The 61,433-nt window shown below is 44.5% G+C and overlaps 12 protein-coding genes across 12 annotated transcripts in view; 3 read left to right on the plus strand and 9 right to left on the minus strand.

The window, feature by feature from the left end:
* Positions 1–15,214: 15,214 nt before the first annotated feature.
* On the minus strand, positions 15,215–15,943 carry LOC120949363 (histone H2A). Its single transcript, XM_040366625.2, has one exon. It carries the CDS (start codon positions 15,791–15,793, stop codon positions 15,419–15,421), a length of 375 nt encoding a protein of 124 aa, XP_040222559.1. The 5' UTR covers positions 15,794–15,943; the 3' UTR covers positions 15,215–15,418.
* Positions 15,944–16,000: 57 nt separating this feature from the next.
* Positions 16,001–16,820, plus strand: LOC120949374 (histone H2B). Its single transcript, XM_040366638.2, has one exon. It carries the CDS (start codon positions 16,076–16,078, stop codon positions 16,448–16,450), a length of 375 nt encoding a protein of 124 aa, XP_040222572.1. The 5' UTR covers positions 16,001–16,075; the 3' UTR covers positions 16,451–16,820.
* Positions 16,821–17,285: 465 nt separating this feature from the next.
* Positions 17,286–26,344, minus strand: LOC120949395 (histone H3-like). The gene is made up of 2 exons (XM_049607840.1): positions 25,961–26,344; positions 17,286–17,924 (listed from the first exon to the last, which is right to left on the minus strand). Exons 1-2 carry the CDS (start codon positions 26,251–26,253, stop codon positions 17,474–17,476), a joined length of 744 nt encoding a protein of 247 aa, XP_049463797.1. The 5' UTR covers positions 26,254–26,344; the 3' UTR covers positions 17,286–17,473.
* Positions 17,918–18,726, plus strand: LOC120949400 (histone H4). Its single transcript, XM_049607836.1, has one exon. It carries the CDS (start codon positions 18,140–18,142, stop codon positions 18,449–18,451), a length of 312 nt encoding a protein of 103 aa, XP_049463793.1. The 5' UTR covers positions 17,918–18,139; the 3' UTR covers positions 18,452–18,726.
* A 5,917-nt stretch (positions 26,345–32,261) lies between the features above and the next one.
* LOC125906888 (histone H3-like) lies at positions 32,262–32,871 on the plus strand. Its single transcript, XM_049607781.1, has one exon. The coding sequence runs from the start codon at positions 32,277–32,279 to the stop codon at positions 32,685–32,687; it is 411 nt and encodes a 136-aa protein (XP_049463738.1). The 5' UTR covers positions 32,262–32,276; the 3' UTR covers positions 32,688–32,871.
* Positions 32,872–32,964: 93 nt separating this feature from the next.
* Positions 32,965–34,185, minus strand: LOC120961103 (histone H2B). The gene has a single exon (XM_049607816.1). It carries the CDS (start codon positions 34,102–34,104, stop codon positions 33,730–33,732), a length of 375 nt encoding a protein of 124 aa, XP_049463773.1. The 5' UTR covers positions 34,105–34,185; the 3' UTR covers positions 32,965–33,729.
* Positions 34,186–38,181: 3,996 nt separating this feature from the next.
* LOC125906861 (uncharacterized) lies at positions 38,182–39,387 on the minus strand. The gene has a single exon (XM_049607606.1). The coding sequence runs from the start codon at positions 39,385–39,387 to the stop codon at positions 38,182–38,184; it is 1,206 nt and encodes a 401-aa protein (XP_049463563.1).
* A 1,514-nt stretch (positions 39,388–40,901) lies between these two features.
* On the minus strand, positions 40,902–44,358 carry LOC125906886 (uncharacterized protein K02A2.6-like). The gene has a single exon (XM_049607776.1). It carries the CDS (start codon positions 43,876–43,878, stop codon positions 41,503–41,505), a length of 2,376 nt encoding a protein of 791 aa, XP_049463733.1. The 5' UTR covers positions 43,879–44,358; the 3' UTR covers positions 40,902–41,502.
* Positions 44,304–46,005, minus strand: LOC125906862 (uncharacterized protein K02A2.6-like). Its single transcript, XM_049607609.1, has 3 exons — positions 45,624–46,005; positions 44,533–45,554; positions 44,304–44,426 (listed from the first exon to the last, which is right to left on the minus strand). The coding sequence occupies exons 1-3, from the start codon at positions 46,003–46,005 to the stop codon at positions 44,304–44,306; spliced, it is 1,527 nt and encodes a 508-aa protein (XP_049463566.1).
* Positions 46,006–55,161: 9,156 nt separating this feature from the next.
* Positions 55,162–56,514, minus strand: LOC125906863 (uncharacterized). The gene has a single exon (XM_049607610.1). It carries the CDS (start codon positions 56,512–56,514, stop codon positions 55,162–55,164), a length of 1,353 nt encoding a protein of 450 aa, XP_049463567.1.
* A 1,514-nt stretch (positions 56,515–58,028) lies between these two features.
* Positions 58,029–61,000, minus strand: LOC120961146 (uncharacterized protein K02A2.6-like). The gene has a single exon (XM_040384826.2). It carries the CDS (start codon positions 60,997–60,999, stop codon positions 58,630–58,632), a length of 2,370 nt encoding a protein of 789 aa, XP_040240760.2. The 5' UTR covers position 61,000; the 3' UTR covers positions 58,029–58,629.
* Positions 61,001–61,426: 426 nt separating this feature from the next.
* The window catches only part of LOC125906864 (uncharacterized protein K02A2.6-like), a 1,702-nt gene continuing 1,695 nt past the window's right edge, over positions 61,427–61,433 (minus strand). Inside the window, exon 3 of the mRNA XM_049607613.1 lies at positions 61,427–61,433. This exon is cut by the window's right edge and continues 116 nt beyond it. Within this exon, the coding sequence (XP_049463570.1) occupies positions 61,427–61,433 (7 nt within the window).

Raw genomic sequence — 61,433 nt, forward strand, 5'->3', positions numbered from 1 at the left:
AGGCCTCTTCTTGAATATGCTAGCATCATCTGGAATCCTCCTACTATTGATGGCTGTTCGAGAATTGAGAGCATTCAGCGCCTTTTTACCAGGGTTGCTTTTCGTCGTTTGTTCGGTGCTGCCTCACTACCTCCCTATGAAACGCGATTGCAGTTATTCAATCTTCACTCTTTAAGCTTCCGCCGCCAAGTGTCTCAGGCATGTTTTATTGGTGGCTTATTACTTTCTGATACTGATGCTCCTGATTTACTCTCGTCCATCTCGTTGTATGTTCCCTCTCGTTCCCTTCGTCCTCGTGATCCTCTGTCAATTGAAACACGTCATACTCTTTATACTTTCAATGATCCTATTCTATCCTGTTTCAGGTTGTTTAACCACTTTTACTATCTCTTTGATTTCGACTCCTCTCTCAACTCTTTCCGTAACCGTATTTTTTCTTCTAATTCTCTTTAATTATTCTCCTAAGTTTCATTAAGTTTTGATAGTCTCTACGCTCTACCTATGTTTTTTTTTCTTTAATTTTTTTGCTAGGTCTAGACTAGTTTAGTTAGGCTCAGTTTTTCATGAATTATTTTGTTTATTTGTTAGGGTTTATTTAGTTTCAAGTCTGCCTTATTTAGCCTTGATGGCGGATATTGAAATGAAATGAAATGAAACACGGCCAGCCCACCGGAGCCTGGCGAGTTTTATACGCTGTACGACAGTGAGGTCGCCGTACATCTCGTATAGCTCGTCATTATAGCGGCTCCTCCATTGTCCTTCCACATATACGAGGCCAATTATCCTTCTGAGTATCTTCCTCTCGAACGCGGCTAAGAGGGTTTCGTCAGATTTGGATAGTGTCCATGTCTCAGAGGCGTATGTGAGTACTGGTACTATGTAGGTACTATATAGTCCCAGCTTCGTCCGTCGCGACAGGTTCTTTGAGGTGAACTGCTTTTTCAGGTTGTAGAACGACCGGTTGGCAGCCAGCATTCTTGCGCGCAACTCAGCTTCCATGCTATTTTCGTTGTTGACCTTTGACTCCAGATAGGTGAATTCTGGGACGACTTCAAACGTGCGTTCACCTATCTGTACATCACGCCTACGTAAATTCTGATTATTTATTGGTGGGCCCGCTAATGTTGCCACCATCAGTTTGGTCTTTGCCTCGTTTATCTGCAATCCGAGGCTCTCTGCCGCCTGCTCGATTCCTTGGTAGGCTTCTGCTACATAGGAGAGCCGCAGACCAATGATGTCTATATCATCAGCGTATGCCAGGATCTGGGTTGACTTATAGAAGATGGTTCCCGTAGTCTCCACCCTCGTGTCGCGGATGGCCCTTTCTAGCGCCAAGTTGAATAGGAGGCAGGCAAGCCCGTCCCCCTGGCGCAGACCCTTGGTGGTAGTAAAAGGTCCTGAGAGTTTTCCATCCACCCTCACCTGGCATGTGACGTTGGTCATAGTCATTCTAACTAGCCTTATCAGTTTGGCCGGGATTCCAAAAGAGCTCATAGCGTCATACAATTTTACCCTGGCTATGGTATCATATGCGGCTTTGAAGTCAGTGAAGAGATGGTATGTGTCGTGTATGTACTCAGCCATCTTCTCCAAGATCTGCCGCATGGTGAAGATCTGATCAGTGGTAGATTTTCCGTTTCGAAATCCTCTTTGATAGTTTCCGACTATCTCTTCGACGTGCGGGACAAGGCGATCCTGAAGGATCAGGGATAATATTTTATAGGCGGTATTCAACACCGTAATACCCCTGTAGTTGTTGCAGTCCAACCTATCTCCCTTCTTGTATATGGAGTAGATGATGCCGAGATTCCAGTCACAAGGCATGGATTCGCTATCCCACACCTCAGTAACAATTTGATGAATCGCGTTTTCTAGTCGCGCCCCTCCATTTTTGACCAGTTCGGCTGCAATTCCGTCGGTTCCGGGTGCCTTGTTATTTTTCAGCCGACGGATAGCCTTTCGTGTTTCTTCTATGCTAGGTGGCAGTAGCATGACACTATCTGCTAGTGGCGCTTCTAGCTGTTCGTTAAACTGGTCGTTGAGTAATTCATCAAAGTACTGAGCCCACCGCGAGAGGACCTCTGGCTGGTTACTGACCAGATCTCCATCCTTGTTGCGACAGCAGGTTACCTTAGGTACAACGTTGTTTCGGTGACCTGCTATCGCTTGGTAAAACTTTCGTGTCGGTCCGTACGCCTCTCTGGTTTGTTCGAGTGCCCGCATGTTTTGCTCTTGCAAACTCGCAGCGGTGAACTCGTTTCTCTTCGCGTCTGAGCCGTGAATATTCCTCTACGCATGCCCGCGTTCTATGCCGTTGCTGCATTGCTCGGTATGCAGTATTCTTACGTTCGGTCACTTGTCTGCATTCATCGTCGAACCAGCCAGATTTGGTGTTGCCACGACGTGTTGGGAGTATATTTTTTGCACAGTTTATTATTTTTGTTTTTAGAGCGTTCCACCTCTCGCTCGCAGTTTCATAACTGTTTTCTGGTAGTAGAGACTCGTCTAAAGCGGCTTTGAATTCCTGTTGGACAGTAATGTCCCTTAGAGAGTCCGTGTTGAGCCGAGGCTGCGTGTTTTCTCCGCCCCCATTGGCGCGGGAGCGGGCGATTCTACAACGTATCACTAAGCCAACCAAGTAGTGATCGGAATCGATATTGGCTCCTCGATAAGTTCTGACATTTAACAGACTCGACTGTCGTCGGCGGCTTATTAACACGCGGTCGATCTGGTTGAAGGATTCTCCATCAGGGTGCGCCCATGTGACCTTGTGGATTTTCTTGCGCGCAAATTTGGTACTTCCTACAACCAGATTGTTCGCTGCGGTTAACTGGACCAATCTACTACCATTATCGTTACTGTGCTCATGCAGACTGTGACAGCCAGTGTATTGGCGGTACATTGGCTCCCTGCCGACTTTTGCGTTGAAGTCCCCCAGGATGATTATGAGGTCATGCCTGGGGTACGCATCTACGATTCTAGCGAGGCGGCCGTAAAAAAAGATCCTTCTCCTCTATCCTACACTAGGAAAATATTCAAAAATATTAGAAAGCTTGAAAATATTAGAAAAAAAAACAAAGAATATTAATGTTAATGCGGCATTGTATAGAATTTTTCCCTTCACTACATAATTAAAACCCGCAACGGGGGCGCTAACAAGTGTCAAGCAAGAGCTACCCACCAAATACTTTCTGCAAGATTTGCTATCAGGGTGCTATGGAGATGAAGAAATTAACTCCACCTCCAAAATCTATGCTGTTAACTGAATGCTATATATTTTCTTGGGATACTGACTTCATTTGGTATACTGACTTAGCGATGCTTCGCTAGCGATGCTTACATTTTGGTTTGTACATTTGGTAATTGTTCCCCAGCTTCCGTTATCATTAAAATGTTGGTAAAAGTAAGGCTCATTCTATTATTCAGCCCTCTACGTTACGCTAGCATTACGCGTAACGCCTGTTTACCACAAATCCAAGCACCATTTTTGAACGCCTGTTTTAACCGCCGTGGATGAGCAAATTAATAGATTATCATGTCTTAATATAGTTTTTTTTTGGTAAAAGTAAGGCTCAGCCCTCTACGTTACACAGGAGAAGCGTTACATACCCTTTATAATTCCCAAGCAGCATTTTTATAGAGATTTTGTCCACGCGACCAACCAGTGTGCATTATTTGAATAAAAAATATTTTAAACTGCGATGAAAAACAAGTTAATTGCTTTAAGATGAATCGATTTCTACGAGATTTCATTTTTAAATAACAAGTAAATAAGAGGTTTAATATTTTTCATTGCTGCACTATGATTTATGAAAAATAGAAGGAAGGAAGTTCATAAACACCCCAAAAGCTTTCAATTTTAGTAACATTTCCTATGATTATAAAGTATAAAATTTTAAAAATATTAATAAATTAATAATGTTTATGAAATTTAATTATTACCTATTCAATCTATGCTTCCGCCTATTGTGAATAAAATTTACTTTAGGAGTGAGGGCTCTTTTTTGAACTGAGGTTAATGAAGGCAGTAAATATTTGTACGTATTTCATTATCCTGCTTTATCAATAGTTAGGAACATAAATAAATAATCATTTTTAAAAGTAATCATTTTTTATGTGTAAGATTGTTATAATTATAATACGTGAAGTTGTTACAACTCTGATTGCTGTTAAAAATGATAGCCTAATAGTAATAATATAATTTATTTATACTCATGAATTATCAATGAGTGTTATCTTTAGAAGCAATTGCTGTTCTTTTTTATGTTTGTTCAAAACTTGTTGCTTTTCTAATTATCATGTAAAAAAATCTATATTAAGACATGATAATCTATTAATCTATTATTCACATGCTCTGCAATGGGATGGGATCCGAAGCCCCATTGAGGGATAATACAGGCTCTCCCATCCAACTCCCATTCCGACACGTCCTCGGCGTGCAGAGTGGTAACATGTGTCACCACATATCCAAGCTTGGGTACACGGGCTTGACCCAACCCCTTGGGCGGATGGTGTCACATGGCGAACCAGGAGGGGGGTGAGTATCCCGGGAAACTGGGTGCCTGAACGTCGGGGGGGCAACCCGACGCTAAACAAAACGGTCACGTGGGCGCGGGGCCAGTCACCCTGTCCCATGTATCAACGACTACGGAAAGCCACAGAAATTTTCGAAATGGACATCCCGATACCGACCATACGCAATGCCCCCGGACTACTCTGAAAATGGGCTCATGGAACGTACGCACTCTTAGCGAAGCCGGAGCCTTGAAACAACTTGATGACGCCCTAGCCACACTGAGCATGGACCTCGTAGCTCTACAAGAGATTCGGTGGCTAGGGAACGGTGTGCACAACAGGCGTGGTAAGCAATGCTACGACATTTATTACAGCTGCCACGACCGCCACCACGTGCTCGGAATGGGTTTCGCCGTAGGTCCCCGGCTGAAATCCGTAATCATAGATTTCAAGGCTATACACGATAGGCTATGCACCCTGCGCATGCGAGGCAAATTTTTTAATATCGGCCTCATAAACGTTCACGCCTCTACCGAAGATAAAGAGGAAGAGGAGAAGGACCTTTTTTACTGCCGCCTCGCTAGAACTATAGATGCGTGCCCCAGGCATGACCTCATAATCATCCTGGGGGACTTCAACGCAAAAGTCGGTAGGGAGCCAATGTACCGCCAATACACTGGCTGTCACAGTCTGCATGAGCACAGTAACGATAATGGTAGTAGATTGGTCTAGTTCGCCGCAGCGAACAATCTGGTTGTAGGAAGTACCAAATTTGCGCGGAGGGACATCCACAAAATGACGTGGGCGCACCCGGATGGCGAATCATTCAACCAGATCGACCACGTGTTAATAAGCCGCCGACGACAGTCGAGCCTGTTAAACGTCAGAACTTATCGAGGAGCCAATATCGATTCCGATCACTACTTGGTTGGCTTAGTGATACGTTGTAGAATCGCCCGCCCCGCGCCAATGGGGGCGGAGAAAACACGCAGCCTCGGCTCAACACGAACTCTCTAAGGGACATTACTGTCCAACAGGAATTCAAAGCCGCTTTAGACGAGTCTCTACTACCAGAAAACAGATATGAAACTACGAGCGAGAGGTGGAACGCTCTAAAAACAAAAATAATAAACTGTACAAGAAATATACTCCCACCACGTCGTGGCAACACCAAATCTGGCTGGTTCGACGATGAATGCAGACAAGTGACCGAACGTAAGAATACTGCATACCGACCAATACAGCAACGGCATAGAACGCGGGCATGCGCAGAGGAATATTCACGGCTCAGACGCGAAGAGAAACGAGTTCACCGCTCCAAGAAGCATGCTTTGGAAGAGCAAAACATGCGGGAACTCGAGCAAACCAGAGAGGCGTACGGACCAACACGAAAGTTTTACCAAGCGATAGCAGGTCACCGAAACAACGTTGTACCTAAGGTAACCTGCTGTCGCAACAAGGATGGAGATCTGGTCAGTAACCAGCCAGAGGTCCTCTCGCGGTGGGCTCAGTACTTTGATGAATTACTCAATGACCAGTTTAACGAACAGCTAGAAGCGCCACTAGCAGATAGTGTCATGCTACTGCCACCTAGCATAAAGGCTATCCGTCGGCTGAAAAATAACAAGGCACCCGGAACCGACAGAATTGCAGCCGAACTGATCAAGAATGGAGGTGCACGACTAGAAAACGAGATTCATCAAATTGTTACTGAGGTGTGGGATAGCGAATCGATGCCTTGTGATTGGAATCTCGGCATCATCTACCCCATATACAAGAAGGGAGATAGGTTGGACTGCAACAACTACAGGGGTATTACGGTGTTGAATACCGCCTATAAAATATTATCCCTGATCCTTCAGGATCGCCTTGTCCCGCACGTCGAAGAGATAGTCGGAAACTATCAAAGAGGATTTCGAAACGGAAAATCTACCACTGATCAGATCTTCACCATGCGGCAGATCTTGGAGAAGATGGCTGAATACAGAAACGACACATACCATCTCTTCACTGACTTCAAAGCCGCATATGATAGCATAGCCAGGGTAAAACTGTACGACGCCATGAGCTCATTTGGAATCCCGGCCAAACTGATAAGGCTAGTTAGAATGACTATGACCAACGTCACATGCCAGGTGAGGGTGGATGGAAAACTCTCAGGACCTTTTGCTACCACCAAGGGTCTGCGCCAGGGGGACGGGCTTGCCTGTCTCCTATTCAACTTGGCGCTAGAGAGGGCCATCCGCGACTCGAGGGTGGAGACTACGGGAACCATCTTCTATAAGTCAACCCAGATCCTGGCATACGCTGATGATATAGACATCATTGGTCTGCGGCTCTCCTATGTAGCAGAAGCCTACCAAGGGATTGAGCAGGCGGCAGAGAACCTCGGATTGCAGATAAACGAGGCAAAGACCAAACTGATGGTGGCAACATCAGCGGACCTACCAATAAATAATCCGAATCTACGTAGGGTGATGTACAGATAGGTGAACGCACGTTTGAAGTCGTCCCAGAATTCACCTATCTCGGGTCAAAGGTCAGCAACGACAACAGTATGGAAGTTGAGTTGCGCGCAAGGATGCTGGCTGCCAACCGGTCATTCTACAGCCTGAAAAAGCAGTGCACCTCAAAGAACCTGTCGCGACGGACGAAGCTGGGACTATATAGTACCTATATAGTACCAGTACTCACATACGCCTCTGAGACATGGACACTGTCGAAATCTGACGAATCCCTCTTAGCCACGTTCGAGAGGAAGATGCTCAGAAGGATACTTGACCCCGTATGTGTGGAAGGACAATGGAGGAGCCGATATAATGACGAGCTATACGAGATGTACGGCGACCTCACTGTCGTACAGCGTATTAAGCTCGCCAGGCTCCGGTGGGCTGGCCATGTTGTACGCATGGAAACGGACGACCCAGCCCGTAAAGTCTTTTTAGGCCGTCCACAAGGACAAAGGAGGCGTGGTAGGCCCAAATTGAGGTGGCAAGATGGCGTGGAGGCGTCCGCCATTAAGGCCGGGATAACGGACTGGCAGACGAAGGTGCGAGACCGTGAGCGGTTTCAGACACTCCTGAGGCAGGCCAAGACCGCAAAGCGGTTGTAGCGCCGGATAAGTAAGTAACGTAAGTAATCTATTAATTTGCTCATCCACGGCGGTTAAAACAGGCCTTCAAAAATGTTGCTTGGGTTTGTGGTAAACAGGCGTTACGCGTAACGCTAGCGTAACGTAGAGGGCTGAGCCTTACTTTTACCCAATAAAGTAGTGCAGTAAACTACGAGTTAAAAGATCACGTTTTAAGTTTGAGTTGAAGAAAGAACTTTGCTTCTAGAACATTTTAAAAATTTCACTTCTTAAATTGTGAAAGTCCATGTGAAGCTTAGTTGAGTGAACATGAAACGCAAGAACGCTGAGTCCAACCCCGCCGCGAATTCGACAGTGCGACAACTTTCCCCGGTGCACGATTTAGAGGAAGACACTGTTTCGATACAGGATTTGATCCAGCAAGCCAGGGAGGCTAACGAAAGCTTCATCCGGCTAACCGCGCAAATCGCTCAGTTAAGCCCGAGTGTATCACGGGGCCTTGGAGTGTCGCTGAACGCGCAATGTGGAGGCACGGTCTCCCCAGTCAGCCAGGGAACCGCCGAAGATGTGCTCCTTCCTTCGGCCGTGCCCGTACCGCGAAGATTAACGCAAGGTACACCTGACCGCGACGACACGGACCGTGAACCTGCGAGCGCACCGTCTCGATCGAGCATTGTTTTCCCGGATTTTCTGCGTTACAACGCGCGAGCTAGCACTTCTGCGACTCGGCGTAGAGACGCAGACCAGAACGCTGGGCCCAGTCAGCCTCCAGCCACGCAGCCTGATCGAGATCGTGACCTACAGCGAGCTTTAGAAGACCTGGAGATCAAGCAGCTCAGGGAACGGAACGAGTTGATGCAATCGTTCCAGGCAACCGGTCATCAGGGAACAACGCATCAGCAAACAAGCGCAACTGGCCATCAGGGAACGTCTTCTCAGCAACCACGCGTGAGTATCGTTCCGGAAAGATTTCAGGCGAATGTTTTCTCAGCCTTTGATCCTTCGCAGATGCAATACACGGTTAGACACGGTGGAGTACGGCTACGGGACTTGCCGACGTTTGCCGGCAACCCCGAAGAGTGGCCGATGTTTCTTTCCTCCTTCGAATACACCACGGAGGAGTACGTCTACAGCGATGTGGACAACCTAGACCGACTTCAAAAGGCTCTGAAGGGAAAGGCGTTGGAGTCAGTACGTTGCCTCTTGATGCATCCGTCCAATGTACCAAACGTTATCAGCACATTAAAAATGCTCTACGGTCATCCTGAAATTATTGTTCACTCGCTAGTAAATAAGGTGCGCGCCATGCCCGCGCCTAAACAGGATCGTCTCGATACGCTGATAGACTTTGGGATCGCAGTTCAGAATCTTTGTGCGACAATCACAGCCACAGGTCTCAACGAATACATGTTCAACGTGGCTTTGTTATACGAGCTGACGGAACGCTTGCCTTCGTCGCTAAAGCTCAATTGGGGATGTCATCAAATGAACTTGGGACGTGTAACGTTGTCGAGCTTCAATGATTGGCTGAATCATTTGGTCCAAGCAGCCAGTTTGGTGACTGTTTCCTCGGTACACGTTATAGAAAGTCCGTATAATACAAGAACAGCATCGAATGCCACAGCGAACAGGCAACATCGACACGTGAATGCGCATCTCACTGCCGCTCCAGCGCGACAAACTGCATCGAGTTCTAGCAGAGCCACACCACGTTGCCCAGTATGCCAACAACAATGCACCAACGTAGAAAGCTGCCCTGACTTTCTTGCCATGGACATAGACGCCCGTTGGCGAGCAGTGCGAGAGAAACATCTTTGTCGCAAATGTCTTGAACGACACTTTAATCGTTGCGAAAGAAGAACGCCATGTGGCACAAATGGTTGCGTTTTCCTACACAACAGATTGCTTCATGATGGTCGGAGAACCACAGCCGAAGCGCTATCAGTCGGAACCGGCGGACACCATATGAGCAACCACCACCAAACCGCGTTAGGGAAGCCGCCACTCTTCCGTTATGTCCCGGTTACACTTCATGGCAATGGCCGCAAAGTTGATACGTTTGCGTTCTTGGACGACGGCTCGTCCGCCACGTTCGTCGAACATGCTTTGGTAGAAGAACTTGGCCTGCAAGGAACTCCTCATCCGTTGTGCCTCTGGTGGACCGGAAATCAGAAAAGAGAGGAGAAGAATTCAGTGAGGGTATCGTTAAGTTTGTCAGGACGTGATGAAATCGGCAAGGTGTATGTCTTACCAAATGTGCATACCGTACAGAGTCTGGCGCTACCGAGACAGTCACTTAGCGCAGAGAAACTTCAAAGCACATTCGAGCATTTGAGAGGCTTAAAGCTTAATTCATACACTGACATCACGCCTAGGATCCTCATTGGTATGGATAACTGCCATCTAGGTAATCCGATGACATACCGTGAGGGAAAGCCACATGAACCTGTTGCCGCCAAGACACGATTGGGCTGGATAGTGTATGGATCGTACCCAACGAATACCGGTAATGGCGCGAATGGCTTCCTAAACCATCATAGCCCACAAGTTTGCCCGTGTGTAGATAGCACCGACAATAGAATCGATATTGAGCTTAAGAAAAATTTTGCGATCGATTCGATGGGCATTACCAAATCGCCTCATCCAGCTGGCTCTAAAGATGATGAAAAGGCGTTGGAGATCCTTGAAACCACGACTCATTTAAAAGGAAATCGTTATGAAACAGGTTTACTGTGGAAGTATAGCGATGTTCAGCTACCACCAAGTAAACTCAGTAAACTCACCGCAGTGCTGCTGGCGGTGTAGTGCACTTTGAATGTGATAAGGAGCTGGTAGCACCGGTAGTCGGAGCGACGACGGTCTTACCGTCGGAAGATGACAAGAATCGTTACGAGAGCGTCAGCGATAACGGTAGCAAGATTAGTGATGAGGGCTACCGCAGTCTGGGGCTGGTGCAGGGTGGCCAAACTGCAGGCCAAACAGCGAACGGTGCTGGCAGGCTGCGTAAAGGGTTCGGAAACAGTCAATAAGACGTTTCGAATGCCTGCAAAGAAAAATGCAAAAAGATCCGGTGTTGAGAGCTGCTATCATCGACAAGATGAACGATTACGAATCAAAGGGCTACATCCGGCGCCTCACACCAAACGAAATAGCTGATACACGGAATACAGACTGGTTCTTGCCGACATTTCCAGTAACGAATCCTAACAAGCCAGGAAAAATCCGTATAGTGTTCAACGCAGCCGCCAAGTCTAACGGAGTGAGTTTAAACACGTTCCTGCTTAAGGGTCCAGATCAGCTGGTAGACCTCCTGACGGTCCTATATAAGTTCCGAGAGCAGCGAATAGGCGTAGTAGGAGACATCAAGGAGATGTTCTTTCAAGTGCGACCCGAGGATTAGCGCAGTCAAATGATTCTATGGAACGGTGGCGAGACTGATAAGGCTCCAGACGTGTATGTTGTTACCGTTATGACGTTTGGGGCGGCGTGCTCGCCCTGCTGCGCGCATTATGTAAAGAATTTGAACGCTGAAAAGTATAGAGATGAGTTTCCTCGTGCCTTTGAATGTATTGTCAAGGAGCATTACGTAGACGATATGCTCGCCAGTGTCGAAACTGAAGACGAAGCAATTAAGCTGGCGAAGGACGTACGTCACGTGCATGCGAAAGGCGGATTGGAGATTAGAAACTGGCTCTCGAACTCGCATTTGGTGATGGAACAGCTAGATGTACCTGTAAAGATAGAGAAGGATGTTAACGTTGGCACAGATGCGAGAACAGAAAAGGTATTGGGAATGTGGTGGGACACGCAAGCCGACACATTCATGTACAAAGTCTCACCTAGAAACGACGAGCAGTTACTGGCAGGAGCGAAACTGCCGACTAAACGCGAAGTGCTGCGTATCCTTATGAGGATTTACGATCCTATGGGTCTATTGGGGAACGTGTTGATGTTCCTGAAAGTATTGTTGCAAGAAATATGGCGCGCTGGTGTCGGATGGGATGAGCAGATTGGAGGCCGTTTAGCAGAACAGTGGGAAAGGTGGACCAGCATTTTACCTGCCGTCTGCCAGATCAAGATACCAAGGTGCTACCGCCAGCGTACGTCGGCCCTACCTCGTAACGTACAGCTTCACATATTCTGCGACGCAAGTGGAAACGGGATGGCAGCGATTGCCTATTTCCGATTTGAAGAAGGAGAAACAATAGAATGCGCTCTAATAGGTTCAAAAACTCGAGTAGCACCGCTACGGTTTCTATCGATTCCCCGTTTAGAATTGCAGGCAGCAGTGATTGGCGCACGGCTGGCACATACGATACACAAATCACATCGTTTAATAATCACTAGAACAATCTTTTGGTCGGACTCACGGGACGTCATCTGTTGGTTACGTTCAGATCACAGACGATACAGTCAATTCGTGGCCTTCAGAGTCGGAGAAATCCTAGAGTTGACCAAAGTAGACGATTGACAGTGGATATCAACGAAGGCCAATGTTGCAGACGATGGTACGAAATGGGCAAAAATACTCGATTTAAGCACCAACAGCAGATGGCTCAAGGGTCCGAGCTTTCTATGGCAACCGGAGAGCGATTGGCCAGCTTCACCGACACAACCAGATGATACAGCAGAAGAACTACGTCGCAACTTGCTGTTCCATGTCACAACTAAGCCACTCATCCAAATCGATCGATTTTCTAAGTGGAATAGACTTCTGAGATCCGTTGGATATGTCGTTCGATTTTTGAACAATTACACTCATAGGGCCAATAAAACACCGATCGCAACAGAACCGCTGATACAAGAAGAGCTTCAAAGAGCTGAACAGATAATACTGAAGCAAATTCAGCGAGAAGCGTTTCCGCAAGAAATCAAGTGCCTCGAGAATCCTCCAACATTATAACATCCGTGGTCAAAAGGCATCGAAAAATGTAGCGTACTGTACAAACTATCACCAACACTCGACGACCATGGTGTGTTGAGAATAAGTGGCCGGCTTGCAAACTGCACTGCAGTTGATGAACCACTTCGGATGCCCGTGATACTGCCCAGGCGACATGTAGGGACAGATTTAATCATTCATCACTACCACGTGATATATCAACATTGCAACCATCAGACCGTCATCAATGAATTGCGATCCAGATTCCATATACCGCGATTGCTATCGGAGTATAAACGGGTTCGAAAAAACTGCCAACACTGCCTTAATCGGAAAGCTGTTCCCGAGCCGCCGTTGATGGGGTGCATTCCTGAACAAAGAACGGCCATACCTCAGCGTGCGTTCACATGTACCGGAATAGATTATTTCGGGCCGATCAACGTAGTAGTTGGTCGCCACGTGGAGAAACGTTGGGGAGTGATCTTCACTTGCTTAACAACACGAGCCATCCACCTAGAAATCGCGCATTCAATGACGAGTTCGTCATGCATCCTGGCGATCCGGCGTTTTATCGCTCGGCGTGGAACGCCGCGAGAGATCATTAGTGATCGAGGTACGAATTTCGTAGGAGCTTCGAGAGAGCTCAAGGAGGCCAGAAAGAGTGTCGATGAAAACACTTTGATAGAAGAGTTTACTAGCCCTGATTTGAAGTGGACCTTTAACCCGCCGGCCGCTCCACATTTTGGAGCCTGCTGGGAACGCCTCGTCCAGTCAGTGAAAAAATTTTTTGCTCAACTCGAATTGCCACGCCTGCCTAACGACGAAGTATTGCAATCTACCATGGCTGAAATAGAAATGATCATCAATTCGAGACCGCTGACTTACGTGCAGTTAGACGACGTTTTGGCACCACCGATAACACCGAATGACTTACTCTTGGGCAGCTCAAGCGGCATCAAGCCACCTGCACCGTTCGATGATACAGCGACGGCCGTAAAGTCGACATGGAAAGCGTCGCAGTGTAACGCCAACTTGTTTTGGAAAAAATGGATAGCCGAGTACCTTCCGACCCTGACCCGCAGAACAAAGTGGTTCCTTCCATCTCGTCTGATCGAGGAAGGTGATGTAGTGTTGATTGCTGATAACAACCTACCGAGGAATTGTTGGCCGAAAGGAAGGGTGATAGAAGTGGTTAAAGCCAACGACGGCCAAGTAAGGCGAGCCACCGTGCAGACAGCAAGCGGAATCATCGAAAGACCTGCAACGAAGATAGCCGTGTTGGACGTTCGTAGACCTAACAAATGAAGAACGATACGGTAACCCAGAACGTATTTGTGATGATGCGGCACCAGCGTAACGGTTGAACGATGACCTGAAGTAGATCGCCGACTTTAGTAGGGTAAGTTGCGTATACCAGCAACGTACCGGGCGGGAGAATGTTGTAGAAAACAACGAGGTCGGCGAAAAGTGACAAATTGTTGTTTACAATTTGTGTTTATTGATAAGCCGTTGACAGCCGAACCGAAACGTCGCCGATTTGCCGTTACCAGAGGGAGAAGAAAAAAACATCGCCGCGCGAATCGAAAAACGGCCATCGCGCGAGCGCCATGAGATCAAGTTAGAAAGCGTAAGAAAGCATACGTGAAATTTTTTAACCGATCCGCCGCGAAATTTACATTGCTACGTTGTAAGATTTAGAGCAATAAAGTAGTGCAGTAAACTATGAGTTAAAAGATCACGTTTTAAGTTTGAGTTGAAGAAAGAACTTTGCTTCTAGAACAGTTACTTTTAAAAATGATTATTTATTTATGTTCCCAACTATTGATAAAGCAAGATAATGAAATACATACAAATATTTACTACCTTCATTAACCTCAAGGGTCTAAAAAAGAGCCCTCGCACCTAAAGTAAAGTTTATTCACAATAGGCGGAAACATAGATTGAATAGGTAATAATTATATTTCATATACATTATTAATTTATTAATATTTTTAATATTTTATACTTTCTAATCATAGGAAATGTTACTAAAATTGAAAGCTTATGGGGTGTTAATAAACTTTTCAAAAATACTGCTTGGGAATTTTAAAAGGCATGTAACGCTTCTCATGTGTAACGTAGATCACTGAGCCTTACTTTTACCAATTATTTAGATGGCGTTACTACTGGTTGCAGGGACTTTGATCACCACTAGACGGCGTTATTGAATGTGGAGTTGCATATGCGTTAGGGCATTTCAATACTTTGTATTTTATAGGCATTCCTACATTGCAAATCATTTTATTGTTTCAAACAACGAAACACTTTAAAATGCTTCACAAATTTGGGTAACTGGTGATTAAGATGAAGGGTGAAGGGAAACATTAATAAGTATGGTTGTTTATTTGAACCTTCCTAATTTTTGGTCCAACTTTTTTAAAGCCATTGTCAACGTTTCCCGATATATTGAAAGCCAAACTTTTGTGAGAACCTAAGGCTACCTAAACGCACAACATTTTTCGACAATCGACCCTTTCAACATTTTCCCGTGGTTAACGATAAATCAGGTAAAAGTGTCCTTTACTGTTTTCAGAAAAAGATCAACACGCAGGTATCACTGGTTGCATTTATATGGTAAAACCAACCCTCTTGAACAAGCTACCTGGAAAATCTTATGCATCGCTTATTATATGCTGCATTTTGTAGAATTCGTAGTGAGAGGTTACAGAATTGAAAATATTAAGGGATGCGTTTTGTGCCAAAGGACGGCACATTTTTTCATTTACATTTTGTACACAGTTTCAAGCACGGTTCTTGATATATCTGGATTTTTTTTTCCTTCTGGTTCTCCCATAACAGCATAAATCGAATAAAATGTCTTTGGCAAAGTAATTTGTCGCCCTGAAAAGGACGGTTTTGGGTTTGAGATGAAGGAAGCTTTGTCACACCGTTTAAGCCTTCTTTTCGGTCTTCTTGGGCAGCAGCACGGCCTGAATGTTGGGCAGCACACCACCCTGAGCGATGGTTACTCCGGACAGCAGCTTGTTCAACTCCTCGTCGTTGCGGATGGCCAGCTGCAGATGACGCGGGATGATGCGCGTCTTCTTGTTGTCACGGGCAGCGTTTCCGGCCAACTCAAGCACTTCAGCGGCCAAGTATTCCATGACGGCTGCCAGATACACGGGTGCTCCGGCACCGACGCGCTCGGCATAGTTACCCTTGCGCAGGAGACGATGAATACGGCCAACGGGGAACTGAAGACCGGCACGGTTGGAACGGGACTTTGCCTTTCCCTTTACCTTTCCTCCCTTTCCACGGCCAGACATGGTTAGATTTGATTGGTGTACGTTTGTAAGGGATCACGAACAACACGATGTTCTCTTTGAGAAGGGTCTTTTTATAATAGAACAATTTTGACCCGACCGATGCTTATATAGCAGCTTATTCGTGCTGCCCGATACTCGTTTGGAATTTTTCGAGCTGCACGATACGTATTCTCTCTCGCAGTCCGTTATAAGCGATCGGAGAGCTCGGAATTTTTCTAGAACGCAATCACCCGTTGAATCATACACATCGTGTCCCAGTGTTGAGTGAATTTTTCCGTCGAAATGGCACCCAAAACCAGTGGAAAAGCTGCGAAGAAGTCTGGCAAGGCCCAGAAAAATATTTCCAAGTCCGACAAGAAAAAGAAGCGCAAGACCCGCAAGGAAAGCTACGCTATTTACATCTACAAAGTGTTGAAGCAAGTCCACCCGGATACTGGCATCTCTTCGAAGGCCATGAGCATCATGAACAGTTTCGTCAACGATATCTTCGAACGCATTGCTGCTGAGGCATCCCGCTTGGCGCACTACAACAAGCGTTCGACGATCACGTCCCGCGAAATCCAAACCGCTGTTCGTCTGCTGCTGCCTGGTGAGCTTGCCAAGCACGCCGTCTCCGAAGGAACAAAGGCTGTCACAAAGTACACCAGCTCGAAGTAAGCCACTGAAATGATTGGCTTCATTCTCTCAAATCGGTCCTTTTCAGGACCACAAACCGCATTCAAACAAAGAATTATCCTTCGTTTCATCTGCACCAGCGAATTAGCGCTTTAATTTCAGGGTGTCCGTCTTCGTCAACGTTATTGTTCAGTTTGTTGCGTTTGCCTGTACTAAATGGCATTATATCCTAAGTTTGTTTGCGAACTATGTCATCCACATCATTGGAAACAATGATGCTGTGATTGATATTAAAGTTCTGCGTTGTTCATTGTAAATATTAATGTTAAATAGAACCTTAGCACGTTCAAAAAAAAAAACATTAAAAAAAGTCCGCACTGGTTGGAAGCGTTTTGCGAGGTGAAATTGTAAATGGAGTTTCGTGTATCATGAATTATGAATAGAAGTCGTTTCGCTCGTTTTATGACAATCACTTTTTTTAATTAAATTTTCCTCGCGCATACGGGGATAATTTATCGACAAAGCAACCAATAGCAGCTTATGTGTCGTGAGTCAAATGTTGTAATAGATTTGCTCGATTTTAAACTTGCTAATAAGTATTGAAGGGTCGTCTTCTTGAGCATTTTAATTCACGTTTGTATAAGCATCACTTAAGCTGTTTGAGTTGAACATTTGTTGTAAAATATATAGTCATACTATTCGTTCGTAGTTTGTTGTAAGCAGCGATGTTGGTATAATAGTCATAGGTAATATAGATGGTAATAAAGTATTGATCAATATAGTCAAAATCCTCAGATGCCCTATTAAAAAGCGAAACTTTGACAAGAAAAAGTAAAAATACCTCCCATAACATTGATTATTTAAAACAAATGTTCCCCCTTTTCACACTTTCCTCGTTATAACAAAACGACATACGTCAAGGCTTGCATTCGTATGTACAATTTCATAGTAGCAATCGAAAGAAAATTCTTGGAATGTTCAACAGTATTGGTGGTCCTGAAAAGGACCGTTTTGAGAAGGCAATGCCCCGTTTAGATAGGGACCGCTTCCGGATGCATGGACGATTTAGGCACGCTCTCCGCGGATGCGACGGGCCAGCTGGATGTCCTTGGGCATGATGGTGACGCGCTTGGCGTGGATGGCGCACAGATTCGTGTCTTCGAACAGACCAACCAGATACGCCTCGCTGGCTTCCTGCAGCGCCATGACGGCTGAGCTCTGGAAGCGGAGATCAGTCTTGAAGTCCTGGGCGATCTCACGCACCAAGCGCTGGAAGGGCAGCTTGCGGATGAGCAGCTCGGTCGACTTCTGGTAGCGACGGATTTCTCGGAGGGCCACCGTTCCCGGACGGTAACGATGCGGCTTCTTCACTCCTCCGGTGGCCGGGGCACTTTTACGAGCAGCCTTGGTGGCCAGCTGCTTGCGAGGAGCCTTACCTCCAGTCGATTTACGAGCGGTTTGCTTGGTACGAGCCATTTCACTTCGGGAGCGTAGGTTTCGTTGAGCACGGAGCGAACTTGTTTATTTGACAAAAGTTGAACGTTAAATGAGGAAACTGCTCGAACAAGAGCTATTTTTATGCGCTTGCCAACCCTTGTTTTCTCTCATATTAAGAGCAAGAGGGAATGCGTGGATGAAAAAGTATAAATAGGGACGTTGAGCTCGAAAACGCTCATTCGTGATCGTCAATTTGAAGTGTGAACATCGTGAACGTACAATCCTGTGCTCATCATGACTGGAAGAGGAAAGGGAGGAAAAGGTCTGGGTAAAGGAGGAGCCAAGCGTCACCGAAAAGTGCTGCGGGATAACATCCAGGGCATTACCAAGCCCGCCATCCGCCGTTTGGCTCGGCGCGGAGGAGTGAAACGTATCTCCGGTCTCATCTACGAGGAAACCCGTGGCGTCCTGAAAGTATTTCTGGAGAATGTGATTCGTGATGCGGTCACTTACACTGAACACGCCAAGCGTAAGACCGTCACCGCTATGGATGTGGTGTATGCTCTGAAGCGTCAGGGCCGCACTCTGTACGGTTTTGGAGGTTAAATTTATCTCTATAAAACTTCCATGTGGAGTCTCAAATCAAACGGTCCTTTTCAGGACCACAATACATTACTCAAGAGCTGTGTCTTTCGCAACATTAAAATGTTTTATTTGAGAGAAAAAATGTCTATGATGGCTTCGAATGGTGTGCGTATAACATTTTACTCGCATAACAAGCACTCACACTGCTGTATATTCAGTGCATTTACATGAAATGGCGTTTTGTAAATGTGCCTTTTAAACGTATGTGCATGCGTTTGAAGCGTACATAAAAGCGACGATTGAAGTGTTTGTTAAAATATTGAATTTTTATTTACTTATTAATTTATTAATTTATTTTATAGTGTCGAATTAAAATTATTTTATTTTTCAGGGCAAGCCGCTCATCCTCTTGAAGCAATAATCGCCGCTACACATGCGCTTCGTTCATTGATACTTGTGATAATTATTCAAAAGAAGCATTGGGCGAAAAAAGCTACACCGTTTTCATGAGGTTTGTGAGTTTATTATAACAGCTAACGGTGCCAATGCTGCCTTTGACTCCGTAAATCACTCAACGCTAATTTCAAAACTATCAAGCTACGGAATAAATAGGGCGCTTGTTCATTGGCTCTCCTGTAATTTAAGTGTAAGACAAATTACAGTGAATATTTCATCCGGGGTTCCACAAGGCAGTATTCTAGGCCCTATTCTTTTTATCATTTTGATAAATGACGTTATTTACGTTATACCAGATTGCGAAAATTGTGTTATGCAAATGATATGAAAATGTTCCTACCGGTATCAGATCAAACCGATTGTTTAACTCTTCAAAACTGTTTAATTCGATTTAACTCATACCCACCAAATACTTTCTGCATGATTTGCTATCAGGGTGCTATGAACATGAAGAAATTAACTCCACCTCCAAAATCTCTGCTGTTAACTGAATGCTATATATTTTCTTGGGATACTGACTTCATTTGGTATACTGACTTAGCGATGCTCCGCTAGCGATGATTACATTTTGGTTTGTACATTTGGTAATTGTTCCCCAGCTTCCGTTATCATTAAAATGTTTCCCAGTTATTATCCAGGACAAACACCTTGGGACCTCATAGATCGCATAATGAATTATTTGGGAAAAGTAACGCTCAGCCCTCTACGTTACGCTAGCGTTACAAGTAACGTTTGTCTAGCGCAAACCCAAGCAGCATTTTTGAACGCCTGGTTTAATCGTCGTGGATAAGCAAATTCCCGCTGCGCAAATTTGAGCAGTTTCCAGCGCAGATAATGCACCAAAATCTGCGCTGGCCAGCGCAGATTTGGCCTGGTCTCCCGCGCTGGACTTCAGCGATTCCCGCGCTGGGTCGAGCAAGTTTAGCGCCATCTGTGGGCGAAATGGACGAACTATTTATGGCGGTGGAGCAAAAAAAACGGTCAAATTTTTTTTAAAAAATGGCGCCCATTTTTTCGTCCGCTTCTTCTCCCTCCCTCACATTGACCTGCCTTACTTGCGCTTCTGCCCGTGCCTTCCGCCGCCAGCTGATTGGTTGTTGTGGTGTATGCGTTGGTTCATATATGTGCATTGCGGTTGTGTATTGTTATTGGTGGGTGTTAGCATTTATTAATTTGTGTGTGACCTTGAGACGCTGTGGGAGAAGCTGGATTGGGATTTGAAGTGTTATCGCTGTATTGATGGTTTATTTTATTTCGTGCCGCTGCTGATGAGACCATTCGATGCCCGTGCCAGTTGAGGGTGAAGAAGCCTATTTAAAACAAGCGTAGGAGAACGTCTAACACTAATCTAATATTTTTTTTAATTTGAACATGTTTGATGCTTCAACGACCTTCTAAGCATCATGAAGCACAGTGTATAGTGACTAAAAATATATTTTTTTAATGTGCCGAAATCTTTCTCGAGTTTTTGTGTCTCGACACACACACACACGCACACAGCGCGGGGAAAGTGACCATTCACTCTATCATGTTCCGCTCCCCCACCCCGCCTGGCGTTTTGGATGAGGATGCGCTGCAAGATAGCTGAACCAGCCTATCTTCCGATAAGGTAGCCGTAATGGATCATGCGGTAAGGGGGTGGGGAGTGGGGGGGGGGGGTTTGTGAATGCGTATTCGCGTTCGCGCTTTCGTGGATGCATGCTCGCGTGCGCGCTTTCGTGGGTGCGTGCTCGCATGCGCGCTTTCGGGGGTGCGTGCTGGCGTGCGCGCTTTTATGCTCGAGGGCGCGCGTACGTGCGTGTGTGCGTGCGTGCGTGCGTGCGTGCGCGCGTTCATGCATGTTTGCGTGTGTGTGTGTGTGTGTGTGTGTGTGTGTGTGTGTGTGTGTGTGCGAGTTTGCGCGTGCGTGTTTGTGTGTGAGTTTGCGCGCCCTCGTGTTTGTGTGTTTGTGTGCGTGCGTGCGTTTGGAAACCCCAAAACTATTTGATTCTGATGCGTACATTTTCATCCGCTGCGGCTACAAAGTCCATGCATTTTCGATCTCGCTACCTGAGAGACAACACAACCATTGGCATTGGCATCTTTGCGATAGGCTCTGCTATTGGGGGTATTAAAAAGACACACGATCAAAGCAAACGTGCGTGTTATATGTAGCACATTTACAGTGAACCCTCTCTTATTTGACACCTCTCCAATTTGAAAAACCTCTCTTATTTGAACATTTTGCACAGTCCCTTGATTTCCAGTACATTTTTGTTCCTTTAATTTGGAAAACCTCTGAAATCTGTATCCCTCTTATTTGTGTATGGTGTTGCCATGGTTATTGAAAGATGTGTGCTCAAATTGGCGATTCTGTTCGCAGTTTCCTATAGCAACAGTTGAGGCTGCATACTAAATGTTCTGTCTCTTTCTTGTTTGGATTGACCTTTCATTCACTTTTCACCTCTGTAATTTGAAAACCCCTCTTATTCGACAGTCCCATCGCCACTCAAATAAGAGAGGGTTCACTGTATTTCTAATTCAGCTAGTGGACCCAAGTGGAAACAACATTTTGAATTGAATTTATACAAAAGAGGATTCTGGATTTGTTTATTACGGTGCGCGTATGGTGCTGCACCTGTCCGTCCAGAATCTGGCGGCTTGTTGGCTTGGAGTCGGTATCATGACGCCGATTGACCGGCAATGCCTTGGAATGGGTTCGGATCGGTAGGTTCATGTTTTGGTCGAGTGCATTCCGTCCATTTGTCTCGTCACAGCGGTAGCCCGGCAGCAACAAAGTCAAGGAAAACTCTTACCCGCGTGTGGACTGCTACGCTAAGTTCTTTTTATTATTATTATTATTATTATTGGCGTACTAGCCAAAGCGATCATGCCGGCCTTTTCAGGACTTGAGTACCACGTAGCCGGATAGTCACCTCTTGATACGGCGGACGGTTCGTACGCGGTTAGAACCCACGACGGGGGTACTGCCACACTGTCTCCTGCTCGATGTATACGCTGCAGGCAGGGGGAAGGATGCACTCTACAGTAAAAAAAAAAACACCGTCATGAACCAGCGGCGGACCTAACGGTAGGTGGACTAGGCGGTCGCCGATGATCTCTACAAATGGACAGAGTATCAATGACAAGGGCCCCCGGAAAGATGGTCTTTAGGGCTCCGTGGCTGGAGAACCATTTGCACCTCCCCTCCCCCCATGGCGACTACAATTTTAGGGCCTGTGACCGATGATCGTAGGGGTTCCATGGCCACCGCCCTCTCCATCCGTCGGCAATTTAAGTATACTGTTCAATCTCCTAACAGCTGTGTGCCACTACCCCTGCTCCCTGTCATCAGTTACCATTGACAGGGACCTCAATTCGTCTTTCCGCCTTTCATTAACACCTTCCTTTCTTTGACCGATGGATCATAACATTCCGGAAAAAAACACATTTGGCGACAGTTGTGCACACACACGCACGCTCATACCTTTGCGCAGACGGCACAGCATATCTGTGTAATCTACAACATACGAAAGCAAAAGCTTAGTGTAACAAAGTTATCTTTAATGCTTAACACGTTCAGATCGATGACAGGCCCCACTGCCTGCCAGTGAACTTTCCAGCCTGCGTTCTAGGTGCTGGTGGAAAGGAAAGTTGATGAAAATCAGCGAATGCGAATTAGGATTCAGCGCGTTTCACATCAAACCCTCCAGCGTTAGCTAGCGATTCCTTAGTCATTTTTACATTGCAGCAATAGAACTTATTGCGCTTTTTTGGTTTGATTTGTAAAAATGCAACTTCATCGCCGCAATGTGTATAAACGGTTTTTTAAGCGCCACAGCAACTCATGAGCATTGCCCACACGCGAGAATGAGATAGCGCTAGGGAGGGAAAGAGCACGGACGATGGCTGACAGCGATTGGCCGTCTGACACACCAACACATTCAAACCTTCGACAGCGCGCTCAGCCGAGGGGAATGAGGCGGAGCCAGGGACGGGCAGCTCGACGAGCTGCTCGACAAATTTGCCGTTGGAGAAAAAAGAGGGCATGATAAAATTCTCAGAACTCCATGATTTCTTGCGTCGCTTTGCGCAGCGGGTTGAGGTAAAAGTAAGGCTCAGCCCTCTACGTTACGCTAGCGTTACGCGTAACGCCTGTTTATCACAAACCCAAGCACAATTTTTGAACGCCTGTTTTAACCGCCGTGGATGAGCAAATTAAAAGATTATCATGTCTTAATATAGTTTTTTTACATGATAATTAGAAAAGCAACAAGTTTTGAACAAACATAAAAAAGAACAGCAATTGCTTCTAAAGATAACACTCATTGATAATTCATGAGTATAAATAAATTATATTATTACTATTAGGCTATCATTTTTAACAGCAATCAGAGTTGTAACAACCTGACAACTTGATTATAATTATAACAATCTTACACATTGTAACGTCCGGACTAATATCGCACACTGTGCTCTCAACCTGAATCCCGAACGCAGCGGTATAAACGCGTTATACCTTGACCGCTGGAGCACCCGGTGTGCTAGATGAACTTTCATAGAATAAAGCTCTCTTCTTGGCGCGACATTGAACTGAACAGACGTAAGCCACTAACTTCTGCGTATAATTATTTGTGTGCTCTTCCGAACTGTGCTAAATCTTATTGTTGCGTCCAGCAACAAAGCTCTTTCTTTCGCGAATTTAAAGTTGAAACATCAGTTTTCTTAATTCACTTAATTTAATTAAACTGTATTAAAAATTCACTGAACTTTCTTCTCTTGGCGCGATGGTAGAAAGAGGTCGATTTTCCTCTTTGTGCCCGTTTTAAAACTTCACGCAAACCCGATTGCGGTCATTCCACTTAATTTGCGCAGGTTCATCCGTTGCACGCGAAGCTCCTTCGGGATGAACCATTCTTACTCTCTCTATTTCGCCCGTGTTTGTTTCGCCTGTGCTACCTGTCCCTCTCTCTCACTTCACCACAACGCATCTGTCAAACTAGAACCGCTGTTGGTGAACAACACTTATTAAAACGGCCAATTAACCTGCCGCCAACCGTAAAACGCTTGGTCGTTACAACATAAAAAATGGTTACTTTTAAAAATGATTATTTATTTATGTTCCCAACTATTGATAGAGCAAGATAATGAAATACATACAAATATTTACTACCTTCATTAACCTCAATTTAAAAAAGAGCCCTCGCACCTAAAGTAAAGTTTATTCAAATAGGCGGAAACATAGATTGAATAGGTAATAATTATATTTCATATACATTATTAATTTATAAATATTTTTAATATTTTATACTTTCTAATCATAGGAACTGTTACTAAAATTGAAAGCTTTTGGGGTGTTTATGAACTTCCTTCTTTCAGACTATTTTTCATAAATCATAGTGCAGCAATGAAAAATATTAAACCTCTTATTTACTTGTTATTGAAAAATGAAATCTCGTAGAAATCGATTCATCTTAAAGCAATTAACTTGTTTTTCATCCCAGTTTAAAATGTTTTTTATTCAAATAATGCACACTGGTTGGTCGCGTGGACAAAATCTCTATAAAAATGCTGCTTGGGAATTATAAAGGGTATGTAACGCTTCTCTTGTGTAACGTAGAGGGCTGAGCCTTACTTTTACCAAAAAAACTTTATTAAGACATGATAATCTATTAATTTGCTCATCCACGGCTGTTAAAACAGGCGTTCAAAAATGGTGCTTGGGTTTGTGGTAAACAGGCGTTACGCGTAACGCTAGCGTAACGTAGAGGGCTGAGCCTTACTTTTACCTCAATTTGCTTATCCACGACGATTAAACCAGGCGTTCAAAAATGCTGCTTGGGTTTGCGCTAGACAGACGTTACTTGTAACGCTAGCGTAACGTAGAGGGCTGAGCGTTACTTTTCCCAAATAATTCATTATGCGATCTATGAGCTCCCAGGGTGTTTGTCCTGGATAATAACTGGGAAACATTTTAATGATAACGGAATCTGGGGAACAATTACCAAATGTACAAACCAAAATGTAAGCATCGCTAGCGGAGCATTGCTAAGTCAGTATACCCATTGAAGTCAGTATCCCAAGAAAATATATAGTATTCAGTTAACAGCATAGATTTTGGAGGTGGAGTTAATTTCTTCATGTTCATAGCACCCTGATAGCAAATCATGCAGAAAGTATTTGGTGGGTATGAGTTAAATCGAATTAAACAGTTTTGAAGAGTTAAACAATCGGTTTGATCTGATACCGGTTGGAACATTTTCATATCATCTGCATAAATCAATTTGTCGCAATCTGGTATAACGTAAATAACATCATTTATAAATTTTTAAATAGAATAGGGCCGAGAAACGTGGATCCCCGGACGTGTTGGTGAATGGTGCATATAGAGAGAAGGAAATATTCACTGTAATATGCCTATCACTTCAATAACAGGAGAGCCAATGAACTAGCGCCCCATTTACTCCATAGCTTGATAGTTTTGAAATAAGCATTGAGTGATTTACGGATTCAAAGGCAACATTGACGCTGTTGGCTGTTATAATAAATTCACAAACCTCATGTAAACGGTATAGTTTTTTTCACCTTATTTCTTTCTTTTGATGAGTTATCCCAAGTATACATGAACGATGCGCATGTATAAGACAGATTAGAGCTGATGCAAAAAACGGTATGATCCACGCGGCGATTATTGCTTCAAGAGGATGAGAGGTTCGCACTAAAAAAAATTTTTTTATTAGAACATTTAGATAAAAAAACGCAAGAGAGAAAAATGATTCATTTTAACAAACGCTTCAATCGTTGCTTTTGCGAACGCTTCAAACGCATACGTATAAGTTAAAAAATCACACTCACAAAACGCCATCTCATGTAAATGCACTGAATATATAGCAGTGTGAGTGCTTGTTATGCGAGTAAAATGTTATACGCACACCATTCGAAGCCATCATAGACATTTTTTCTCTCAAATAAAACATTTTAATGTTGCGAAAGACACAGCTCTTGAGTAATGTATTGTGGTCCTGAAAAGGACCGTTTGATTTGAGACTCCACATGGAAGTTTTATAGAGATAAATTTAACCTCCAAAACCGTACAGAGTGCGGCCCTGACGCTTCAGAGCATACACCACATCCATAGCGGTGACGGTCTTACGCTTGGCGTGTTCAGTGTAAGTGACCGCATCACGAATCACATTCTCCAGAAATACTTTCAGGACGCCACGGGTTTCCTCGTAGATGAGACCGGAGATACGTTTCACTCCTCCGCGCCGAGCCAAACGGCGGATGGCGGGCTTGGTAATGCCCTGGATGTTATCCCGCAGCACTTTTCGGTGACGCTTGGCTCCTCCTTTACCCAGACCTTTTCCTCCCTTTCCTCTTCCAGTCATGATGAGCACAGGATTGTACGTTCACGATGTTCACACTTCAAATTGACGATCACGAATGAGCGTTTTCGAGCTCAACGTCCCTATTTATACTTTTTCATCCACGCATTCCCTCTTGCTCTTAATATGAGAGAAAACAAGGGTTGGCAAGCGCATAAAAATAGCTCTTGTTCGAGCAGTTTCCTCATTTAACGTTCAACCTTTTTTATTCCGTAAAGACATTCTTCCATCAGTCATTCCGTAAAGACCAGTCAAGTTCCCTCATTCTTGATCGTCATTCGACTTGTGACAGCTGAAGTGTGCGGACGTATTTCTTATACCTCCTGCTCTGTAGTCTGTGATTTGTTACCCGGTATTTTTCCTCTTTGTTTCGTGTGCGACCTTGCTGTGAAGTGTTACTTTTAGCCGTTCAATGCAGTCCTTTTCAGGACTGGTTTTACGTGGTTAGGGATAATATCTGTATCACAGTGAAGTGTTTGTTGGTGTGGTGATTCTGTGATTTAAACAGTGATTTGAAATTGAAATAAATAGTTGTTTTAAAAGAAATATTTTTACATTGGGCTGGCACCATGTCAGACCCTCCCCCCTTAGGGGGGAATTTTCCCCCTCCCGGGACCACTCGTAGAGTGAGACCTATGCCCCCATGGATGGACAAAGACAATGAGAATGGTGAACTAAAGTATTTGGTGCTTCAAATGGCAAATGACTCTGTCTTGCCCGTAAACCCATTCATCGTAGGTAAAACCATCAAGGACGCCGTTGGCAGTGATCTTAGTGAGTTTGGCCGTAAAATCGACAGTGGAAAGAAGCTTTTGCTGAAAACTAGGAACCAAAGCCACTTCGAGAAGCTTCAAAAAATTACAAAGTTAATCGATGGAACCCTTGTGAAAGTTGCTCCTCATGTGACCCTCAATAGTGTTCAGTGTGTAATTTTTGCCCCGGATCTAAAAGGATTAAGTGATGAAGATATTCTGGAGAACTTGAGTGACCAAAAAGTAATGAATGTTCGGCGTTTTACGCGTAAAGTGAATGGTGAAATTGTACCAACAAACATTTTTCTGCTTCGAATCAATGCTACCTCCATTCCGGAGTTTATTCGCCTTGGTGCTTTACAAGTAAAAACAAGAGCCTATTACCCGAAACCAATGCAGTGTTTTAAGTGTGGACAGTTTGGACATACACAGATTCACTGTAAACTTTCGCCTACCTGCACTAACTGTGGTACCCCTGCGCATGGAGAGTGCACCGTAGATCCCGTGTGCATAAACTGCAAGGACAACCACAGCACCACGTCTCGTACCTGTCCCCGCTACATTCAAGAAGAACAGGTCATCAAGTACAAGATCGACAACAACTGTTCTTACGGTGAGGCACGTAAAGCTCTGCTTAATGTTACCCAAGCCACAAATTCTAGTCCCATTCAAAATCGCATCACATACGCACAACAGACACACACAGTAGATGAAAAAGATACCCAAATTGAAGAACTCAAGAAAAAGAATGAATCTCTAGAAAAAATGATAATTTTGCTTACACAAACAGTAACTAATCTAACAACAAAAATCGAAGATCAGGATAAAACTATGAAAAGAATGTGCAAGAATTTTGAAAAGAGTTTAGAAAAAAAGAAAATAGAATCTCAAATGGAAATTGAAGAGGATGAAACTGAAGAAGAATTAGACGATTTTAGCACGGAAGAAAGCACAGAAGAAAGCACTGAAGAAGAAACTGAAGAAGATAATGAAGACAAAAAAGTAGAAAAAGTAAAACATGTAAAACAAAATGACGTAGACGAACAAAATAACACCACTAACAAACGGAAACGTTCCCACCAAAAGAACACCCCCTCCTCGGAAGAGGAATCCCAACCCCGAAAAATCATCCCCATCTCTCCCTCATCCCAATCCACCAACCCTCCCACATCCAATCCTTCTCCCTCTGTCGCCTCTAAAAAAACTCTTAGATCTAACACGAAATCTGTAGATTAATTTATAATTTCAATATTAACAATATCCTTCTGATTATAAGCATTAACTTTCCTTCATTTTTCCTTTACTACATAATTCAATTCATCCTATCAATCTAATAACTATTCATCCATATTTGCATTATCCTGGAATATCAGAAGCATGAACCAAAATATAGAAGAACTAAAACTACTAATCAATAGACACGATCCAACAATAATCACCCTTCAAGAAGTAATGACAGTTCCCTCTCTCCTTAGCTCTCCTCTTAATAGATACAATTGGTACACTAACATACACCCAACCATACCTCATCATAGTGTAGCTGTAGGCATTTTAAAACACATTCCATCAAATAGAATAGCTATATCCACTATTCTTCCCGCAGTAGCTGTAGAAATTTCTTCTCCCGTGCAATGCTCCATAGTATGTTTATATCTTTCTCATTCAATCAACCCTTTTACAATAATTTCCGATCTCACTAGTACCTTTCAGCAAATTAATAATAATTTAATTGTTTTAGGGGATTTTAATGCCCAACATACCACCTGGGGATGCTCGACCTCATGTAACAGAGGGAACAGCATTGCTTGTGTTTTTGAAACAATTGGTCTGGAAGTAATTTCAAACCAATCCGCTACACGTATTTCTCCCATAAACGGCAAAGGCTCCATACTTGACTACTGCGCTGTGTCATCTTCTATGGCACAGCAGTTCACAGTTACAGTTTCTAATGACACTCATGGTAGTGATCATTTTCCACTTTTAATCCACAGTAGTTTAAATCCCCAGCGGCCTCTTCTCCGCCCCAGGTGGAAATATGAGGAGGCCAATTGGGCAGCATATCAAAGAGAAATAATGTTCAATCTTCCACTTGATGAAAATCCCCCTCTCTCTCGCTTTACTGCATGCATTGAATACGCCGCTTCTCGGAGTATTCCCCGTACAACTGGAAAACCTGGAAAAAGATGTGAGCCATGGTGGAACGCAACAGTTGCTGCAGCTATTAAAGCTCGCAGAGCTGCTTTGCGTAAATTCCGCCGAGCTAGCAAAAATCCGGATAATTTTTTCACACCAATTTTTGCTGAGGAATTTCGTACAGCCAATCGACTTGCCAAGGAAGCAGTTCGTCTTGCCAAAAAGAATTACTGGGATAATTTCATTAATGAAATTAATCCTCAGTTATCTAGCAAGGAAGTGTGGAGACGAGTCGGTTGTTTGAATGGTAAAAATCAACAAAGCTCCACAATAGTTCTCAAAACCCAGGACACTATCATTGCCCCTGCTGAAGTACCTGAAGCCTTTGCCATCCACTTTTCTGATGTTTCTGCCACACACAATTATCCGAGTAATTTTCAAACCCATAAACTTAACACTGAATCTGTTCCAATTTCTTTCCCTGATGCCACTGAACATAGATACAATAGTCTTTTCACATTAACTGAACTCCATTGGGCATTAAGGAAATGTAAAGGTAGATCTGCTGGTCCCGATAACATAGGATATCCCTTACTGCAAAACCTCCCTGTAGAATCTAAATCCACCCTTCTTAACATTTACAATAGTATTTGGTCTTCTGGTAATATTCCTAATGATTGGAAAAGTAGTTTAACTATCCCCATACCCAAACTTAACAAACCTAACAACAACGTTGATAGCTACCGTCCAATCTCCCTCCTTAGCTGCATGGGTAAAGTTTTAGAACGCATGGTTAATCGCCGCCTCTCGCAAGAATTAGAAGACAGAAACCTGCTTAGCTCTGACCAACACGCTTTTCGGAGCGGGTTGGGCACGGAAACATATTTTGCCAAATTAGATGATACTATTCAAAAATCAATAGACCAGGATCATCACATAGACTTTGCCATCATAGATATTTCCAAAGCTTTTGATCGCACTTGGCGCCATTCCATTCTTTCTCAACTAGCTTTTTGGGGCTTTGATGGCCGGCTCACCAATTTCATAGACAATTTTTTTACAGACAGATCATTTAGAGTCCTAATCGGTAATAGTGTTTCTAATCCATATCCTCTAGAAAACGGTGTCCCTCAGGGCGCCATCCTTTCTCCTACACTTTTCCTTATCAGTATAGAATCTCTGTTTTGCTCCATTCCATATGAAATCAAACCTTTTGTCTATGCCGATGATATCATTCTGGTCTCTTCATCGAGATCTGTTAGCACGTCTCGTCAGCTTCTCCAAAAAGGAGTTGAAAAGATAAGGCAATGGTCTCGGTGGACAGGTCATGAAATATCCCATGCCAAATCTCAAATCCTCCATATCTGCAAAATGGGCTTTCATCGCAAACTACCAATCAAACTTCACAACCACATCATACCAAATGTAAACTCAGCGAAAATATTAGGTGTTACATTTGACACAAAACTTACTTTCATTCCCCACTCCAACCGGATAAGAAAAGAAGCAAAAACCAGACTGAACCTCTTTAGGATGTTAGGAGCTGGACAACATCGTGCATCACGTCTAACACTTCTGCAGATCCTCAATAGCTGGCTGCTTCCCAAAATTCTCTACGGTATTGAGATTGTCTCTCGCCAACGAGAAAACTTTGAGAAGCGTATTGCTCCCATATACCATACAGCCATCCGCCTTTCAACTGGAGCCTTCTGCACCAGTCCAATCCTCTCTCTACTTTGTGAGAGCGGACTTCTTCCTTTTGATTACATTATCACCAACAGATTAACAGCTGCAGGAGGACGCATCCTAGAGAAGGACATCAAAGCCGAATCATTTATCAACAGAGTCAATGCACAATTTCATGCCCTTACCAACAACCAGCTTCCCCATATCAGCAAGCTTACCGGACGCGGAGGACGCCCTTGGTATCGTCAACCGCCTACAATAGACTGGTCTTTAAAAGATAAACTACGTGCAGGAAATTGCAGCCATATCGCCGGCCATCATTTTACCAGTCTCATCCAAAGCAAATACCAGAATCACCATCATATCTTTACCGACGGCTCTGTCCTTAATGAATCCGCCGGTTTCGGTATTTTCTCCTCCAACAACAGTTGTGCCATCAAACTACCAGACCATACCTCTATATTCTCAGCTGAAGCAATAGCCATGATAGTCGCCGCGCAAGAAGGTATTTGCCTTAATAAACCAAATATTATTTTCACCGACAGTGCCAGTGTTTTAGCCGCCCTAGAACATGGTAACATCCGAGATCCGCACATCCAACTATTAAATCAACTAGATAACTCCCCGGTTATAACATTCTGCTGGATACCTGGTCACTCGAGTATCAGCGGAAACGAGAAAGCTGACCAACTTGCAAACCAGGGTCGGCTCCGTCCTCCAGAAAACAACACAACCATAGCCCGCAGAGACTTCAACAAATGGAGCAAAACAATAGTTGACGAAAAATGGAACCTCACCTGGCACCGGAAACAAAATTCTATTCTTCGAACCATCAAACCATCAACAACAGCCTGGAAAGACACACACTCCAGCCAGAACCAACGAGTGCTATCACGCCTCAGGATTGGACACACCCGGCTTACACATTCCTATCTCCTAGAAAAGTCCAGTCCACCGTTATGCAGCTTTTGTGGCGTAAACATTACTGTTCGTCATATTCTCACCGATTGTCATGGATACACCACCGAACGCGCCTTATGCCATCTTGATACCAGCATAGACATCATCCTATCACCCGACCCCAAATGTCAGCGAAAACTCCTCAAATTCCTCCGTATGACAAACCTTTATGAAGAAATTTAGTTTATCAGAATAATATGTGTCGTAAATTAATATTGATCTTAAATTGATAATTTAATAAATTGATCTTCCTTTTAGTTTTAAGCTTAGTTTTAAGGTAACCGAGCAAACTCGGATTAAGGTTTACACAGGGAGGAAATGCCCTGGGTAAGAAGATTGTTAGGTTTAAGTAGTTTACGAAGAGGCGAATGAAGCCGAAAGGCTCAAAGTCTCTATAAAAATCAATAAAAAAAAAAAAAAAAAATTTAACGTTCAACTTTTGTCAAATAAACAAGTTCGCTCCGTGCTCAACGAAACCTACGCTCCCGAAGTGAAATGGCTCGTACCAAGCAAACCGCTCGTAAATCGACTGGAGGTAAGGCTCCTCGCAAGCAGCTGGCCACCAAGGCTGCTCGTAAAAGTGCCCCGGCCACCGGAGGAGTGAAGAAGCCGCATCGTTACCGTCCGGGAACGGTGGCCCTCCGAGAAATCCGTCGCTACCAGAAGTCGACCGAGCTGCTCATCCGCAAGCTGCCCTTCCAGCGCTTGGTGCGTGAGATCGCCCAGGACTTCAAGACTGATCACCGCTTCCAGAGCTCAGCCGTCATGGCGCTGCAGGAAGCCAGCGAGGCGTATCTGGTTGGTCTGTTCGAAGACACGAATCTGTGCGCCATCCACGCCAAGCGCGTCACCATCATGCCCAAGGACATCCAGCTGGCCCGTCGCATCCGCGGAGAGCGTGCCTAAATCGTCCATGCATCCGGAAGCGGTCCCTGCCTAAACGGGGCATTTCCTTCTCAAAACGGTCCTTTTCAGGACCACCAATACTGTTGAACATTCCAAGAATTTTCTTTCGATTGCTATTATGAAATTGTACATACGAATGCAAGCCTTCACGCATGTGGTTTTGTTATAACGAGGAAAGTGTGAAAAGGGGGAAAATTTGTTTTAAATAATCAATGTTATGGGAGGTATTTTAACTTTTTCTTGTCAAAGTTTCGCTTTTTAATAGGGCATCTGAGGATTTTGACTTTATTGATCCATACTTTATTACCATCTATATAACCTATGGCTATTATACCAACATCGCTGCTTACAACAAACTACGAACGAATAGTATGACTATATATTTTACAACAAATGTTCAACTCAAACACCTTAACCGATGCTTATACAAACGTGAATTAAAATGCTCAAGAAGACGACCCTTCAATACTTATTAGCAAGTTTAAAATCGAGCAAATCTATTACAACATTTGACTCACGACACATAAGCTGCTATTGGTTGCTTTGTCGATAAATTATCCTCGTATGCGCGAGGAAAATTTAATTTAAAAAAATGATTGTCATACAACGAGCGAAACGACTTCTATTCATAATTCATGATACACGAAACTCCATTTTCAATTTCACCTCGCAAGACGCTTCCAACCAGTGCGGACTTTTTTTATGTTTTTTTTTTTAAACGTGCTAAGGTTCTATTTAACATTAATATTTACAATGAACAACGCAGAACTTTAATGTCAATGTTGTTTCCAATGATGTGGATGACATAGTTCGCAAACAAACTTAGGATATGGCTGCGTTTACCTGCACTAATACCATTTAGTACAGGCAAACGCAACAAACTGAACAATAACGTTGACGAAGACGGACACCCTGAAATTAAAGCGCTAATTCGCTGGTGCAGATGAAACGAAGGATAATTCTTTGTTTGAATGCGGTTTGTGGTCCTGAAAAGGACCGATTTAAGAGAGGTTCATGAAAAGAAGCCAATCATTTCAGTGGCTTACTTCGAGCTGGTGTACTTTGTGACAGCCTTCGTTCCTTCGGAGACGGCGTGCTTGGCAAGCTCACCAGGCAGCAGCAGACGAACAGCGGTTTGGATTTCGCGGGACGTGATCGTCGAACGCTTGTTGTAGTGCGCCAAGCGGGATGCCTCAGCAGCAATGCGTTCGAAGATATCGTTGACGAAACTGTTCATGATGCTCATGGCCTTCGAAGAGATGCCAGTATCCGGGTGGACTTGCTTCAACACTTTGTAGATGTAAATAGCGTAGCTTTCCTTGCGGGTCTTGCGCTTCTTTTTCTTGTCGGACTTGGAAATATTTTTCTGGGCCTTGCCAGACTTCTTCGCAGCTTTTCCACTGGTTTTGGGTGCCATTTCGACGGAAAAATTCACTCAACACTGGGACACGATGTGTATGATTCAACGGGTGATTGCGTTCTATGTTGTTGTTGTTAGTATGGTTTAGAGAGGCTTTGGCTCCTGCGGAGTTCTTTCGCCTCTTTGTGGGGAAAAGTCAGATTATTAGATTGTTATAGTTGATGGAATAAATGTGATAGTTTTAGAAATTTTAGTAGATTTTCCCGTTTTTGTGGGTGAGGTGAAAGTATTGAGTCTATGTTGGCGTCAAGATGGCAAGTATTACGAAGTTGTGTGTATCCGTGGCATTCTGTTAAGAGGTGGAATATTGTTATAGTGGTACCGCAGAATTGGCAGAGAGGAGGACTGGATCGTTCGATGAGATGGCTGTGGGTCAGTCTAGTGTGGCCTATTCTTACTCGAGTAAGGATCTTTTGGTCTCGATGTTTTATTACTGATGGCCATGGTGTAGTTGTTAATTTCACTAGCCGAAGGAAGTTGTTTTTGGTTTTAAACCATTCCTTTTCCCACGCCTCTCTTATTTTTCCATTTATATAGATAATTGCGTCTCTTTTAGGCAACGAGGTGTTGTAGGTTGATGTTTTTCTTCGGCCTTTGTTGGCGAGGCGGTCGGCGATCTCGTTGCCTTTGATAGCAGTGTGACCAGGTATCCAACAGATGGTGAGTTGTTTATCCTGGTTTATGTGTGGGCTAGTGACCTGGTAGAGCTTTTGGATGTTTGGGTCCTTACATGTTCCATGCTCTAGTGCCGAGAGGACACTCGCACTGTCGGTAAAGATGACGTTTTCCAGGTCAGAGCGCAGGGTATCTTCAACTGCCTGGATTAATGCCAACGTTTCTGCCGTAAAGATGGAAGAGTGATCCGGCAGTTTGGACGCTACTTTATCAATGGGTGAGTAAATCCCGAATCCTGCTGCTGCTTCATCGACGGATCCATCGGTGTAAATGTGATTGTGCTTAATGTATTTGTTGTTGATGTGTTCTATGAAATGTTTTTGTGCTATTGTACTATTGCAGCCTGCTTTAAGGATGTTTTTAAAATGCCAGTCTATGTTAGGGGGTTCATGGTACCACGGTCGAGTGCCAAGATGTAACAGTGTTGTGATATCCGGGATATTGCAGTTTGTTATAGCGAAAAGTTCGGAGTTGGCTCTATTGAGGAATGATGGTGCTTGGATATTCTTTTCTTTAATTCTTGTTGCTGTTGCGGCTAATTTAGTTGTTATTACATGGCTAAGTGGAAGAAGTCCGCTCTCACTTAGCATAGAGACGATGGGGCTGGTTCGGAAGGCGCCTATGGCATATCTTAGAACGGCATGGTAGATGGGGCTTATTGCTTTTTCAAACTGTTCTTTTTTAATTGATACTATTTCTATACCGTACAGTAGTTTTGGAAGTAACCAGTGATTAATAATGAAGATAAGTGTGTCTTTTGATGCTTTGTGGGTTCCTGTACTGAGCATTTTGAAAAGGTTGATTTTCTTGGTAGCTGTAGTTTTTAACTGTTTAATGTGGGCTTGGAATGTGAGTTTTTGGTCTATTGTGATCCCGAGTATCCTTACTTTTTTGCAGTCTGGAATTTGTGATTGATTAAGGCGGTACAGTTGGGTGCGGTTTGGTGCAGATGTGTAGTATATTGCTTTTTTCAGCAGCGATGTCATAACCAATATGTTTTGACCATTCCCATAAGATGTTCAGTCCCTGTTGCAGATTGTATCGCGCAACTCCATTATCTGCATTGCTCGAGATCAGAACGATATCATCAGCGTACACCAGTGGAGTGATGGATGGTGGAAGTGAGCGGAGAAGACTTTCGATGCTGATCAGAAATAATGTTGGAGAAAGGGTGGCTCCCTGAGGGACTCCGTTTTCGAGTGTTTTAGTGCTAGATTTGTTCGTTCCAATCAGAACCTCGAAGGTACGGTCTGAGAGGAAATCATCGAGGAATGTGATCATGTTACCTCCGAAATTCCATCTGGCTAGCTGGCGCATGATTGCGTATTTCCATGTCCGATCGAAAGCTTTAGCCAAGTCGATGATAGCACAGTCGGCATGATGTTTATCAGATTTTACTTTGGCCAGCAGTTCTTCGAGTTGCACAAAGTAAGTTTCCGTGCCTAATCCGCATCTAAATGCGTGTTGATTAATGCTGAGGAGTTTCCTGCCTTCCAGTTCTTGGGTAAGACGCCGGTTAACCATTCTTTCCAACACTTTTCCGATGCAGTTTAGTAAGCTTATTGGTCTGTAGCTATTTGGGCTGTGTTTAGGTTTATCGGGCTTTAAGATGGGTATTGTTAGACTTTTCTTCCAGTGAGGAGGAATTTGGCACTCTGCCATATGTGGTTGTAAAGCTTTAAGAGCAGGTTTTTTCCTTCAGAAGGAAGGTTTTTCAACAGTGGATAGCCAATGTCGTCTGGTCCTGCTGAGTTGCCTTTGCACTTGGCAAGAGCCCAACTCAGTTCGGCTATAGAAAAGGATCTATTGTAATGTATGTTGGGTCTGCTATTGAATTGTAATTGTATGGATTCAGTTTTTGCTTTGATGGTCTTAAATTCTGGCGAATAACTATTTGTGGCGGATATGGTGGCAAAATGAGTGGCAAGTACCTCTGGTGTTGATTCAACTGGCACTATTGTGTCGTCATCGGTTTTGATGATGATATGAGCGGTATCTTGCTTGCGTTCTGTTAGGCATTTCACATTTTTCCACATGTCTTTTCCAGACATTTCGGGACTTATGTTGTCTTTGAATCGGTTCCATGATTCTTGTTTTGCCTTCTTTATTTCTTCTCGTGCAATGCGATGAGAAATTTGAAATTCCTCGGAGAGGGTAGGGATATGGGTGTGGTTTTGGTTTTTCTTGGCATTTTGTAGTTTTCGGAGCGCCTTGCGTCTCCTTTTTATGGCTTTTGCGACAGTGTCGTTCCACCAGTGAACACTTCGTTTGCCTGGTTTGCCCTTTGATTTTGGGATCGATTTCGCTGCTGCATCGTTTATGATCTTGATGATGTTTTCTTCTGTTGCCTGAGGGTCTGAATGTAGATGTTTTATTATGTTTATTTGGTATGATGTCCAATCGGCATTTTCGTATTTCCATTTTGGTCGTTGTTTATTTTCCGGAAGAGATGATTTGCTTTTGACAATGATCGGATAGTGATCACTGCCATGTGTGTCCGCCAACACGTAAAGTTTAAGTTCGTTGAGGAGGGAGAAGGATGAGATGATGTAGTCAAGGAAGGATTCTGTACCTGAAGAGATACATAGTCGGGTAGGGTTGGGGTTGGAAATGAAAGAAAGATTATGGTTAGTAAAAATGTTATTTAGTTTATTAAATTTTCTGTTAGTTTGGGAGATTCTAAGATTCTTATCTTCTGCATTAAGGTCTCTTGCTATTAGCAAGGGATGTGAAAAAAGATTAAGAAATGAGTTAAGCTCGGATTCGTTGAAGGTAGGTCTAGGGGGTAGGTAGAGTGAAACGATGGTCATGTCTATGGGAGACTTAATATTTAGTGCTATTGCGGAAAGATTGGTGTTAGTTTTTATTAATTTGAAGGGAATAGATTTATGTACACCTATTGCAACACTGTGATGTAGGTTAGTTGGAGAGAGCTTGTAGGACCAATTGTAGTGATTAAGTGGAGAGTGGTTGGTATTAGGTGGATCGCAAACTTCTTGAAGTGTTATGACGGCAGGTTTGTATTCGTTAATTAGAAGTTGAAGTTCGTAGAGGTTAGTGTTCATTCCTCTTATGTTCCAGTTTAATAGAAATGGTTTGTTTATGTCATTAGTATTATTGGTTGTGGAGAGCATGATAATGATTTAGGTTAGTAGACTATTGTGGTAAGAGGAAAGGAGAATAAATTCAGTGGCGATGTTTTTTCTTCGATGGTTTGGCAGTTGGCGATCGTTGTTCGGAGAGAAGAGTGGGAGAAGCGATGGGCGAGATGACTGTGATTTCGTTGGATGCCATGTTTTTCACAGCATTTCTTAATTCTTCTTCTTCCGATGAGACGTTTTCCAGGTTGTGGTTTCGTTTGCGGGATTTTGCTGAGATGACTGATGTGGCCGAATTTTCTTATTCTGTGTCGGATGTAGACATTGATTCCTGGTCATTTGTTTCGCTGTCGGTTTCGAGGTTTTCCGTGGCCTCAGCATTGTTGTTGCTCTCGCAGTCATTGTTGGATTGGGTCGAGCTTTGGTTTTCTTCGATTTGTGTAGTGGCTTCGTTCGTTGGGTTATTATTATTTTTCTGCAAATTTCCATTTGGTTCTTTCAGTTTCTTCAGAAGAGCTTCGCTGAGCTTGCTCTGGGTATTCATCTTTTTCATCTGATCTACGATCGTTTTCTTCAGTTCATTTTGTTCTACTTCGAGCCGCTTGATTTTCATGTCTTTATCATCCACCGTGGTAGTTTGTTGCGCAAATGTGATTCGCTGCTGTACAGCACTTGTTCGCTGATGTTGTTGGGGGGCCATTTGCCGAGCTTCCTTGTAGGTGCAGTTGTGGTCGACTTTTATTTTGATGACTTGTTCTTCAAATTGGAACGCAGGGAATTCGCGAGAAAATGCGCTGTGTTCGCCTTTGCAGTTCACGCAAGCGGGATGGGTCGAACATTCACCGTGTGCTGCGGTTCCGCAGTTTCCACACACCTGTCCCTTTAAGCAGCGCATTTTTGTGTGCCCATAGCTGGCGCATTTGTAGCACAGCATTGGTTTTGGGTAGTATGGTTTCGTTCGCACCTGCAACAGCCCTATGCGAAGGGATTCCGGTATTTTTCCAGCTTCTACGCGTATCAGGAAAGAGTTCGTTGGTTGTATTTCGTCATTCACCTTTCGGGTGAATCGTCGGACTTGCTTGACGTTTTGACTTTCCATGTTGAGTAAAATTTCTTCGTCCTTTAGTCCTTTCAGCTCCGGGGTGAATATTACGCACTGGACTGTGTTCAGCGTAGCGTGAGGGGTGATGGATACTTTGGTACCATCGATGAGTTGCGTGATGCTTTGCATTTTTGTGTACTGCGCAACGTTTCGGGTTTTGATCAGATATTTCTGCCCGAATTCCATCGAGTGGCTGCTTTCGGTAAGCTCTCCAACCACGTTGGTAATGCTCTTTGAAATTATCCATGGGTTTTGCGGGAGCTTAAAGCCTTTCAACGGCTCGAGAACGAGGAACTTCATGTCCCCAAACTCGTTATTACGATCCATCCATGGTGGTAGTGATCGAGCTCTCTGGGGAGGCTCGGGCGGAAGTGCATCCCGTACAGGATGCGAGGGTCCCGGCATTTTGCCGGGTTGGTTAGTTTTATTTAGTTCAATGCAATGTATATAGTGTATCTAAGGTTATAAAGAAATATATGAAATAAAGTAAATAAATGTTCCTTAAAAGCAAAAGTTCAATTAATCTTAATACTAATATTTACAATTTCGGAATAGTAAAACAAATGAGATAATTTTTCTCGTTACTCTCCCGAGTAGCGGGGTAAAATGGCACGAAAACACCGGCTTCACTGCTTACGCTGCGAGCGACGTTTTTGGCGCCAAAGCGCTGTGCTTGTCGCACGTTCCAAACTGTGTCGTGTGTGCGTGTGTATGTGTCACTCTCACTGAAACAATATCAACGCGCGCAGCTGGCACTGTGGTTTATCTCTCCCGAGATCACACACAAAAAGTAACGGTATATTCACTTCTTACCAACGTTCTCTCCCGAGATCGTTGGCGTAGACACTGGAGTTCAACAAAAACACGTCCGTCCGGGTGAACCGCTCGCACAAGGGTCTTTACAGAAATGGTCTTTACGGAATGGGTCTTTACGGAATGGGTCTTTTTATGATGTCTTTTTATAATGAGGTCTTTACGGAATCTATCTTTACGGAATGGTCTTTTTATAATAGGAGACGATCACGAATGGTCTTTACGGAATTGTTGTTGTTAGTATGGTTTAGAGAGGCTTTGGCTCCTGCGGAGTTCTTTCGCCTCTTTGTGTATAAAATAGGACTATTAGATTGTTATAGTTGATGGAATAAATGTGATAGTTTTAGAAATTTTAGTAGATTTTCCTGTTTCTGTGGATGAGGTGAAAGTATTGAGTCTATGTTGGCGTCAAGATGGCAAGTATTACGAAGTTGTGTGTATCCGTGGCATTCTGTTAAGAGGTGGAATATTGTTATAGTGGTACCGCAGAATTGGCAGAGAGGAGGACTGGATCGTTCGATGAGATGGCTGTGGGTCAGTCTAGTGTGGCCTATTCTTACTCGAGTAAGGATCTTTTGGTCTCGATGTTTGATTACTGATGGCCATGGTGTAGATGTTGATTTCACTAGCCGAAGGAAGTTGTTTTTGGTTTTAAACCATTCCTTTTCCCACGCCTCTCTTATTTTTCCATTTATATAGATAATTGCGTCTCTTTTAGGCAACGAGGTGTTGTAGGTTGATGTTTTTCTTCGGCCTTTGTTGGCGAGGCGGTCGGCGATCTCGTTGCCTTTGATACCAGTGTGACCAGGTATCCAACAGATGGTGAGTTGTTTATCCTGGTTTATGTGTGGGCTAGTGACCTGGTAGAGCTTTTGGATGTTTGGGTCCTTACATGTTCCATGCTCTAGTGCCGAGAGGACACTCGCACTGTCGGTAAAGATGACGTTTTCCAGGTCAGAGCGCAGGGTATCTTCAACTGTCTGGATTAATACCAACGTTTCTGCCGTAAAGATGGAAGAGTGATCCGGCAGTTTGGACGCTACTTTATCAATGGGTGAGTAAATCCCGAATCCTGCTGCTGCTTCATCGACGGATCCATCGGTGTAGATGTGATTGTGTTTTATGTATTTGTTGTTGATGTATTCTATGAAATGTTTTTGTGCTATTGTACTATTGCAGCCTGCTTTAAGGATGTTTTTAAAATGCCAGTCTATGTTAGGGGGTTCATGGTACCACGGCCGAGTGCCAAGATGTAACAGTGTTGTGATATCCGGGATATTGCAGTTTGTTATAGCGAAAAGTTCGGAGTTGGCTCTATTGAGGAATGATGGTGCTTGGATATTCTTTTCTTTAATTCTTGTTGCTGTTGCGGCTAATTTAGTTGTTATTACATGGCTAAGTGGAAGAAGTCCGCTCTCACTTAGCATAGAGACTTTTACGTCCGTTAGTGATATATGCGACAATGGACAATACACACACGAACATAAATACAGTTATAAACTTAACGGATGCTTTATTGCTAAGTTGTGTACGCCGCGCTGCCCCGATGCGAAGTGTTCTCTGCTCTTCGCGCAGCAGCCGAACGATCCACCCCGACCGATCGCTCTCAGGCGCTCACGGCTCGTCAACTGCAGTAAGAGCGGCTTACTGCAGAGAGAGCACGCGAGCAGCTGGCTGCATTCTTTCATCTAACATCTCCCCCTCTTTTTAAAACCGACGGTACACGTCGAACCGACTGGGCGGTTTTCTAACTCTAGAAGACCGTCGTGGCACCTGGGCCGAAGCACACGATGGAACAGGTCGTGTCGCCGGGCGTGTGTATGTCGCTGGCGATGTAGCGGGAACATAAGGACCGTTGGTCTCGGATGACGGCTGATGAGGGGACACAGAGATGTCCACATGCTCGGGGTCGACTGGCTGTGGTGGTATGCGGGACGTGCCAGTAGATGGTTGCGGTGTTAGCTGCCAGGTATCCAACAAAACATCTATCGGCAGCTTACGATGGGTGACCGAAGCCGGAACGTGATGATGCCTCTCGTAGCGCTTGCGTATCTGGTTAATATGAGATCTAAACATTTTCTGATCATCCGTTCCAATCATATACATGACATGACCTAATTGCTTAACAATTGTACCAGCTACCCATCTCCATCCGTTACCTGCGAAACGTTTAAAATAGACTAGATCGTTGGGTTGGAACTGTCTGCTTGGTTTCGGTTCGTTTTCCATACTAATGGTTTCAGGACTTGGTGGACGGAGCAGGTTTAAAGTTGTGCGCATTTGCCTTCCCAACATGATATCCGCCGGTGACTTAGCATTTCCTAACGAAGGGTTTGGCGAACTTCGATATACTAGTAGGAATGTATCCAGCGCTTCTTGTAGTGAGGTACCATCCGCAGATATCTTTCTGACTGTTCGCTTGAAAGTGTCCACAAATCTTTCAGCTTGCCCGTTAGATTGCGGATGGTAGGGGGCCGTTGTGATGTGTTCGATGCCATTGCGGTCGCAAAATAGTCCGAACTCCTCGCTGGTGAACTGCGTACCGTTGTCCGATACCAACGTTTTCGGGATTCCAAAACGAGCGAAAAGTGAGCGTAACATGGCTATAGTAGCTTTCGCTGTAACGTTACTGGTACGGATTATTTCGGGCCATTTAGAAAACGAATCTACGACAATTAAGTAATAATCACCGTCTAGTGGGCCCGCAAAATCGACGTGTAAACGTTGCCATGGGCCTGCTGCCCTCGGCCATGGTACCGGAGCGGAATGTGCGGGTGATTTGGCAGCTGCTTGACATGGGTGACATGTCTTCACCCATTCCTCGATGTCAGCATCTATTGTAGGCCAATAAAAGAAACTCCTAGCTAACGCTTTCATACGCTGCACTCCTGGATGGCCCTGATGCACCTGCTGAAGACATTTTTGTTGCAGCTTTTTGGGGATTACCACCCTCTCACCGAAAAGAATGCAATTCTCTACGGTTGTTAGTGCATCTTTCCTGGCATTAAAACGAGCAAGCTCATCGGTAAACGCTGCGTTTCTGGGCCAGCCTTCGCTGATGTAAACTGACACCTTTTTCAGAAGTGGGTCTCGTTTTGTTTCTCTGGCGAGATCAGCAAAGTTCAGCGGTAGTGAATCAAGCGCGCTTATTGCCACCGATTTAATGTCTTCTTCCAAGTTCACGCTTGCTATAACACAGTCTTCATCTGGCTTGGTGTGCGTGTTAATGAGTCGTGAGAGCAAATCAGCATTTCCGAAATCGTCGGTGCGCACGTACTCAATGTTAAAATCGTAGGCCAGCAAAGTAAGCGCGAAACGCTGAAGACGGTTAGCAGTAAATATTGGGATGCCTTTCTTCGATCCGAATATATGCAGTAGAGGTCGATGATCAGTCTGAAGCGTAAAATGCCTACCAAAAATCATTTTGTGGAACTTTTTTACTGCGTAAATGATCGCTAGTCCCTCTCGATCGATCTGGCTGTACCGACGTTCTGCCTCAGTAAGGGCACGAGAAGCGTGTTGTACTACACGTCTGAGACCATTGGGGTACAGATGGCTTATAGTTGCCCCAAGGCCAATTGATGATGCGTCCGCCGAGATCACAATCTTTTCTTGCGGATCGTAGTGAGCCAATTGTAGGTCTGACGATAAAATCGTCTTAAACTCTCTGAAAACCCGTTTACATTCCGACGACCAATGAAATGGAGTATTTGCCTTGAGTAAATTATCCAAAGGATGCCTCAATTTTCTCATGTCTGGTATAAACTTCCCGTAGAAGTTGATTGCACCCAAAAAGGATCTAACACCGGTGACATCTGTTGGTTCAGCAAGATTTTTGATAACCTGGATTTTTGCGGGATCAGGCCTTAGTCCACGACGATCAATTACGTGTCCGAGGTATGTTATTTGCTGCATTTTAAATGCGCATTTATCAACACGAATCGTGAATCCAAAGTCTTGAATGCGTTGGAATACTTTGGCTAAAATCTCGTCGTGCTCTTTTTCTGAAGTGCCCCCGACTATAATGTCATCCAGGTATCCAGAAACGTTATTTAGACCGGCTAACATTTTGTCCATGATCATCTGGAACGCAGCTGGAGCGACCTTAACTCCTGGTGGAAGGCGGTTATAATGATATAACCCGCGATGCGTATTTATTGTAAGCAGTGGGCGGTACTGCGGCTCGACTTCCACTTGCAGAAAAGCATCGGTTAGGTCTATCTTGCTGAAAATTATTGAATTAGCCAACTTTGAAAATATGTCATCCGGTAAAGGCAACGGGTAATCATTTGGCTGTAGCGCATCGTTGAGGCCAGTGGAGTAATCTCCACATATGCGAATGGTACCATTTGCTTTTTTTACTACAACGACCGGTGCTGCCCATTGTGAAAACTTCACTGGAATTATTACTCCTATGGCCTGAAGTCGATCTAGCTCTCGGTCTACTGCTTCTTGTACGGCGTAAGCCACTGGTCGTTTAGGGCGAAACACAGGGCGACTATTTTCTTTTATAGCAAAAGAGACGTTTCCTTTCTTACAAAGTCCGGTTCCTTGGAATACTTTAGGAAAACGTTCTTGCCACGTTCTTTGCGACGTGAATTTAGTACCTCGTACTTGGCAGCAGAAATTATCTATTGGTAAAGACCAAAGAGCAAAAAGATCGATGAGGTCAGCACCTAAAAGCATTAAACGTGTCGGGGAAACAGTAATTGTAGCTTCTTTGGTCTGATTGCCTACACTGGCTTTGCATACAAATTCCCCGTCTAGTGCCAAATTAGTGCCAGAAGCTGATCGTGCAACCACTGCTGGTGGTGATAATGTCGGACTGCCAATCTTTTTCCAAGCTTCACGATCAATGACTGTGATGTCAGATGCCGTATCAAGCTGCAGACGGACGGGCGTGCCATTCATTGCAATAGTGACATATCTGCGGCGTTTCTGAACACTATGCACGTTCACCGTAACTACTCTGGTCTGCGTTTTGCCTTGCTTTTTATATTTCGGCTTATTATACTTCTGGCGATTTGCTGTTTTGCAGAAACCCTCTTTGTGTCCCGTTCTGGAACAGATCGTACACTGGTGTGCTTGATATCTGCAGTCATGCACCCAGTGTGTACCTCCGCAGAGCCAACATGGTTTGCTGGGATTCGCTTTTGAGACATTTGGGAACTTTTTCTGAGGGTAGGGCGTTTTCAGGTTCACTGCCAAAACTCGATCATTTCCCGGTGTCTCGATCATCGCACTATCTTTTTTTAAATTTCCCAATCTACTGCATTCGGCGGCTAGCTGTTGCAACGTCATGCTATGGTCCTCTATTTTTGCCAGCAAGCGTGTTCGTATGTCTGCATCAGTCTCGTCCTTCATACCACAGACGAATAGCAAGCACTTGAAGTCCTCCTCGTTGAGCTTGCCGAGCTCGAATTCAACGGCCGCCTTGTTGATTCGACAGGCATAACTTAGATGGTCTTCGTTCCGCTTCTTCACTAACTGCAGGCATCTGAATCGCTTACTCAGCAGCGATTCCTGGTAGTCGTAGAGGGTTGACAGCTTTTCCACCGTTTGCTCGAGCGAAAAATCGGACGGGCGGCTTGGCAGGATGAAACTCAAATAACGGTCATGCTCGGCAGCTCCCAGTTTCCGCAGCAATAACCGGACTTTCGCAGCATCGTCGATCCTAGCAGCATCTTTCTGGAACAAGTCTACGTAGCGTGAGTACCAGTTTTTGAACGTGATTCCCGTGTCCGTATCGAACCGGAACTCTGAAATATTTCGAGACAAGGAATCAATTATTTGTTCATGACTAAAACTGGTTGTTGCAGCGCCGTGACTTATAAGGCGTTGCTGCAAAAACTCATTCAGAATCTTCTGTTGCTGGGCCATTTGCTGTTGAAGCAAATTTAACGTTTTCAGCATCGGGTCATCATGCTGCTCCAGACGTTGCGCCTGCGATGGCGCGGGCGCCTGCGATGGCGCGGGCGCTTGCAATGGCGCTGGAGTGAAAAACGATGGCGCTGGACCTGGCAGCGATGGCGGCGGCGCGAATGCAGTTCCTTCCCGGCGTCCACTATACTGCTCCTGGGTTGAGAAAACTCCTTGCAGCAGGCCGCTTGGATGCGCGGCTTGGACAGGAACGGGAACACGGCCTTGCGACAATCGTCGTTGATCGGCATCTCCAAAAAGGTCACCAGAGTTCACTTCGTCCGTCTCCATCCTTCGACGTTTCCGACGCGGTGAAGGTATTTTAACACACGCACATACGATACGCGATCACACAATACGAATAAACGAACACGTTAAAAGGTCCCGATCGACACACGAGATAAAATGCACACGTTAAAATTGGGTTATAAACACGCAAACTAGCGGTATATTATAAAACTTTATCCTCGTCGCCACTTTTACGTCCGTTAGTGATATATGCGACAATGGACAATACACACACGAACATAAATACAGTTATAAACTTAACGGATGCTTTATTGCTAAGTTGTGTACGCCGCGCTGCCCCGATGCGAAGTGTTCTCTGCTCTTCGCGCAGCAGCCGAACGATCCACCCCGACCGATCGCTCTCAGGCGCTCACGGCTCGTCAACTGCAGTAAGAGCGGCTTACTGCAGAGAGAGCACGCGAGCAGCTGGCTGCATTCTTTCATCTAACAGAGACGATGGGGCTGGTTCGGAAGGCGCCTATGGCATATCTTAGAACGGCATGGTAGATGGGGCTTATTGCTTTTTCAAACTGTTCTTTTTTAATTGATACTATTTCTATACCGTACAGTAGTTTTGGAAGTAACCAGTGATTAATAATGAAGATAAGTGTGTCTTTTGAAGCTTTGTGGGTTCCTGTACTGAGCATTTTGAAAAGGTTGATTTTCTTGGTAGCTGTAGTTTTTAACTGTTTAATGTGGGCTTGGAATGTGAGTTTTTGGTCTATTGTGATCCCGAGTATCCTTACTTTTTTGCAGTCTGGAATTTGTGATTGATTAAGGCAAAGCGGTACGGTTGGGTGCGGTTTGGTGCAGATGTGTAGTATATTGCTTTTTTCAGCAGCGATGTCATAACCAATACGTTTTGACCATTCCCATAAGATGTTCAGTCCCTGTTGCAGATTGTATCGCGCTACTCCATTATCTGCATTGCTCGAGATCAGAACGATATCATCAGCGTACACCAGTGGAGTGATGGATGGTGGTAGTGAGCGGAGAAGACTTTCGATGCTAATCAGAAATAATGTTGGAGAAAGGATGGCTCCTTGAGGAACTCCGTTTTCGAGTGTTTTAGTGCTGGATTTGTTCGTTCCAATCAGAACCTCGAAGGTACGGTCTGAGAGGAAATCATCGAGGAATGTGATCATGTTACCTCCGAAATTCCATCTGGCTAGCTGGCGCATGATTGCGTATTTCCATGTCCGATCGAAAGCTTTAGCCAAGTCGATGATAGCACAGTCGGCATGATGTTTATCAGATTTTACTTTGGCCAGCAGTTCTTCGAGTTGCACAAAGTAAGTTTCCGTGCCTAATCCGCATCTAAATGCGTGTTGATTAATGCTGAGGAGTTTCCTGCCTTCCAGTTCTTGGGTAAGACGCCGGTTAACCATTCTTTCCAACACTTTTCCGATGCAGTTTAGTAAGCTTATTGGTCTGTAGCTATTTGGGCTGTGTTTAGGTTTATCGGGCTTTAAGATGGGTATTGTTAGACTTTTCTTCCAGTGAGGAGGAATTTTGCCACTCTGCCATATGTGGTTGTAAAGCTTTAAGAGCAGGTTTTTTCCTTCAGAAGGAAGGTTTTTCAACAGTGGATAGCCAATGTCGTCTGGTCCTGCTGAGTTGCCTTTGCACTTGGCAAGAGCCCAACTCAGTTCGGCTATAGAAAAGGATCTATTGTAATGTATGTTGGGTCTGCTATTGAATTGTAATTGTATGGATTCAGTTTTTGCTTTGATGGTCTTAAATTCTGGCGAATAACTATTTGTGGCGGATATGGTGGCAAAATGAGTGGCAAGTACCTCTGGTGTTGATTCAACTGGCACTATTGTCGTCATCGGTTTTGATGATGATATGAGCGGTATCTTGCTTGCGTTCTGTTAGGCATTTCACATTTTTCCACATGTCTTTTCCAGACATTTCGGGACTTATGTTGTCTTTGAATCGGTTCCATGATTCTTGTTTTGCCTTCTTTATTTCTTCTCGTGCAATGCGATGAGAAATTTGAAATTCCTCGGAGAGGGTAGGGATATGGGTGTGGTTTTGGTTTTTCTTGGCATTTTGTAGTTTTCGGAGCGCCTTGCGTCTCCTTTTTATGGCTTTTGCGACAGTGTCGTTCCACCAGTGAACACTTCGTTTGCCTGGTTTGCCCTTTGATTTTGGGATCGATTTCGCTGCTGCATCGTTTATGATCTTGATGATGTTTTCTTCTGTTGCCTGAGGGTCTGAATGTAGATGTTTTATTATGTTTATTTGGTATGATGTCCAATCGGCATTTTCGTATTTCCATTTTGGTCGTTGTTTATTTTCCGGAAGAGATGATTTGCTTTTGACAATGATCGGATAGTGATCACTGCCATGTGTGTCCGCCAACACGTAAAGTTTAAGTTCGTTGAGGAGGGAGAAGGATGAGATGATGTAGTCAAGGAAGGATTCTGTACCTGAAGAGATACATAGTCGGGTAGGGTTGGGGTTGGAAATGAAAGAAATATTATGGTTAGTAAAAATGTTATTTAGTTTATTAAATTTTCTGTTAGTTTGGGAGATTCTAAGATTCTTATCTTCTGCATTAAGATCTCCTGCTATTAGCAAGGGATGTGAAAAAAGATTAAGAAATGAGTTAAGCTCGGATTCGTTGAAGGTAGGTCTAGGGGGTAGGTAGAGTGAAACGATGGTCTTGTCTATGGGAGACTTAATATTTAGTGCTATTGCGGAAAGATTGGTGTTAGTTTTTATTAATTTGAAGGGAATAGATGTATGTACACCTATTGCAACACTGTGATGTAGGTTAGTTGGAGAGAGCTTGTAGGACCAATTGTAGTGATTAAGTGGAGAGTGGTTGGTATTAGGTGGATCGCAAACTTCTTGAAGTGTTATGACGGCAGGTTTGTATTCGTTAATTAGAAGTTGAAGTTCGTAGAGGTTAGTGTTCATTCCTCTTATGTTCCAGTTTAATAGAAATGGTTTGTTTATGTCATTAGTATTATTGGTTGTGGAGAGCATGATAATGATTTAGGTTAGTAGACTATTGTGGTAAGAGGAAAGGAGAATAAATTCAGTGGCGATGTTTTTTCTTCGATGGTTTGGCAGTTGGCGATCGTTGTTCGGAGGGAAGAGTGGGAGAAGCGATGGGCGAGATGACTGCGATTTCGTTGGATGTATAACTCTCGTGTGTGAGTTATCAATTAACTTTTATTGCGTCCTGTCTCAATAACGGTCAGCGAGCAAAGAGAACGAGCTAAGGGCCGCATGTCCTTAGTTCCCCTATTCTAACTCCGGTTGCCAACGCAGTTGGCAACCATGGCCTAACTTGATTCAGTGGAAGGTTGAGGTGCACAGCGACAGGTGGCGTACCTGCTATAATTTGTTGCCTGCTAGGCGAAGATCGCTAGAACTGGTCTAACGCGAATCGAACGGTTAGAACTGGTCTAACGCCGTAACGGTCACTACAGAACCCCCCACCAGTGACGGAGTCACGAGATGAAATTGATATGAGCGTTAAAGGCGGAATCGCACCTCTCCAACCACCGCTCCACTCTGCCTGATCTTTGGTATGCTTGACGAGCGGTATGCTGGTTTCAGGCGATCTATTGAGATAGACTCGTTTTTTCCTTTCCTATTGATTATAAAACATTTTCTGAAACGCCGAACTACGTCGAATGGTCCTTCGTAAGGAGCTTGCAGTCCAGTTTTAACTTTGTCCACTCGTGCAAAAACTTGTTCGCAATCATTTAGATTTTTAGGAACATAGGGAGTGATCGACGTTTTTTGTGTAGTGGCTGTAGGCTTCAAAGTTTGAAATGCCTTTTTCAGATTGACGATGAAGTCAGGGAGATCTTCTGAGTTGTTTTTAGAGGATGGTACAGATACTTCAGCTGGGAGCCTAAGGCTCTGGCCGTACACCATCTCTGCTGGTGATCCCTTAATGTCGTCTTTAAAAGACAGCCTAATCCCTAACAAGACCAATGGTAATCGTCTCATCCATCGCATGGAGTCTTCACTTGCCATGATAGCACCTTTTAGTTGTCGGTGAAATCTTTCGACCATCCCATTTGATTGTGGGTGGTATGCTGTGGTCTTAATGTGATGGGCCCCAAGGAGCTTGGTTAGCTCCTGAAACAGTTTAGAGATAAATTGTCTTCCACGGCCAGTTGTGATGGTTTCAGGGCATCCAAAACGCGAGACATAATTGTCGACAAATGTTTTTGCGATGGTAGCTGCTGACATATCTGCCATTGGATAGCACTCTGGCCATCTTGTAAATCTATCTACTATTGTGAGTAGGTAACACATGTCTTCCGAAGGAGGTAGAGGACCAACGATGTCCATGTGGATGTGGTCAAACCTGCCTTTCGGAATGTCAAAAGTTTCCAATGGCGAGTGAGTATGGCGTGTTATTTTGGCCTTTTGGCATCCAATACAGGCACGTGTCCAATCTCCCACGTCCTTGTTCATGGAAGGCCAAAAATAACGATCGGTTATAAGCTTTCTAGTAGCCCGAATGCCAGGATGTGAGTTATTGTGGATCCCTTGGAATGTAAGCTTGCGCAGAGACAAGGGAACATACAAGCGTTGTCTTCCTGTCGAAGACTCAATAAATAGCTTAACATTGTTTGAAGATATCTGTGTCAGTTTATATTTAGTTTTTATGTTCTGTTTTTCCAGCAATATTTTTAAATGTGAATCTTTCTTTTGCTCTTTTGAGAAAGTTTGATCCGTTAACACCGTTATGGAATCCATGCCCCCAATCCTAGATAAGGCGTCCGCTACTACATTGCTCTCTCCCCGAATGTACTGTATATCAGATGTGTACTGGGAGATGAAGTCGAGATGTCGACTTTGTCGCGGAGACTTTTCAGCCTTGGATTTTAACGCCATTGTTAGGGGTTTGTGGTCTGTTAATACCGTAAAGTCTCTCCCTTCGAGAAAATGCCGAAAATGTTTGATTCCTAGGAAAATGGCAAGTAGTTCTCTATCAAAGGTTGAGTATCTCTGTTCGGTTGGTGTTAGTGTTTTTGAGAAAAACGCCAATGGTTGACTTTCACCATTAAGATGTTGTTGTAGTACTGCACCAACTGCATAGTTAGAAGCGTCGGTAGTGAGAGAATAGTTGGCATTACTCTGTGGATGAGCTAACATAGTTGCATTTGATAGGTCATGTTTTACTTGAAGTACTGCTTGTTCACATTCTTCTGACCATTCAAAATTTTGTTTACTCTTTTTGCCGTTGTGCTCAGCGATGAGTTGATACAAGGGTCTCAACTTGTCGGAAACCTGTGGAATAAATCGATGGTAGTAATTTATCATTCCTACCAATCGCTGAAGTTGTTTAACGGATGACGGAGAGGGAAATTTTGTAATGACCTCTACATTAGAAGAAGAAGGAGTTATTCCTTTTTCAGAAATGTTGTGGCTAAGGAAATCCAACGATGGTACGCCAAGAACACATTTAGATGACTTTATTTTTATGTCATGACTAGCCAGCCGATGGAACACTTTATGTAAATGTTCAATATGCATTTCTTTCGTCGGACTAGCTATGAGGATATCGTCAATATAGACAAACACAAATTCCAGATCTCTAAAAATGCTATTCATGAATCTTTGGAAAGTTTGGCTCGCGTTCCTAAGACCAAATGGCATTCTTAGGAACTCAAACAATCCGAATGGAGTGGTAATAGCAGTTTTGTGGACATCTTCCTCGGCAATAGGAATAAGGTGGTACGCCCGTACAATGTCCAATTTTGAGAAAAATTTGCACCCATGCAAGTTCATGGTGAAATCTTGCACGTGTGGTATGGGATATCGGTCGGGTGTGGTTATGGCGTTCAGTCGTCGATAATCCCCACATGGTCGCCAGTCGTGATCTGCTTTGGGAACCATGTGCAGTGGCGAAGAAGCTGGAGAAGAAGACGGCCGGCAAATGCCTAAGTTCAGCATATGCTGAAACTCTGCCTGGGCAATCTTAAGTTTCTTCGGTTCCAGACGACGAGGCTTAGCAAATGGTAGAGAGCCTTTTGTTTCAATGTAGTGTGAAACAGAATGACTGACTGGTGTGTTGTAGTCAGGGGGCTCGATCAACGAAGGGTATTGTCGTAAGACTTCACCGAACTCATTTGCTTCCACAGAAAAATGTTTTGGTGTGGGAGTGTCCACTGTCGCTATAGTAGCTTTTGACATAAGATTTGTGGTTGGATCAATTAGGCGCCGTTCCTTAAGATCAACTAACAAACCGTGTTTGTGAATAAAGTCAGCTCCTATTATAGGACGATTCACCGCTGCTATAACGAAAGTATGAGTGAAAGACCGCCTCAATCCAAGAGATACCTGTATTAACTTGGTGCCATATGTAGCAATGGTACTACCGTTGGCTGCAGCTAATATGTGGTCAGTTGGTTTGGCTACAGTGCCTACCAAATTTTGTGGAATAACGGATACGTCAGCTCCGGTATCTATAAGAAATGTGAATAAAGTAATCTCATCATTGATGAAGAGACGACGTGAGGAGCTTAAAATTGCTCGTGGGCTATCCGTCAACGCTTCAGAGCAAATTAGTTTTTTTGAAGAGATAAATTGTTCCCTCCCTGCGTTGAATGAAAATTGCAAGGATTGATACACTTTTTCGCGTTCCGTCCATATTTGTGGTGGTACCAACATAGTGGACGTTGTCCCTGTTGTGTGGGTGTGTTGTTCCTATTTCGCGATTTTGAGCGATTTCTCTGTCGTCCCCTCCGCTGATGATTAGAATTGACAGCCATTTGGCGAATCATGTTTCGCAGCTCCGATATTTCTTGACGAATATCGTCAGTCGCATAATTGTGCGAAAAATGATTTGGCTTAGATTCAATTGCAGAAACGCTACCTGAATTGGTGCATTCCCAGAGTCTGTCAGCGATTTTCATTTGCTCATCGTGGTTCTTAGAATCGACTGCAATGAGTGCTACCTCAATGGATTTTGGTAATCTCGATTTCCACAACTTTTGTATAAGTGTAGCAGAGATATCAGCCGAACCACCCGCGAGCTGCACCATGTGCCGATAAAGCTCGGATGGTGACCTGTCACCCATCTCCACGTGATATAAAAGTTTCGAAAGTCGGGCCTCCTCACTGGTTGAATGGCGACTTAAAACCTGTTCCTTCAAATGAGTGTATGGTGTTTTTTCATGTGGAGCCTTGATAACATCCAACACTTTCGCTAAGGTTTGCTTAGGAAGAGCGCCTATAAGATACGAGTATCGGGTGCGCTCCCTTGTAATTTGAGATACCTCAAACTCAGCCTCCGCCTGAGCAAACCAAATTTCAGGCATATCATCCCAGAATGGGGGTAGCTTGGTGGCGATGCGCTCCACCTGTGGCACTGATGTGGGGTTCTGCGCCGTGCTGGCACTAGGCCTCTCAACCTCCCATTCTAATGACATGTTATACAATTCAAATTTTATGTGTATGTGAATTAAGATAAATATTTAACGCAAAAAAAATATAATGAAAATTTAGGCGAGTAATAAAAATATAAAGGAAATACGCTAATGGAAAAAAATATACCAGAAAATGAAATTGAACAATAAAAATAAGATAAAAAAAAATCTAACTGCTAATCCTAGCACTATCTTAATCTTAATATTCTTATAATATAATAATAAGATGATTGGTTGCTCGAAATCGAAAAGTGCGTGAGGAAAAAAAAAATATAAACAGGATAAAAAGGAACGTGCTCACCGCCAATTATTGAATCACCGAGTAGATGTTTCCCTTAACCGTATGCTTCAACGGTTACCCTGCTGCCGGGGGATGCAGCGATGGTGTTCAGCGGTTGTTCCGCTCCTGGAAGATGCTGTGATGGTCTTCAGTGGTCACACCGCCGTTCCGATGATGATGCGCCGGTCTTCAGCGGTAACACCGCCGGTCCGATGGTGATGAGATGGTTCGCAGCGGTAACACTGCCGTTCCGATGATGATGTGACGATCTTAGCGGTAACACCGCCGGTCCGATGGTGATGAGATGGTCTTCAGCGGTAACACCGCCGTTCCGATGATGATGTGACGATCCCTGCCGTTGTTAGCTGCTGCTTACCGCTCACCCGCGCCGTCGAACTTGTAGAATTTCGTGCCGAACTGTAGATCACTTCCTTGTCGCGGCCACTTCCAAAGTGGGCTTAAACGTTTTGCTCTCGTTCAACTGCGATGCACTGGACGTACTGCGGCGCATGTACCGAGGTGTGTCGATATGTGTGTGCGACGACAATGAAATTGCCTCGTGGTACTTGGTGTCGCCGACGGAGGATGCGATGATGATAGCTCTCCTCGTGCGCCACTGGTGTGTAGGTGTGCGTAGCGTGCACTTAGTACGTAATACGTAAGTCACCTCGTGGTCGCGGCTCGTCGACGGATTTCCGATGAGGTACCGTATCCGTGCGCATGAGGTTACGAGGTGTGTAAGTGTGCGTAGCGTGCACTTATTACGTACCTTACCTCGTAAATGCCGTTGCCGTGGGAATCTGCGTTGCTGTGCAGAATCCGTGCGCTGGATGTACCTTTTTGTCAGCGTGTGTGTAGCGTACGCTGAATACGTACTAACGTACGTTCTTTCTTTGCTGCTGCCGGAGAATTTCGCGTGAATGCAGAGCCGTTCAGCTGAAGCAGCGTGTGCCCGTGTGACGTGAGCGCGGCCGTTAACCTGCCGTCCTAGCTGTATCAGCGTGTGCTCATGTATATCGTGAGCACGGCTTTTACACGTGGCGTCACCGCTATCGCAATGTATCCACTCTATCGAGTATTAGGATTTTTTGCGCGGCGATTAGCGTTTGCCGTATGTCTACTCAGTTGGCGTAGAGAAGACAAAAAATAACTGCTTTTTCACTTCACTGCACAAACACAAGCTACTTTATTTCACTCGTCGGGGTCACCACTTATAACTCTCGTGTGTGAGTTATCAATTAACTTTTATTGCGTCCTGTCTCAATAACGGTCAGCGAGCAAAGAGAACGAGCTAAGGGCCGCATGTCCTTAGTTCCCCTATTCTAACTCCGGTTGCCAACGCAGTTGGCAACCATGGCCTAACTTGATTCAGTGGAAGGTTGAGGTGCACAGCGACAGGTGGCGTACCTGCTATAATTTGTTGCCTGCTAGGCGAAGATCGCTAGAACTGGTCTAAGGCGAATCGAACGGTTAGAACTGGTCTAACGCCGTAACGGTCACTACAGATGCCATGTTTTTTACTGCATTTCTTAGTTCTTCTTCTTCCGATGAGACGTTTTCCAGGTTGTGGTTTCGTTTGCGGGATTGTGCTGAGATGACTGATGTGGCCGAATTTTCTGATTCTGTGTCGGATGTAGACATTGATTCCTGGTCATTTGTTTCGTTGTCGGTTTCGAGGTTTTCCGTTGCTTCAGCATTGTTGTTGCTCTCGCAGACATTGTTGGATTGGGTCGAGCTTTGGTTTTCTTCGATTTGTGTAGTGGCTTCGTTCGTTGGGTTATTATTATTTTTCTGCAAATTTCCATTTGGTTCTTTCAGTTTCTTCAGAAGAGCTTCGCTGAGCTTGCTCTGGGTATTCATCTTTTTCATCTGATCTACGATCGTTTTCTTCAGTTCATTTTGTTCTACTTCGAGCCGTTTGATTTTCATGTCTTTATCATCCACCGTGGTAGTTTGTTGCGCAAATGTGATTCGCTGCTGTACAGCACTTGTTCGCTGATGTTGTTGGGGGGCCATTTGCCGAGCTTCCTTGTAGGTGCAGTTGTGGTCGACTTTTATTTTGATGACTTGTTCTTCAAATTGGAACGCAGGGAATTCGCGAGAAAATGCGCTGTGTTCGCCTTTGCAGTTCACGCAAGCGGGATGGGTCGAACATTCACCGTGTGCTGCGGTTCCGCAGTTTCCACACACCTGTCCCTTTAAGCAGCGCATTTTTGTGTGCCCATAGCTGGCGCATTTGTAGCACAGCATTGGTTTTGGGTAGTATGGTTTCGTTCGCACCTGCAACAGCCCTATGCGAAGGGATTCCGGTATTTTTCCAGCTTCTACGCGTATCAGGAAAGAGTTCGTTGGTTGTATTTCGTCATTCACCTTTCGGGTGAATCGTCGGACTTGCTTGACGTTTTGACTTTCCATGTTGAGTAAAATTTCTTCGTCCTTTAGTCCTTTCAGCTCCGGGGTGAATATTACGCACTGGACTGTGTTCAGCGTAGCGTGAGGGGTGATGGATACTTTGGTACCATCGATGAGTTGCGTGATGCTTTGCATTTTTGTGTACTGCGCAACGTTTCGGGTTTTGATCAGATATTTCTGCCCGAATTCCATCGAGTGGCTGCTTTCGGTAAGCTCTCCAACCACGTTGGTAATGCTCTTTGAAATTATCCATGGGTTTTGCGGGAGCTTAAAGCCTTTCAACGGCTCGAGAACGAGGAACTTCATGTCCCCAAACTCGTTATTACGATCCATCCATGGTGGTAGTGATCGAGCTCTCTGGGGAGGCTCGGGCGGAAGTGCATCCCGTACAGGATGCGAGGGTCCCGGCATTTTGCCGGGTTGGTTAGTTTTATTTAGTTCAATGCAATGTATATAGTGTATCTAAGGTTATAAAGAAATATATGAAATAAAGTAAATAAATGTTCCTTAAAAGCAAAAGTTCAATTAATCTTAATACTAATATTTACAATTTCGGAATAGTAAAACAAATGAGATAATTTTTCTCGTTACTCTCCCGAGTAGCGGGGTAAAATGGCACGAAAACACCGGCTTCACTGCTTACGCTGCGAGCGACGTTTTTGGCGCCAAAGCGCTGTGCTTGTCGCACGTTCCAAACTGTGTCGTGTGTGCGTGTGTATGTGTCACTCTCACTGAAACAATATCAACGCGCGCAGCTGGCACTGTGGTTTATCTCTCCCGAGATCACACACAAAAAGTAACGGTATATTCACTTCTTACCAACGTTCTCTCCCGAGATCGTTGGCGTAGACACTGGAGTTCAACAAAAACACGTCCGTCCGGGTGAACCGCTCGCACAAGGGTCTTTACAGAAATGGTCTTTACGGAATGGGTCTTTACGGAATGGGTCTTTTTATGATGTCTTTTTATAATGAGGTCTTTACGGAATCTATCTTTACGGAATGGTCTTTTTATAATAGGAGACGATCACGAATGGTCTTTACGGAATTGTTGTTGTTAGTATGGTTTAGAGAGGCTTTGGCTCCTGCGGAGTTCTTTCGCCTCTTTGTGTATAAAATAGGACTATTAGATTGTTATAGTTGATGGAATAAATGTGATAGTTTTAGAAATTTTAGTAGATTTTCCTGTTTCTGTGGATGAGGTGAAAGTATTGAGTCTATGTTGGCGTCAAGATGGCAAGTATTACGAAGTTGTGTGTATCCGTGGCATTCTGTTAAGAGGTGGAATATTGTTATAGTGGTACCGCAGAATTGGCAGAGAGGAGGACTGGATCGTTCGATGAGATGGCTGTGGGTCAGTCTAGTGTGGCCTATTCTTACTCGAGTAAGGATCTTTTGGTCTCGATGTTTGATTACTGATGGCCATGGTGTAGATGTTGATTTCACTAGCCGAAGGAAGTTGTTTTTGGTTTTAAACCATTCCTTTTCCCACGCCTCTCTTATTTTTCCATTTATATAGATAATTGCGTCTCTTTTAGGCAACGAGGTGTTGTAGGTTGATGTTTTTCTTCGGCCTTTGTTGGCGAGGCGGTCGGCGATCTCGTTGCCTTTGATACCAGTGTGACCAGGTATCCAACAGATGGTGAGTTGTTTATCCTGGTTTATGTGTGGGCTAGTGACCTGGTAGAGCTTTTGGATGTTTGGGTCCTTACATGTTCCATGCTCTAGTGCCGAGAGGACACTCGCACTGTCGGTAAAGATGACGTTTTCCAGGTCAGAGCGCAGGGTATCTTCAACTGTCTGGATTAATACCAACGTTTCTGCCGTAAAGATGGAAGAGTGATCCGGCAGTTTGGACGCTACTTTATCAATGGGTGAGTAAATCCCGAATCCTGCTGCTGCTTCATCGACGGATCCATCGGTGTAGATGTGATTGTGTTTTATGTATTTGTTGTTGATGTATTCTATGAAATGTTTTTGTGCTATTGTACTATTGCAGCCTGCTTTAAGGATGTTTTTAAAATGCCAGTCTATGTTAGGGGGTTCATGGTACCACGGCCGAGTGCCAAGATGTAACAGTGTTGTGATATCCGGGATATTGCAGTTTGTTATAGCGAAAAGTTCGGAGTTGGCTCTATTGAGGAATGATGGTGCTTGGATATTCTTTTCTTTAATTCTTGTTGCTGTTGCGGCTAATTTAGTTGTTATTACATGGCTAAGTGGAAGAAGTCCGCTCTCACTTAGCATAGAGACTTTTACGTCCGTTAGTGATATATGCGACAATGGACAATACACACACGAACATAAATACAGTTATAAACTTAACGGATGCTTTATTGCTAAGTTGTGTACGCCGCGCTGCCCCGATGCGAAGTGTTCTCTGCTCTTCGCGCAGCAGCCGAACGATCCACCCCGACCGATCGCTCTCAGGCGCTCACGGCTCGTCAACTGCAGTAAGAGCGGCTTACTGCAGAGAGAGCACGCGAGCAGCTGGCTGCATTCTTTCATCTAACATCTCCCCCTCTTTTTAAAACCGACGGTACACGTCGAACCGACTGGGCGGTTTTCTAACTCTAGAAGACCGTCGTGGCACCTGGGCCGAAGCACACGATGGAACAGGTCGTGTCGCCGGGCGTGTGTATGTCGCTGGCGATGTAGCGGGAACATAAGGACCGTTGGTCTCGGATGACGGCTGATGAGGGGACACAGAGATGTCCACATGCTCGGGGTCGACTGGCTGTGGTGGTATGCGGGACGTGCCAGTAGATGGTTGCGGTGTTAGCTGCCAGGTATCCAACAAAACATCTATCGGCAGCTTACGATGGGTGACCGAAGCCGGAACGTGATGATGCCTCTCGTAGCGCTTGCGTATCTGGTTAATATGAGATCTAAACATTTTCTGATCATCCGTTCCAATCATATACATGACATGACCTAATTGCTTAACAATTGTACCAGCTACCCATCTCCATCCGTTACCTGCGAAACGTTTAAAATAGACTAGATCGTTGGGTTGGAACTGTCTGCTTGGTTTCGGTTCGTTTTCCATACTAATGGTTTCAGGACTTGGTGGACGGAGCAGGTTTAAAGTTGTGCGCATTTGCCTTCCCAACATGATATCCGCCGGTGACTTAGCATTTCCTAACGAAGGGTTTGGCGAACTTCGATATACTAGTAGGAATGTATCCAGCGCTTCTTGTAGTGAGGTACCATCCGCAGATATCTTTCTGACTGTTCGCTTGAAAGTGTCCACAAATCTTTCAGCTTGCCCGTTAGATTGCGGATGGTAGGGGGCCGTTGTGATGTGTTCGATGCCATTGCGGTCGCAAAATAGTCCGAACTCCTCGCTGGTGAACTGCGTACCGTTGTCCGATACCAACGTTTTCGGGATTCCAAAACGAGCGAAAAGTGAGCGTAACATGGCTATAGTAGCTTTCGCTGTAACGTTACTGGTACGGATTATTTCGGGCCATTTAGAAAACGAATCTACGACAATTAAGTAATAATCACCGTCTAGTGGGCCCGCAAAATCGACGTGTAAACGTTGCCATGGGCCTGCTGCCCTCGGCCATGGTACCGGAGCGGAATGTGCGGGTGATTTGGCAGCTGCTTGACATGGGTGACATGTCTTCACCCATTCCTCGATGTCAGCATCTATTGTAGGCCAATAAAAGAAACTCCTAGCTAACGCTTTCATACGCTGCACTCCTGGATGGCCCTGATGCACCTGCTGAAGACATTTTTGTTGCAGCTTTTTGGGGATTACCACCCTCTCACCGAAAAGAATGCAATTCTCTACGGTTGTTAGTGCATCTTTCCTGGCATTAAAACGAGCAAGCTCATCGGTAAACGCTGCGTTTCTGGGCCAGCCTTCGCTGATGTAAACTGACACCTTTTTCAGAAGTGGGTCTCGTTTTGTTTCTCTGGCGAGATCAGCAAAGTTCAGCGGTAGTGAATCAAGCGCGCTTATTGCCACCGATTTAATGTCTTCTTCCAAGTTCACGCTTGCTATAACACAGTCTTCATCTGGCTTGGTGTGCGTGTTAATGAGTCGTGAGAGCAAATCAGCATTTCCGAAATCGTCGGTGCGCACGTACTCAATGTTAAAATCGTAGGCCAGCAAAGTAAGCGCGAAACGCTGAAGACGGTTAGCAGTAAATATTGGGATGCCTTTCTTCGATCCGAATATATGCAGTAGAGGTCGATGATCAGTCTGAAGCGTAAAATGCCTACCAAAAATCATTTTGTGGAACTTTTTTACTGCGTAAATGATCGCTAGTCCCTCTCGATCGATCTGGCTGTACCGACGTTCTGCCTCAGTAAGGGCACGAGAAGCGTGTTGTACTACACGTCTGAGACCATTGGGGTACAGATGGCTTATAGTTGCCCCAAGGCCAATTGATGATGCGTCCGCCGAGATCACAATCTTTTCTTGCGGATCGTAGTGAGCCAATTGTAGGTCTGACGATAAAATCGTCTTAAACTCTCTGAAAACCCGTTTACATTCCGACGACCAATGAAATGGAGTATTTGCCTTGAGTAAATTATCCAAAGGATGCCTCAATTTTCTCATGTCTGGTATAAACTTCCCGTAGAAGTTGATTGCACCCAAAAAGGATCTAACACCGGTGACATCTGTTGGTTCAGCAAGATTTTTGATAACCTGGATTTTTGCGGGATCAGGCCTTAGTCCACGACGATCAATTACGTGTCCGAGGTATGTTATTTGCTGCATTTTAAATGCGCATTTATCAACACGAATCGTGAATCCAAAGTCTTGAATGCGTTGGAATACTTTGGCTAAAATCTCGTCGTGCTCTTTTTCTGAAGTGCCCCCGACTATAATGTCATCCAGGTATCCAGAAACGTTATTTAGACCGGCTAACATTTTGTCCATGATCATCACGCAGCTGGAGCGACCTTAACTCCTGGTGGAAGGCGGTTATAATGATATAACCCGCGATGCGTATTTATTGTAAGCAGTGGGCGGTACTGCGGCTCGACTTCCACTTGCAGAAAAGCATCGGTTAGGTCTATCTTGCTGAAAATTATTGAATTAGCCAACTTTGAAAATATGTCATCCGGTAAAGGCAACGGGTAATCATTTGGCTGTAGCGCATCGTTGAGGCCAGTGGAGTAATCTCCACATATGCGAATGGTACCATTTGCTTTTTTTACTACAACGACCGGTGCTGCCCATTGTGAAAACTTCACTGGAATTATTACTCCTATGGCCTGAAGTCGATCTAGCTCTCGGTCTACTGCTTCTTGTACGGCGTAAGCCACTGGTCGTTTAGGGCGAAACACAGGGCGACTATTTTCTTTTATAGC

This window comes from Anopheles coluzzii, chromosome 2 (assembly GCF_943734685.1).
Source record: "Anopheles coluzzii chromosome 2, AcolN3, whole genome shotgun sequence".
In the NCBI taxonomy this organism is placed as follows: Eukaryota; Metazoa; Arthropoda; class Insecta; order Diptera; family Culicidae; genus Anopheles; species Anopheles coluzzii.

Excerpts from the sequence above, each read along its gene's own strand:
- LOC120949363 (XM_040366625.2), bottom strand. The coding sequence starts at position 15,793 with ATGTCTGGCCGTGGAAAGGGAGGAAAGGTAAAGGGAAAGGCAAAGTCC.
- LOC120949374 (XM_040366638.2), top strand. The coding sequence starts at position 16,076 with ATGGCACCCAAAACCAGTGGAAAAGCTGCGAAGAAGTCTGGCAAGGCC.
- LOC120949400 (XM_049607836.1), top strand. The coding sequence starts at position 18,140 with ATGACTGGAAGAGGAAAGGGAGGAAAAGGTCTGGGTAAAGGAGGAGCC.
- LOC120949395 (XM_049607840.1), bottom strand. The coding sequence starts at position 26,253 with ATGACTGGAAGAGGAAAGGGAGGAAAAGGTCTGGGTAAAGGAGGAGCC. Across the intron at positions 17,925-25,960 it reads AAGCGTCAGGGCCGCACTCT|TTCGCTCCGTGCTCAACGAA; the intron begins GTACGGTTTTGG and ends CAAATAAACAAG.
- LOC125906888 (XM_049607781.1), top strand. The coding sequence starts at position 32,277 with ATGGCTCGTACCAAGCAAACCGCTCGTAAATCGACTGGAGGTAAGGCT.
- LOC120961103 (XM_049607816.1), bottom strand. The coding sequence starts at position 34,104 with ATGGCACCCAAAACCAGTGGAAAAGCTGCGAAGAAGTCTGGCAAGGCC.
- LOC125906861 (XM_049607606.1), bottom strand. The coding sequence starts at position 39,387 with ATGCCGGGACCCTCGCATCCTGTACGGGATGCACTTCCGCCCGAGCCT.
- LOC125906886 (XM_049607776.1), bottom strand. The coding sequence starts at position 43,878 with ATGATCATGGACAAAATGTTAGCCGGTCTAAATAACGTTTCTGGATAC.
- LOC125906862 (XM_049607609.1), bottom strand. The coding sequence starts at position 46,005 with ATGGAGACGGACGAAGTGAACTCTGGTGACCTTTTTGGAGATGCCGAT. Across the intron at positions 45,555-45,623 it reads TTTGCAGCAACGCCTTATAA|AGTTCCGGTTCGATACGGAC; the intron begins GTCACGGCGCTG and ends GAAATATTTCAG. Across the intron at positions 44,427-44,532 it reads AATTTGTATGCAAAGCCAGT|ATAATTTCTGCTGCCAAGTA; the intron begins GTAGGCAATCAG and ends CTTTACCAATAG.
- LOC125906863 (XM_049607610.1), bottom strand. The coding sequence starts at position 56,514 with ATGCCGGGACCCTCGCATCCTGTACGGGATGCACTTCCGCCCGAGCCT.
- LOC120961146 (XM_040384826.2), bottom strand. The coding sequence starts at position 60,999 with ATGGACAAAATGTTAGCCGGTCTAAATAACGTTTCTGGATACCTGGAT.